Genomic DNA, 72,089 nt, shown 5'->3' on the forward strand with positions numbered 1-72,089 from the left:
CCAAGAAAATTTCTGATTAACCAATTATTAGCCCGATTAACCAATAAAAATTGATTACATAAATACCAATTACACTTTTCTTATACATATATAAACACCGAACACTTTTCTTATAATACAAATCATTAATCGATTGTAATTGTACAATAATTTATTTAAACAATTATCTGTAAAATTGAATTAGTAATGATCAATTATCAACACATTCCAATTGAATTAGAAAAATTGAAATCCGATTTAAAAAATTGGATTAGGAAAAACACAATTAGTTACTCCAACACAATTACACGCACTCTGTACTATTTATCTGTTATGACATAGTATCTATAAAACCAAATTAAAATATGTAATCAAACATGCCAAAATCTAAAATAATAATTTGTTTTATATCTAAACTTGTTATTTTTCATTTTTATTTTCCAATTGTTAATCATAAACTAGTTTGGGGTTTGGGGTTTAGGGTTCAGGGTTTACGAATTTCGTACTAACATATTTCACTTAATTATTCGAAATAATAATTTGTTTTTATATCTAAACTTGTTATTTTTTATTTTTTTTTTCAAATTGTTAATCATAAACTAGTTTGGGGGTTTGGGATTTGGGGTTTAGGGTTTATGGTTTACAAATTTCGTACCGACAAAAAAAAAATTTTAATTTCAAATATATTTCACTAAATTATCCAAATCTAAAATAATAATTTGTTTTATATCTAAACTTGTTATTTTCTATTTTTTTTTCAATTGTGAATAATAAAATAGTTTGGGGGTTTAGGATTTAGGGTTTAGGGTTTACAAACATTTTTCACCCAATAATTCGAAATATATCAAAATTTCAAATTCCTTTACATAGAATACTCAAGTTTCTCATTTACTCCTCCTTACTCTTTTTTTCGTCAAAATCCTTACTCCTTACATAAAATACTCAAGTTTCTCTGCATACTCAACTTTATCTACATATTAGAATACTCAAGTTTCTCTAAATGGAACATGAAGATGAAAAAGAAGCATTTGAGGTAATGTTTGAGGTGCAACAACAAATTAGAGAAAGAAAAAATAGAAGATATGTTGAAAGTGAAGAAGTGGAACAAAATGTTGAAGGTGAATTTGAAGAATTTGAAGATGCGACTAGTCGAGCAAATCAGATGCCGAGAAATCGTCGACGACAAAGTACAAACCTAAATAATGAGGTAACACTTGATTAGAATGAATACAAAACACTTGATTGAATGAATGAATGCAAAACACTTGAATGAATGCAAAACCCTAGGCCAAACGACATGGCTGGGTCATTTGGGGACACTATAGAACGACATGGCTGGGTCGTTTGGAGACACTATAGAACGACGTGGCTGGGACCCTATATGGAATTACATGGCTGGGACATTTGGACTAAATTTAGTTAGAAGTTTTTTTTTTTTTTTTTTTTTTTTTGTAACTTTGAAATCCCTCATTACCTAAATGCAAATTGTTTGAGACTCTTATTTTATTCTTCTATATATAGGATTCTTTACCGCTATCCAGGAACCGGTCCTCTACAAACTCGAATGACGTAGATTGTCAACCGATTTTAAGTGATACAGCAGAAATTTTTACTACGGAAAATGTATGATTAAGTAGGCATTGATTTCATTTTTTTTTTAATTTTCTAAATGTAATTTTATTAGTGTATTAATAATAGTTGTTATTTTTTATGTGTTTAGGTCTTTCATACACATAGTGAGGCAATCGGTTGGGCAACTGCTAGAGGAAAACAAGTTAATGTTGTTGTGGTCATTGAAAAGTCGGAGTGTGCCAAGAGAAACCGAGTAGCAAGTTGAATTTGGCTTTGTGAGTGCTCGGGTGTATATCGGTCACACAAGAAAGAATGCGAAGGGAGGGCTAATAAGAGAAGGTCAGGAACCAAGAAATCAGGATGTCCATTTAAGTTAAAAGATGTTTTTCCAATGCGGCACTGTCGATAGTCTAAAAATAGAAGTTAGAAATAGTATTCACAACCATATATTGGCGAAGACCCTTGAAGGACATGTATTTGCTACTCGTCTAACCGTTCCAGAGTTCGAGTACTTGTCAGAGATGAGTAAGTGTGGAATAAAGCCTAAACAAATTTTGGATTCCATAAAAAATAGGTATCATGAAAGCATATCAAGTATATCCCAAGTCTACACTGCAAGGCAGAAGGTGAGGAAATTGGATATGAATGGTCTCACACAATTGCAGAGATTGCGTGAGTTGTTAGCGAAAGAACATTATTTTGAGGAGTTGAGACAGGATGAGAATACCGAGGAGATAACGGGGTTGTTATGGGCCCATCCAGAAGGTGTTAAGTTGGCTCGGACTTTTCCAACAGTTTTTATGTTAGACGCTACCTACAAAACTAACAGGTATCGGTGGCCTTTCGTACAGTTTGCTGGGGTGAGTTCAACATGGAAGTCTTTCACCGTGTGTCAGGTGCTGCTTCAGTCTGAAACAACAATCGACTATGAGTGGGCCCTGGTCATTTTAGTGGCTTGCTTGGTGACATAAACCCATCCGTGATCGTGTCTGACAGGGACTTGGCCCTGAAGAGTGCCACTGACAAAGTTTTCCCTAACACACACAAGCATCTATGTAGATGGCATATCGTTACGTGCGTCTTTTCAAAATGTTACGATATTTTTCCAACTACAGAACTTGTAGAGAAGGCCCAGTTCTCAGGAAACACTGTAGTCAAATCGAAGACAGAGGTTATTTTCCAACGTAGATGGGATGCTCTGGAAAAATATTACAGGATTGAGTACTCCAATTTTGTTAGTTATTTGGAAGACTTGGTTTCCCCACAGGGATCGATTCGTATGTTGTTGGACTGACCAACACATTCACTTTGGGAGTACAACGACCAATAGAGTTGAATGGTCTCATGCTCAGGTGAAGCGTGTACTAGGAAATACAAGCTGTCATGATTTTTTGAGTATGTTTAGCTTAATCCACCTGATTCTAGAGATCTAGAAATCCAGATATCCAAGATTAGAGCTACCTTCGAGAGAAGTATGATTGTAACTCAGCACCATCACCGGATTCTTTTGTTTCGTGAACTCAGAGGCCTTGTCTCACGCAAGTGTTTGGACTTGCTATTTGAAGAAATAGATACCCGCGTAAAGCGTGTTAAAAATGGAGAGATCAGGTGTTGGTGCCATTTGCGTACGAGCCATGGACTGCCATGTGCTCATGAATTAATTGATTTTGAAAAGCAAGAGTGTTCCATCCATTTGACTGCTATCGACCCCTTTTGGAAAACATTGTCTGTTTCTCCCAATGTGTCAGTGGGTGTTGGTCCCGATGTTACACCTTCGATGGACTTGTTCATGAATAGGTTTGCAATGGTTTCTGAAGAAGAGCAGAGGGTTATGATTAGGAAGCTTATGGAGATTGCAGTACCATAAAGTACATGGCTAGTACCGCCTCGTGAGAAAGCAAAAACCAAAGGTCGGCCGAAAGGTAGCTGCAGCAGAAAGCTTCCAACTAGAGATGAGAACTCTTCAAAGCAAAATCCATCTCATTTTGAACATTCTCAACGTGACTATGAGGAGTGGGTCTCATCACAACCAAACACTACGCCCACCCAAAACACCCACACCACACCAAGAAGTCTTCTCCAAAAATACCCACACCAAAACACCCACACCACACCAACAAATAAGCTTTCTCCAAAAACACCAAAAGCAACCACACCAAAAAATAAGCCTTCTCCAAAAACACCAAAAACAACCACACCAAGAAATAAGTCTTCTCCAAAAATAGCCACACTACGAAATGTGAGAGATGGGTTAAACTTTGGAAAGACGAAGGCTCCTAAGGATTACGGGTTGGATATTCCTGAAGAAATGCATAAATATATTGGTAGAGTCCATGACCCTGTTGGCGATAGCAACTGCGGTTATAGAGCTTTCTGCATTGCATTAGGAAGAAGTTAAGAAGAATGGTCGCAGATGAGAAGGGACCTGTATGAAGAGCTTACTGACAACCTCCCCCTTTATTGTACTTTGTACAATCAAAGTGAGGTTTTTTATGCGATGAAGGAAATCCTACATGAAGAAGGTTACGCACCCTTAAATAAGTGGATAAGCATGCCCTTTGCTAGATACCTATTTGCTTCAAGATTTAATGTTGTCCTCCTGCATTTAGGAGCTCATCAGTGCTTCCTTATCATGTCACTGAGAACCCAAGCAAATCCTGAGAGAGTGAAAAAAGTGTTGGGTAGCGCACATGTTGGTGGAAATCATTTTGTCAATGTTGAACTTGTTGAAAATTGTCCGGTTCCTCCAGTAATACACCAATGGCTTAGAGCTCGATATGATATTGCTGAAAGTTAGAATTTGGTCTTGACAGCAAGACAATTGCAATTTATGGCATTGAACATTCCCAATAGAATATAGGAAAACGAGCCCGTTGAAGACCCAACAGTACATGTTATCGACTAAATTGTTTGTATGTTGTCGATATGATATTTTGATGTAATTTTTAAATTCATTTTGACATGTTATTTTAGTGTAATTTGAAACAAGTGTAATTTGATTTGATTTTTATGTTATTTGGAAAAAGTTGGAGTTTGGGGTTTTATTTGATTTGATTTGGAAATCGAGTGATCGACTAAGTTGATTCGGACGGCAATCGAGTGATTTGGAAATAATGTTCATATGTTGTCGATATGATGTTTTGATGTAATTTGATTTGATTTGATTTGATTTTACTTGATTTTACCCCAAACGACATGGTCAAGTCGTTTGGCCTTTATACCAAACGGTCTGAGTTGGTCGTTTGGCCTTTACCTTAAACAACATGGTCAAGTCGTTTGGACTTTATACCAAACGGTCTGAGCTGGTTGTTTGAGACAGAGTTGTCTATTTTTTATCCAAACGGTCTGAGCTGGTCGTTTGGCATAAACGTTTGGCCTTTATGCCAAACGATGTGGCTGGGTCGTTTGACCTTTATACCAAACGGTCTGAGCTGGTTGTTTGAGACAGAGTTGTCTGTTTTTTATCCAAACGGTCTGAGCTGGTCGTTTTAGCCTTTATGCCAAACAATGTGGCTGGGTCGTTTGGACAAAAAAAATTCGATTTTCATTTTGTTTTTACAACACTTTCATTTCCAAAAAACAAACAAATTCCACTTTCAAAACATCAAATTCATATACCAATACATCAAATTGCGATCAAATTCATATACACTTTGATATAAACTCAAGTTCAAATTGATGTTGTCGCAGTAAATTCATATACACTTTGATATAAGCTCAAATTCATAAACTTACTTGGATATACCAATACATAAACTCAAGTTACTTTTTACGCGACCATGTTGGTGATGGCAATCAAATTCAATTCGAATACGCAATCAAATTCAAATACATAAACTCTGTAAAAAACCTAACTTATAATTTCTGAATTTTTTTTGTCATAACCTCCTTTGTTTTATTGACATATTCATATCCAAAACTCATCAAACAACTTGCTAATAAAGAAGTCATTACAAACAACAATCTCAAACGCCATATTACAAGTAATGGCACACAGTTATTACAAAATACATCAAATTCAAAAATACATAAATTACATCAACATCGGAGGAAGCCGCACTCAAAAATTAGTTATGTATGTACCACCCACCACTATACTTGCACCTACTTAAGTTGTACACATCCTCGAACGAATACCTTGCTTCTTCGAGAATATTATTCCCACCTAATTGCAGACCTCTCTCTAGCAATTGACTTGTTTCATCGATGACGTTGTTCTGTCGAAATAAGAATACAAAACAATTATTAATTACCATTTTAAAATAAGAATGTGAGAATAAGAACAAGAATAAGAATAAGAATACAAAACAATAAGAATACTCACAATCAGTGCATAAGATGGAAATGTCTCCATGGAGAAATTGATAGAAAATTTCTCGCGATTTATCAATCGAATGTGAGAATGCCTCACATACCACTCTATGTACTCTGAATAACACTCTCATGGATAAGTACAGATGGGTCATCGATTGTTGGGTTGGATCACATGATTCTGCCACGAGTCCCAATATGCAGGCCCAACAATTGTCCATGTCCATTTCACTTCATACCCGCGTCCGGCTACAGTCCTCAACGAGTAATTTGGTGTTAGAGGAGCTGCAGGTATAAACTTCACATGACTCAACTGACGGATGACCCTTACAACGCAGTAAATCTCCACAACGTCAAAAAAGCAGATCACTCCCTTAAAAAAGGTAATATTTTCATCGACTGGGCGTTCATCTCTAACATTCTTGTATGGACACCAATCAACCTTAAACAAAATAAAATGTGTCATTAATCACATACTCAAATAATCAATTACTAAAAAAAAATTTGAAACAAATTGAAATACTTACAATCCACACCGCTATATCATCAATTATAGTTCGGTAATACTGCAATGCATATGTTGGGTTCTCATAGTGTATGGTGCTAACTGCGTGTCTAAGAACACGTGACCCAGCCAACTGATACTCAAAGTTTGAGATTGGCTTGAATAGCAGGAAGTACTCATAGATTCACGCCTAGATATATACACACACAGTTAACATACTAATAGAATAATATAATTAACATTAAAAAAAATCTGCAAAATATTTAAGTTTTACCTGTAGAAGAGTCAGGAAACCCGAAACACCTTTCACCTTTGCACACGTGGCAGTCCCAAGTGCTCTATACAAAAAGGCCAAAATTGCTGCACCCCAAGCATACTGACCAATCTCTTTGAATTTCAGCAACTTGGTCAAATAATAAATAGGCACTCCAGTCCCAGACTTGTCGGGGAAGATGGCACATCCAAAGAAAAATAGTGATAAGCTCTTACAACCCTCTATACCTCCGTCAAAGTCGACACCTTCCCCGTTACACCTTGCCCTTTATCGCAGACCTTCCCAGCAAACTGGATCCGCAGGAATTCCAGCCTTACCTTTGAAATGAACTGGGTCGCATCCATCACCTTTTTAATCACAGGCTCCGAGACACCAAGAACACGGTGTAGGAGACTCTCCAATTATTCACGGGTCAACTCCGTGTTCCCTCTCACTGCTCTGCCTCTAATTGACGCCTAGGATTTGGGAGACATCATCTAAAGTCACAGTCATCTCCCCAAACGGCATATGGAAGGTGTTGGTCTCTAGATGCCACCTTTCTACAAACACAGAGATCAACACCGGATCTTAATATTTGTAACACCCAAATACCATATCATAAACCTCAGTCCTCCTAAGCTGATTTTCAAATCTGGGAGATCTTTTGAACTCCTTCTTGAGATCCCACTGGCTTAACTTGGCTAGATGCGGAACACACTTCAACACTCCGCGCTCCGCCTGAAACAATAAATACTCAATTAGGAGAAGCAAAAGATTTTGTAAAGACAAAAGAAAATCAAGATTTATGATAATACCTTATACAAAAGAAAACATCATGAGCCACATGTACCGAATAATCATACAGAAGCTGAGACTCAGTAGGGCCATCACCATATACATCTCGTGTGTACTCCAAATCATCTTTGGATTTTCTCACATAGTCTACCACTGGAGGTGCTTGGACTTCGACCGGTGCTTCCACTTCCATCAATTCTTCTTCTTCCAAATCATCATCCTCTTCCTCTTCATCACCCTCTTCATCACTATCATCATCTCCATCCTCACCATCATCATCCCCATCATCTCCATCCTCACCATTATCATCATCATCATCATCATTAACTATACTCTTTCCACTATCCATTGCTATATTTACATCTACATCTAAATCTTTATCTACATCATCTAAATTTTTATCTACATTAATCTCAGTTTCACTCTCAGTCTCAGTCTCAGTCTCACTCTCTACATTACTCGGAACAACCTCATTATAGTCCCCTCTACGCACTGAGGTCGAGGTGCCCGCACTCTTTTTTCTCTTCTTATCTCCTTCTACATCACCTACATTCGTAGGATCATCATCTGTTTTTCTATCGCCTCTACGGACGGACTGAAGCCGTTGTTTTCGACCCTTTTTCTCTTCTTTCAGGGCTCGGTAGCGTCATCAGCGACCGAAGAGGAACCACGCCAAAACAACTTCTTTATACCATTGAATGCAGTTTTCGCTACATTCTTGACATTCTTTAATCAAGACATTGCTATAAAGAAAAATAAAACAAGCATTAGTAACTATAATAAACAATTCCCTTGCACTACAACTAATAAACAATTAATAAAGAACTTCAAGCTAAAAAGAGGCTACAGCTCCCTTGCACTACAACTATAAACAATTAATAAAGAACTTCAAGCTAAATAGGGGCTGCTAAGAAGACATGGTAAATAATGGTAAACCTATAAGTCAAGCTGTGTTTCTAACAACACTCATAGACAATGCTCATCAATTACAATGGACTCAATTTTGCCAACTAGAATTTGAGTGCGTAAATATCCTCTGAGGAATCTAAGTACATGTCAAAATTGTGATAAACAAATTAATCACTTCAGCTAAAACAAACACATAAGCCAATCTCTACATATGTTCATTTCTTCCATTCAAACCAAAAACACAACATTCCTATCCACACAATAGGTAATGCTTAAAAACTATAGCTAATTATACAAAAACTCACCTCATATAAACCACAATACAAACATTATTCCAAATTATATCTAAACAATGCATCACATATAGATCGAAAACATTACTTAAAAGTCGAAATTATCCAATTCCAACAAGTTAGAACTTATTAAAAACTAAATTATCAACAGAAATTCAACATGCCCCATTTCATGTAACAACCCAAATGTCTCAAAAACAAACCATAAAATCCAACAATTGGATAGCTATCCGAATCACAAATAACCCGGATTTCATATATAGTTCTAAAAAGACTGAAAAACATAAATTAAAACACGGACTGCTTTTCAAACTATTGCAAGCGGCTGATTTCAAAAGAGATTGATTTCAACGAATAAGAGAAATCAGCCATGGAATAAAATTTAACAATCCTATCCATTTCGCAGATGCAGCTTCCTCTTCATTTTTATGGATTGTACATATATACATGGCTGATTATTTTAAAATTTATAGAAAATAATACCATAAAAAATAATACCATAAAATAATACCATGATTTCAAACTATTCATTTATTGCATAATGAAGTGATGTAGTCCTTATGTCTGAAAATGAAGCATACGTTTAGAGCTTATATCAACGTTCAAGTGACAAACTTGTGATCTTCAAGGAGGAAATAATATGCTTAAACGAGATAACAGACAAATAATCCAACCAGCTCAAGTATGCATATGACTTAATGGTGTGACACTAAAAGTTGAATGAAGTAGCTTTGAGGCATCGTTGATGTGTGTTCTTACTTTACAGAACTACAACTTCACATTGGAGTTCCATTGGAGTCCCTTTCTGGTCAAACTAGATGAGACCAATAAAGCTGGTAGGTGTTTAAAGCTCGATACACTTCCACCGAAAAAGTGGCAAGGTGCTGACATTATGGTTTTCAACACAGGCCATTGGTGGGCACACACTGGCAAATACCAATCGTAAGTGCTCCCTTCCTAATTCTTATGCACATTTGCATGCGCACAGCGTGCTCAAAACCCAAACATGCTCCCCTGACCCCTCGGTTCGTAACCACTCAAAGAAGTTGTTATAATGCAGGTGGGATTTCTTCCAACACGATGGTAAGTTGGTCAAAAATTTGGAGCTTGAAAAGGCATTTAAGATGGCTATGAAGACATGGTCTAATTGGATTCATGGCAATGTTGATCCTACTAAGACTACTGTCTTTTTCAGAAGTGTCTCACCAGAACATAAAGGGTGCATTTGCATCTCAACCACCACGTAACTTACGATGTTATTCCTCTATTGACTTCCCTATACAGTAATGTGAACACTTCTATCTGCAGGAAGCAGTGGTCCTACAATGAAACTCAACCAATCCAGGATGAAGCATACATTCCATTCTTTCGAACAAATACCCAATATTTGTAATAAGAAACTGATCTCAACAAAACAATAATATAGCTGAAAATCAGTGTATATAAAGAAAGGAAAACTAACAACTCGTTTCGTTTAGACACAATGTCAAACACGTTGGTGCACTGGTATACTTGACGAAATATAACACGAAACAAACAGTCAACAGTTAGCGGGTTTAAGTGTTTAACCGTTTAACAAAGATAACTAACAACAAACTCAAGGACAAACAAATATATCACAACCAGAAAATGGACAAGGAAATGAACATAAAGAAGAAAAGAATTGAAGTTTACCAGTTTGTTATTGGTTAGTTTCGTGGCCAATAAGTGATGAAGAAATGATGTGCTTCCAACTTTCAAGTGGGTGTGTGTGAGTGTCTGACTTCTTCGTGTATAAAGATCGACAACTATTTGGAGTCAAACGTACAAATAAAATTCAAAATGCAAGATATTGAATTGTGGTGATTTAACAACAATGTGGTTAGATTGGTTTGTCCAAACAGGAATTAAAACGGTGAGAAACTCGAATTAAAACGATCTTTGGTAGGTTTTTCGAATTAAAACTCGAATTGTTTTGGTGTTTCTGGGTTTTTTGGTTAGGTTTCGAAGAGTTTTTCGCGAAAGAGATAACCGGTTAGAATAGGTGATTCCGGTTTCGCGATTTGGTGGGAGGTGTATTAGATTTTTGTTTGGGCTTGGGTTGGAGGCTGCCCAATCTAATTGTAGTGGCGCCCAATACAGGACCATATTAGTTAAGGCAAACAGGTTATGAATCTCTACTACTAGTATAGCCTATAATGATCGTGGCCTCTTAAATTCATCCGGGACTTTTTCTGACGCATAATGCCCTTGATGAATAATAAAATCAGATGCCTAGATATTTATTAATGAGGACTACTTTGTCTTTTTATGCCTTTATAAATTTTAAGTACCGATATTGTCCTTAAATAAAAAAATTGCTTAACACCTTTAAATAGGACCAATCAGTCTTTTCATGTGGTAGTATATTAGAAAACCAAATCCACGCCATTTTCAATTGTACGCCTTACTATTAATGTCATTTAATTAGCAATAATTGGATTATTTAATAAGAGGTTCAGAAAAGGAAAAGTCTAATAAGAGAATAGGAACCGATTCTTTTCCATTCTCTCCCACATCCTGGAACTAGAACAGAAGCCTAAAATCGATGCTTACCCCTTCTTTGTCTCACATAGAATCTCTTAGAAGTCATCTCCCACCTAAAAACAATAAAATGAAACAGAGAAAAAGAAGGGCGACTAAAAGGCGGATATTCTAAGAGTACCCGATAAAGAAAAATGAAGCAACTGACTACTCAACAAAGCTCGACGAAGAGGTTGCAAATTTTGTCCAAAATCCCCCGTAAGACCAAAGGAAAAAAAAAGTAACCATCTATCATTTGGTGATCCGAATGGATTAGAAGCATTGAGTTAAATCAGCAAAGCACATGCGCATTGAAAGGAATGCACTATTTTCTACTTTGTCAAGTTGCATATTCTCTTCCTTACATTTTATCAATCTTTGATTCACAGCAGCAGCAGCAGCAATGGACGATGAGTGGAGGAGGAGCATAACAAACAGCAACATGGTCAGTACCACCAACAAGTAATTACAATCATCATAACTACCAACCAACTACTCTTGAAGAAATAAGAACTCTTTGGATTGGTGATCTTCAATACTGGGTACTGGGTCGAAGAAAATTACCTCAATACTAGCTTTGCTCACACTGGAGAGGTAAAAAGAACTCAATGCCCATCTTCTTTTATTTCATCTTTTTGTGTTTTAATTAATATTTAGTATGTTGGTAGGTGATGTCAATAAAAATCATACGTAACAAGATTACGCAACAGCCTGAGGGTTACTGTTTTGTGGAGTTTGCTTCTCATGGGGCAACGAACGAACGAGTTTTGCAAACATATAATGATACACTAATGCCTGGGACTGACCAACCATTTAGATTGAATTGGGCGTCTTTTGGGATTGGAGAAAGATGTCCTGATGTAGGACCCGAGCATTCTATTTTTATTGGGGATTTAGCATCGGACGTTACGGATTATTTATTACAAAAGACTTTTCGAGCTCAGCATCGGTCTGTTAGAGGTGCTAAGGTGGTGACTGATCCTAATACTGGTCGTTCTAAGGGTTATGGATTTGTTAAATTTTCTGATGAAATGGAAAGGAACCGTGCTATGAGTGAAATGAATGGGGTGTATTGCTCAAGCAGGCCAATGCGTACTCCAAAGAAGGCTACTGGTTTCCAGCAACCGTATACTGCACCGAAAGGTAAGAATCTTTTTCCTAAGAAAGAAACGCTACTAGTATTAATAGTAACTGGACTGGGTATAACTTATAAGTGGGCTATATTTGTTTCGGATCATGAGCAGAACCATTTCTCTGACTAAGAGCATTGTAGGCTTGTTTCTAGCAATACAATACATGCTAGGCCTTGGAGTTAGGCGATGGGCTTAGGCGACATTAGGTGTGAGCCTAGCAAGCCTTATGTTGGAGGCACTAAGTGAGCCTAGAGCCTGAATACATAATGAATACATAAGATTGAACTGAGCAATCCAATTACGGGGAGGAACTTACGTCTGAAATCGTAGTAAACAAAAAAGCCAAGTTAAACAAAAAAGAGAAACCGTGGTAAACATTTTTTACTGCTTTAAAGTGTTAGCTCTACACAATTTTTTACTTTCTTTTTTCAACAATTTGTTACCTCATTTCACAAAATACGAAATATCACATTTATATGGTCTAACAGTAAATTGATGTACCACAGCTTATATAATCTCAATGATATTCGACATATGAAGCTTTTTGAAGGTAATTTTTCGAATGAGACCACAGCTTTCATCAACTTCTCATGATGATGATATATTTGTCTGCATTCAACCAGTTTGTTTACGAGTTCGGATCCCGAGTCACAAAAAACGCTGACAAAGGCTGCATCAACTGTGGCCATCATAGGCCTGTGGTGTATTGTACACCAGGGGACGGAGGCCCAGGCACTGCCAACATAAAGCCGAGACATCAGTAGTATTTTGATTCTTTGATGCCTTTATTATCGTCTCTCAGTCCCACGCCATAGAACCATTTAAGTGTGGACTGAAATTGGACTAGTAAATGCTATAAGCCTATAACTCTGTTTACAAAAAAAAAAAAAAAATGCTATAACTCGGCTCTCCCCTCCCAATTGATGATTTAAAGACCTGGGCTTTCCTACCAAATGGGCTTGTCCCGAATTCAAATGGCTTGTTTCTTGCAACTTACAAGAACCATCTAGTTTTGTTAAGAAAAGAATTTATAATTATTTAGTACTACGAACTTTCGTTTTTTATTTCTAAATAGTACTCGAATTTTGTTTCTTGCCTATAATTTGTTTCAATTTAGTACATTAGTTAATGGGGATGGTTATATGAACTCCACTAAAATGAACTCCAAATGAACTCCACCACTTAACTCAATGAATTAGAAGTTCATTTTGTAAGTTCATTGATTTTTGGTGGAGATGTTTTCTACTAATGAAATATAAATCATCTTCACATAAAAAAATCAGTTCATTTGAAGATGTACAACCTCATCAAAAATCATTTAGAAAGTTATGAAATTATCCAACGGTCCGCATTTTTTAATTTCGATACAATTTTTGACAATGTTAGACATATTCAATTGAGAAATTGATTTTTTGTGGGGGTGTTCTCCATCATGAGATGTACACATCCACAAAAAATTAGTCCTCAGTTCATTTTGTAAGTTCATTTTTATGAGTGGAGTAACTTTTGAGTAGCTATAAAGTGGAGTTCATATAACCATCCCCTTAGTTAATTTTTCATCTAATTCCGTCAAATTTCACTAACGGCGTTAGTACTATTCACGTTATGTACTATTCACACATCACTATTCATGTGAACAATGTTTTTTCAAAACTTCAAATTTCAAAAAAACAAAAAACACTATTCACATAAATAGTGTTTTCACTATTCATGAACAGAGTTTTTTTAATCAATCTTAAAAATTAATTCTTTAATGAAAAATAATTTTAAAAAATACTATTCACATGAACAATATTTTTACTATTCACATAAACAGTTTTTTTTTGTAATAATTTTTTTTTAAAAAAAATATTCACCTGAATAGTAAAAAAAAGTGTTCACGTGAATAGTGTTTTTTTACTATTTTCATTAAAAATTTAATTTTTAAGATTGATTAAAGAATTTTTTTAAAAAAATATTCACATGAATAGTGAAAATACTGTTCACATGAATAGTATTTTTTGTTTTTCAAAATTTAAATTTTTGAAAAAACACGAGAATAGTGAAAAACACTATTCACATAAATAGTACTAACATGAATAGTACTAATGCCATGTTAATGAAATTAGACGGAATTGGATGAAAAATTAACTGAAGTACTAAATTGAAACAAATTTAAACTTCTTATTTTTAATAGATTGCAGAACCAAATATTGGTATAGTTTATTTAAACAAAGTTCGTCTTATTTTTAAAAAAAAAATGTGAAAATTCGTAATACTAAATAGTCATTATTTCTTACGAAAATGCTACATCCAGACAGCCTTAGTCGGGTGCTCTTTGTTCCAACTTCCAACGCACAAAATAGGTAAAACAAGTAGGGTTAACACCCCCACCCCCCACACACTGATAAAAAGACCCGGTCAACCCAATTGGCTAATTTCCCATCTAGGCTACCAGAGAAATGAATTTTCCAACATATGTCGCCAATATTTCAAAAAATATTGGCTATTTTCAGGTCAAGGTAAAAATGAGGCAAAATGGATGGTAAAAATCGTTGGGTATATATTGAAAAAAAAAATCAGTTGCAAGCATTTCCAATATACATCTCCCGTATTCTCCTAAGATATAGATGTTCTCATTATTTGATAGTGTGCCATAATACACAACAAAGTAAAAAGACAATGACTTTTGATAATAACAAAGAACAATGGAGAAACTTAACTGATGAAACTAAAGCCAGATGAGACTATCAAATGGGGACTAGCTGAGCAAACAACTCAATCTAAGAATCCAGGATGAAATAGGGCTAAATCCTGTTTGACATATGCAATGTGGCTTGTTTAATAACCAGACAAAATTTGCAAATTTAACCTGTGCTATGTCAGATTTATCCCTTTAGTACAAGTCTGTTAGCACTGACACTCAAAACTTTCAACACAAAATGCAAGAGCATAGGTCAGACTGAATCTTGGACAACAGAACTAAAATTGTCACTACTCAGACACCACCACAATCAAACCTAGGATTACCCTATTCAAAGGAAAGGGACCTTATCTAAAAGTCATACCGTCTCATACCCGTTGGTCAGGTGCACCTCTAAAGAGTACAAACTGAAGCTTTTTATAGAGCACTGTTTTTCCCTTTTAACAGTTTGCCAAAATATGCATAGTAAAAGGAGCATATTGATAGCTTTACACAGATTCTTTCAGGTGGAGCGAACATACCTTTTCTACACCTGAAATGGAGGACTAGAGACTGAAGTGTTGAACAGATCAAGATTACTCCATAGGAGACCTGTTTAAGGAAGAAAACTAAACAGATACTTCAATGACAATATAATCCATATATAGGACTATAACCATCCATTCATTCTAGCTTGCATGACCAAGCCACCATGAAACAAGCTAACGGTTTGATTGGTCCGGTTAGAAAACAAAAGAGTGTGATAAAACCAATGAGAAATTTGCAGCCACAGGCACCATCAATGTTCTAAAGCTTATAAGAGTTATGTCCTGAAAGCCAGCTAAAATACGCAGAACATATATGAAGGACTATCAACATTCAGGTTTCATTCTAGCTTGCACGACCAAGCCACTAAGGAAGAAACTAAAGGTTCAATAGTTGAGATTGATAACAAAAGAAACTAACAAAACCAACAAGAAATTCACAGCCACATCTACTCATCAAACGCTATATTTTAAAGCATACAAAGAGTTCTTACTTTAGACTCAGAAGGGAAATCATAATCATTATAACTAATTCAGGCCTTCAAACTGTCAAGTTTCTCAAAAGCAATGAATTCGTCTCTACCATGTCAACTTTTGGTCTACAACTTTGGTGAACCATGACATGCCATTCCATGTAAAGCATCCAGATTTTTTTAGAACATTGACTCTCAAGGAGGTTTCCTCGAAGTTGGTCTTTAATAAACTTCTTCCAGGAACCTCATTCTGGGTTAATTTATTAAAGCCATACGTAGCAGCACTTCCCTGCCCCAACATATTGTCAACTGAGACTCCACATACACCACATAGAACACCTTAACTCGTTCCACCGAATCACCCAATAACATGTGTGTGTGCACAGGATTTTGCACACACTTTATCCCACATGCAATTAAATATTGTCACATAAAGACCAAGATTTTCCCAATCCCAAAAATGCAAATAATTCAATTTCAACCTCTCCAGCAACAATGCAAAAGACATCTTACTTCACAATTGATACAACATATCTCCATTTACAGCATAAAAATGAAGCACAATACACCACCGAAGATTGATTAAGAAAGCATGCAGAAAGCTTGCTGAGATTCAGTTCTAGACCCCATCTTTTTTGAAAAAGGAGGAGAAGAGTAAAATGAAGATATCTCTAATTAGAAGCTCAGACATCTCAATTTCCGTACTAAAACGTTCAAAGAAACCTTACTGATACTATCAATCTACCTACAGAAAGCATATCCCCTGGTCAGACAGCTGACAGTGACAAACAAAATCAAATATAGGGTATTGATGACTAAAGCAAACGGCGACAGAAGCACTGGTACCAGGGTCATAAACAACAGTACATGAGCAATTCAGATGAGTTTTACTCTAATTCCAATTTGAAGCAGCACAGTGTTTAAAACAAGATTCTGACCTAGATTCGGGTTTGTGTTTTCTATCCCCCAAGTAAAAAGCAAGCAATCTCAATTACAATGTACAACCATCTTCTGATTAATACCCAACAGATTTTCTTAAAATTGCTTACCTTAAAAAATATACGATGTGGACTTAGCTCAACATCTGAATCTTGACAAGGGTCTCAATTCTTATATTCTCTCTATTCCCTATTGAAATGTAAGTAATCCTCACAACTGAAGAGACCATATGTTGCATTTCTCTCCCCACTAAGCAATGTGCAGGGTTGATGTTATGAAAATCATCTCCACCAACGCCTAATGGGTGGAGTTAACCTTTTAAGGCTAGCTATTGCATAAAATGATGGACAGCCTTGTCCAAGTGATTCATTGCCCGAAAAAATACCTTCCGTAAGGCGGTTCACTACCTCACAACCTACCTTGAATAATAAAATATCTATGTAAACCCGAACTAACTACCAGATGAACCCCTAAAACCCCATTGCTCCCACATTCATAAGAAAGTCTGACAACAACATACGTAAGATTTTCCCGGAAAAGCAAGATCCATAGTGTCAACACACACAACGCATACATATTAAAAAGAAAATAGAATGAGAGATAGAGCTACAAGTGCTCAATCATCCTCTTATTATAACTACTCAAGTATTGATCATATACCGATGAGACTCGAGACAAAGACACACCAAGTTATGATAGATGGTGAGTTCTCTCATGTACACAAAACAAGTATCAGGCAGGAAAAGAATACAGTTCTTTCTAAGATATTGCCAAAGATAACTTTTACCCCGTCTATACAACTATAATGAGTGGTTTAGGCCATTTTGAGACAGGAAACACACGATGATAAAAAATAGTTAGCATTCTTACATGATACAATGATGAACAAAAAGTGAAGTTTAGAAATTTAAAAATAGTTAGCATTCTTACATGATACAATGATGAACAAAAAGTGAAGTTTAGAAATTTAAGAATGATGATGTTGTAGTTGGTTGAACACTGGAGCGGCAAAATACAGAAAAACGCCTTGATGGAAGAATAAGGCAAGACCCTTAGAACTATTTTTTAGCAAACTCTTACACTTTCTCCTCACAACCACCCTCATTCTTTAGCCGAAGGACAAAAAGCCTTATTCATACAAAAGTTATTCAAAAGAAACGAAAAAAATTAGAAATTAAGTTGTTTTGGTCATTACGCCTAACTAAGCCTCTGAGTTGCGCCTTAAGCCTTAAGCCTCTAGGAGGCCTAGCGCACTCGAGGCTCTTATGTGTTTTTTTTTTTTTTTTGAAGAGGTAAACGATCAATATATATATAAACTATATAAAAGATAATTACAAAATAGGATGAGATATCCTACTAAGAACCGTAAAATAAAATAAAAGACAACAACAAGGAAACGCAGAAATACAACAGTGATTAGACATCTCGAATGATATCCTCCCAAGAAAAAGCAAAGGACCCGAATGGTATCTCCTTGAACTCCTTCCACCGCTTACACCAAAGGAAAAGCAATCCTTTGATGTGAAGAATCAAATGTGCAACGTCAAGGCTTCTATCCTCGAAATGTCTCCGGTTTCTTTCCAACCATATACCCCATAGTATCGCAAAGGGAATGATACTCCACAACTTTCTCTTAGTACGGGTGGGAGACCAAAGACTAGACCACATCATCAAAAGATCACAAGCAGATCGAGGACACACCCAAGAGATTGACCCAGATTGAATAAAATAGTTCCAAATGGCATAAGAAAAATGGCAAAAGATAAGAGTATGAGCAACGGATTCTCCCGAATCATAGCAAAAAGGGCAGAAATTAACAATAATCATTTTCCTTTTCTGAAGATTGTCAATGGTTAAAATTTTACCCAAAACCGAACACCAAGTGAAGAAAGAAACCCTAGACGGAATTTTAGCCCTCCAAATGAAACACCAAGGATAAACAAGGTGTGATAGGATATCCAGTTGGTTAGGTGAGGCAGCAAGGAGGGTTGAATACCAAGATCTAACAGTAAAAATACCTTTGGCATCATGGGCCCAAACCTGTTGATCATCTTCGAGAGTGATATTAGGTGGAGACCCTAATCTCGCCATCAAAGTAGCCAAATCGTCAATCTCCCAGTCATTGAACGTATGTCTGAGATCAATGTTCCATGAGGCAGTACCATCTATCATAACAATGAAATCCCTAACCGGCTGATTCTTCCTGTTTGACATGGCATAGAAGTTCCCAAAATCCCTACTCAAGGCTCTATCCCCATTCCAAACATCCTCCCAAAATCTGACTCTATCCCCTTTGTTGACTCTATAGGAAATATTTTTCCTATAGTCCTCCACTTCTTTCATAATCCCTTTCCACACTCCACACCCATAGGGAATCGTCACATCACGGCTCTCCCACCCAAAAGGACTCTACCCATACCTGGAGACAATAATTCTCCTCCTCCGGTCTCACTCTCAATACAGAACCTCCACAACCACTTACTCAAAAGGGCACGATTCATAAACCGGGTCTTCTTTATACCAATGCCACCTTGATCCTTAGAAGTACACACCCTATTCCAACTAACGAGATGGTAGTGATGTGCCTCCTCGGAATCTCCCCATAAAAAATCTCTCGAAATCTTATCTAACCGCTTAGTGACACTCACTGGTGCTCTTTCTCACTGGTGCTCGAAAGAGCGACATGAAATAAACGGGTAGACTAGACAAGGAACTCTTAATGAGGACCACTCTACCCCCTTTCGAGAGGTAACGACCTCTCCAAGAAGCCAACTTGCGCTCATATCTCTCTATCACCGGGTCCCAAATAGAAACACACCTATTCGCAGCGCCCAAAGGAAGACCTAAGTAAGACGCCGGAAGAACACCAGGAGAGCACCCCAAGACACTAACAAGCTGAACTGCACTATTACTCCCTCCTACACAATACACCGTACTCTTAGCAATGTTGATCCTCAAGCCTGATACCGCCTCAAAACAAGCAAGAAGACCTCTAAGGTATCTAACTTGATTTTCCTTATTGCCTAAAAAGATGATAGTGTCATCTGCAAATTGTAAGTGGGTGATCTTAATATTGTGTCTCCCCACGGAAAACCCCGACAAAACACCCCACTCATTGGCTCTTCGAATAATCCGACTCAAAGCTTCCACCACAATGAGAAAAAGGAAGGGAGATAAAGGATCACCCTGTCTTAAACCCCTAGAACTCTTAAACCACCCCGCGGGAGACCCGTTCACTAAGACGGAAAAAGACGCGGACGAAATACACTTACGGACCCAACTTCTCCAAACCTCTCCAAAACCCATCCGTCTCAACATATAATCTAAAAAGGACCAACTCACATTATCATAGGCTTTGGAGATGTCCACCTTACAAACAATCCCAGGCGTCCTAGAATGAATCCTATTATCAATGGCTTCATTAGCAATTAGAACACCGTCTAGGATTTGTCTATCGAAAATAAACGCTCCTTGTTCCTGCGAGATAACCGAGTCAAGAACCTTTTTTAACCTCAAAGAAAGAGCCTTGGAGATAATTTTATAAGCAATTCCCACAAGACTAATAGGCCTGAAATCCCCCATTTCCACTGCCCTATGCACCTTAAGAATAAGAGTGAGAAAAATATGGTTCAAACTATGCTCCAAAAAACAGTTCATTTGGAAATCTCTCACCATCTCCAAAAAATATCTTTTAATGGTAGTCCAAAACTTTTTAAAAAATTCAACAGGAAACCCATCAGGGCCTGGAGCACGGTCTCCATCCATCGAATTCAGAGCTCCAAAAATCTCCTCCTCCTGAAGCGGTTGCTCCAAACACTCCTTATCTTCCACCAAAATTTGATTAACTTCGAGATTGTCAAGTATCTTCATCAGGCATCAGGCTCTTATGTGTTTTGTAAATATTATTGGTACTATATGTGTCCAGTATCTTCATTCCAATCTTGTTCTGCCAAAAGAATTTCAGTTGTAGGTAAGAACGGCCTGCTTCTTCAATGGTTCCTTTCTCAAATTTACAATAACAAAGTTAAAGATCCTCCAACACAAGTTTTCCTTTCGCTAGACCTACTAATATTTTGTTACAAAAGTTATAGGAAGATATTATTCGAAGAAATTTTAGATTCATTGATGGAGAGATGCACAATCTCATCACTGTAGAAATAGCTTATAAAAAACACAAGAATTACAACAACCTCTATGTGAGGCTTTCTTCGCCAGTTTCACGAACTCACTAGAAGTACAGTGAGACCACATAGTAGTTCGCATATTGATGCAACGGAAAAAGAAAAAGCACTCTGGAGATTTATCTAACCACAAACATTTTGTTCTTTGAGGAACTCGCAAAGAGGCTCTGATTTTTCACTGCATCGATATGTGAACCACAAGGTGGTTTTGTTGTAGTTTTACTAAGTTTGTAGAAAGAGAGAGGGAATCCTTGAATAGAAGTTGGACGAAGTTGTTATTTTTACACTGTGAGCGTATGCACTAATGCACCTTCCCATAAATGCATCTAAATTGTCTTTGAGATGTATTCGACTCGTATCCTCTCATAACAACAAAGCATTAGTTAACCTAGCCAAAGCAAACCTAGTGTTGGAGGATCTAGAACTTTGATTATGTAAATGTGAGAAAGGATACTGTTAAAGAAATAGGTCTTCCTTACTGACAACTGGAATCCTTTCACCTGAACAAAAAAGGATTCAAGATATTGAATACATATAGGATCAAAGTTTGTAATGAGCAAGCATTGACAATTACAAACAACATGCCTCACTTAACAATCTCCATCTTTTTGAAAATCAATGTATAGTAACGGTTTGCAAGCCCTTCTAATTGATGTCCATAAAGGCATTTGTTGAAGAATTGTGTAGATACAATCCAAGTTATATGGTGAAGCATGTCAATGGTTTGATCTGAAAGTTACATCAAGCTTGTTTTCGTGACAAACTCCACCAACCCTTCGGCTTTGGTGCCATTTAACATAGCAGAAGTGAAGACCACTTCAACTAAGTTAAATAAGGTAACTGAATGGAAGAGGGGCTCAATAAATATTATTTACAATCGACAAATTGTGTATGTTTTCAAAGCTTAGTCTCTTTTTTATGTGTTGTCTAATACTTGAATTCTTCTAGGTAAATTGCTAGAAACCAAATTGTTGCCAAGTGCCAACACTAGGACTCAAAATGATCATTAACTTGCTAAATACTAAAATATACCCATTAATTACATGAGAACTGAAATTAGTATGAAATGAAAATAAAATAAAAATAGAAAAGCCAAGGGACGACATAAGATTTTAACAGTGTCGGTGAATGGCTCACACTTGCATGGCTTATGCCAATACTATTTCTCCATTAATTCCATAGCCTGGCGATCTCCATCAAATGTTGAGTAGCTCTTGACACACCCACCGTTCAAAAAAAATCTTCCATGACTAATCAAACGCAAATTGATAAGAAATCCCTCACCAGAAGACCATCATCAATATCACCAAAAGACCATGTTAAATAGCCAAAAGCCCATAACTCAAAACTCATAGGAGTTATCTACATGATACTTCATGTACATCAGTACATGGGAGGAGTTGCCACTTTATATCATTGTTGTCATATCAATAATGTATAATGTCATTATTTACATTCTATATGTGGGTGGTTAAAGGCATAAATAGGTGAACTAAGAGGTTCATGAATATCCTTTATTTCTCTGTAGCACTAGTCTAACTGTGTATCTCTATAGAACTCAAATATCTTCACATTTAAGTGGCCAGTTCAACAACCACATACTACATTGTGTATCTCAATTTAAGTTTTTTGATGTTGTAAACTTGTAATGATAAAAAGGAATAAGCACCAAAAGGACAGAGATTTACATTTTAAGTTTTTTGATGTTGTAAACTTGTAATGATAAAAAGGAATAAGCACCAGAAGGACAGAGATCTACATTCAACATTATTTTGCTGTCTACCTAAAAGCTATTTTTTATTTTTAAATAAATTTGTGATATTTATCAGCAAATTGCTTAGTTAACAAGGAACAAGAGAAGATAGGAGATGTCAAATGGAATGGTTAGAAAAAACAGGTACGAAAGCCAATATCAAGTTTACAACGCCACTATTAAGCAAAAATATTTTGTGAAAGGTAAAACTTAGACTAAATTCTACTCAAAATCAAAATTGGACATATATACATTCTATCTTATGGACTAGAAGAACAAGCTCTATAAGGTTTTGTGTTTGACAAAATCATGAGAAACAATAATAACAATCATATAAATGAGTGAACATAATCGAATTTAAAGTCAACAACAAAGCCTCAACTTTCTTCTCCGTTTAGCAAGTCAACATAGTGTAACAAACCATCCACAAACCAGAAGTTATTGTACAGCAGCTTCCCATTAAGTTACAATAGAATCAAATCTCAGTTTTCTAATAGTAGGAAGGTGAGAGACGCAACCCCATAGTCTACATTTTCAACTACAGATAAAATGCTCTAAAATCTAAATCGCTACTTTTTTTTCCAGTTTCCAGCCAAATGGTCCACGTAACAGCATATAACTGTACTCTAACAATCGTCCGCGTCGGTGGTTCAATCAAGCAAGGTGGTAAAACACTCTAAGAACCTCATTGATATTAAGTTATAACCTACAACTAAAGTTCCTCCAAGAAGCATAGATCTTCTTAGCATAGTCAACTATCTTAATATCTTATAAGTCCTACCAGTAGAGGAAAACACAAACAAACGGGCACACATATAACCAAAAATTACTGGAACAAATTGAACATATCCAAACATGTGAAACTTAAGAGCAGTTTTCAAACAAGTAGCTGCCAAGTTACAGATTATTAAAAGACATGATAACAGTTGACAATGTTTGTAACAAAACCACCTAGTTTTTAGATAAATGAAGTTTATGTTCCTTGAAATGAGCTACCTCATCATCATTAGGAAAAAATCCCATAAGTCTGCCAGCTGAGTTTTGATAAGCATACATAAATCCACCCAAAAGTCCAATTAATCCACCTGTAACCATTGATGGGCCTCGAATGTTGGGCTTTATTCCTAAATTAAAAAGAAAAGCCCATCAATTAATTAATTTAAAGAAATCGAGAAAAAAAAATGAGAAATGTATATACCAGATAGGTAACCGACAGTGACGGAGATTCCGGTGATAGTTGTAAAGCGGAGGTAATCGAGTGTGTTGAAATTGGCTACTGTTTTAGTGAATGGTGGGTTTCGATCGACGACTGGGTACTCCGGTTTTGTCGACGCTGTGATGTCAGTGTTCATCTTTGTCTCTCTCTCTCTCTCTCACTCTAGTGAACGAATGAAATCTTCAAACTTCTAAAAATCCAATGTAAATAGTCGGATGGGTTTCTGGATCTGGTTCTGTGCCCAACAGGCCCATTCACTGAGTGAAACTTGACAGCTTCGAGCATTGGGCCCCGAGGACCTATTTACTTCATATCTACTGTCCAAAAGATGATTTCCTAAACAGGCCCTCAATAATGTCAACTGTTCCCAATTAGGCCTTAGGTAACACAGACATAATTGTATCACCAATGCAAGTCCTCAAAATAGAGGGTCACATCACCATTTTAAAAGTTAGGTTACGTTGAATGAGAGACCCGGCCTTTATAATCAAAATTAAAATCCAAAGACATTGAACAATCCGGTTGACCGTTGTAATAATCAGGAAGTTATATAGGGATAATTTAGTGATTTTGTTAAGGTTTGTTGATCGATTTATATTGCTTGTACGTACTTATGGCGATATATATATTATTGTTTCTCTCTCTCTCTCTCTCCTCTGTTCTCTTTTCTGTGTGTTGTACACATGTATCGTGGTGTTTGCATGTATGTTGTACACATGTTTTGTGGTGTGTGCATATTTATTGCACACATGTATAGTGGTATTTGCATGTTCATATACATATGCATAGTGGTGTTTGCATGTGTGTTGTACACATGTATAGCTGTGTTTGCATATGTATCAAACTACTACTACTCCAAACTTAAAAATATCATCGACAACAACAATATCGAAATCGAGATAAATCACACAATTGATTAACACAAGATTCGAAGATTTGAAAAAGAAATTCAATTGCTTGTTGAATCGGTGCCGAAATCGACCAAATTATTATTCAATTATCAATAATCTATAATTGAAAAATGAAAAAATAAATTGTAAAGTGAAAAGAGTAATTGTCATAAAAGAATAAGATGTTTTATTATAGTTTAAATCACTAATCACAACACACAAATCAACTAGTTTTAGTTCAAAAAAGTAAACAACTAGATCTCAAAAATATTTACAAGTTTTTAGTTGGAGGTTTTTTTGCTAGATGGAGAAGAATGTCATAATTGGTATTAATAAAAAATAACTTACTGACGTCAATGCTCTAAAACCAAAATTATTAATGATAGCAGCTCATTTTTGCCCTAAAACTGAAATTACTATTCACCCAGCTTTTTCTCTTGAGAGATACGTAGGCAGCCTCTATTTATTTCCTCATTGCCCCATCATATTTATGATTCCAGTTACCATCAGCTTGAATGAAAGGGATGACTGTAAAGGAGCGTTTTAGTTTTCTCCTGATTACAGTAGAGGAGGACGAGATGGGTTTGGACTTTGGATGGGACCGAGGTCATTTGTGGAGCTTTAACCGCCCACGATCTTCTCTCGTTTTCCTTTTCTTAGGGAGAGAAGAATCAGTCGGACGTAGTTCCAGGTAGATGGTATTTATAGGATTTTGGGGGTGGAGATCCTTCGGACACGTGTACCCTTTTGTGTACAAATGTAGGGTAGAGATCGTGAATGAGTCTTTGGAGTGGTTTTGGTGTAAGTCATACTACGATTGGGAGTTGGCGGTAGTCCCTATTTCCGGTGGTGGGAAACACAAATAAGATTTTGGCAATGATTACATCCGGTGGGCGTTACTCAGATCCGCAAAGTGTTTCTTGAAGTATCTTTGTTCGTACCACCTACTTGTAAGGCGAGTCGCCGCAGATCGGTCTTGGAGATCGACACGTTGAGGTCGCATTGTGCTTCGTCGCAAAAACACACCTACTTGTAAGGAGTCGCCGCAGATCGGTCTTGGAGGTCGATCGTTGAGGTCGCCAGGCTTCATCCGCAATGTTCCTTAGTGGGGATATTGCTCCCTACCACACCTCTCTCGATTAGAATGGGTCGGGTTCATGCAGGCGATCTGCTGAGAGAAGACTCAACACTTGGGTGAAGCATGAGCGAGCTATGGAGATCGTTCTGTTTGGGATGCCGCTGAGTTGGAAACTGGCGGGAAAGAAAATTTTTGCGTGTTGCTGGCACGTGACAGAATCATAGCAGTTGGAAAGGAATCGTGTCGCCGCGGTATTCGGAAGTCAGGAAAAGACAGTTCCTTGGACACGTGTGTGGGCTATATCATAGGCCGTAATCATAACTTCTTGGGAACTGAACAGGCGGTTGTGCAAAATCAAAATTGAGGCAACCAAAAAGGCATTTCCAGGCTTCTTCTTCCGCAAAAAACGCAAGCGAGGGCTTTGCAGGTGAGTGCTTCTGTTGCTGTTTGCTTTTCATTTTCGCTTTGCTTTCTTCTCGTTCCAGTAGGGTTTATTAAGTTGGTAGGTCAGTGTTAGGTTATAGGGTTTAGGGTTTGGTGATTCGAGAATAAGGTGACATTACAATGTCGGATTCTGATGACACTCGTTCGGAAGAGGTACGGGAGGTTTCACTGAGCTGTGGAGAGTATGAAGAAGAGGATGAGGATTCGTTGAGCGGCGGTGATGATCGGACTGTAGTGGAAGAAGAAGTTAGGGTAGAGGAGGTTAATAGCCGATCTGGGTCAGAGGATGAGGTGGCTAGTACGTCTGGTCGAGGAGGATGGCGCCAGCCAGTGACCCACCCCCAAGAGTGTAAATCGGGCCGGCCACATTTCGTTTTCGAGCGAAAGCGAGCCAGATGGGATTAATGTGCCCGACACGGGAAATATCTGAACCTAGGCTGAGTGAAAATGTTCAGAGTGAGGGGTACGAGCCTCGAATGGTGGAGTAATCATATGTGAAGGTCACCGGAGAGCGTTCATGCACCTACCGGATTCGAAATTGGTTTGTGACTTCTTGAGTTATTGTGGGAAGTCTCCATGTCGATTCGTTGGCAACACCGGCGACTATTCGTGGTGTTCAATCTGTTAAATGCGAGTGGGAATTCCACATAGGTGTGTCCGACATAATAGAGCATTACGAATGAGGCGGTCCGGTAATCGAACTTTAGCTTGCAAACCATGCCGACGCGCGTTCGGGCTGGCGGCTTGATGGTGTAAGCAATGAGGCCGGGACGAGGAGGCCATTTGTTGCTAGTGGGCAACCACCGTGCCGATGGATGTAGGTTGCGAACTAGGATGTGTAGTCTAGCCCGATTGGGTAGGATTGGCTTCCCTCTTGTTGTGTTAGTGGGTGGGCCATCGCTCCTCTAACCGGGTTCATCTCTTTGTTTTGTTTGCAGATATTCCCGCGGCGGACTCGAACCGATCGTGGGGAGATAGAAAGGTTCGCGACGGTTGAGTCGGGAACAAAAGCGAGCTAAGCTTCCTGAGTTTGCTCATTTCTTTGAGGAAAAGGAGGTGCCGCGATCCCGAGAAGAGGAAGGTGCAAAAGGAGCGAGCTCTAAGTCGGACGGCGGGGGTGATGGAGAAGCCGCAAGTGATCCGATAACACGGAGGACCGAGACCGGGCGGGGCGCCTCGAAGGCCTGTTGTTGTGGAGGCGCGGGGCCGGTAGCTCGAGCTTTTATCCCGGAGGACTGACCATTGATGCTCCTGTGGAGTTGGAGACTGTAGCTTTCGCTGCTCCTCCCAGGGGTAGGTCGGAGAAGAGGAGAGTTGAAGTGGCTGAGCCAGAGGGAGCTCGAATGACTAAAGTGGTGCGACATGCCTTGGGGGAGGGCTCGAGTGGAGGAGGTGGTGCTAGCGGTGGGCGCCGGAATCGGGCGCGTCCTGAGCAGGTCATGGACTTGGCCACCTTCGGTGCGGGATCTAGTCCGCCTCGACAAGGACGGGAACCCAGTCCGCTGGTGAAAGCGAAGGCTCCCCGTAAGGCGAGTGGAAAAGCGGCTGTGAGTGGCGATGAGTTGGAGGCCCAATTTGTGTACCGGACGAAAGCACGCGGGGCAAATGAATCGTAAAGCGCACCGATCGCAGCCTTTAGGTCGAGTAAGGTAGCGCCCGCTTTGTCGAAAGATCGCCTCGGATGGGAACCGCAAGGAATGGATGAGAAGGGATCGGGCGGATACCATACGCCGGATGGAAATCGCGCGAATGTCCGGTAATGAATTATCGTCCGTTAGTATAGTATGTTAACCTATGTTCGTTGCTTTGATCCGTTTTGCGTGTGTGCATTGTGGCAATTTTGTCACGCTTCCAAAAGTTGAAAGAGATTGCGCAGTTATTTGAAAACAGATAGGGAGTCCGTGGCCGGTTGAAGTTAAGAGCTGAAAACGCGGCGGGACGCGGCCAAGATGGAGCGTGATGAGCTCGAGGGTCCCGGAAGGAAGGCACATGAAGCTCGACTGGTCGAAGATGCCGAAAGACACGAAAATTTGAAGATCCGGGCGAAGTTAGAAGGAGATGAAGGTAACGTTTCGCCGCGAATCGTGGAAATGGGAGGTCAACGATTATACCCCCGACCGAAGAAAGTTGCTCGTGACGCTACTACTAAAGGCGCACGACAATCTGGATGTCGACTCACGGAGATCGGAAATGGATTACAAAGCTTTGAAGGAGGAACACGACGCCGCTGACGCCCCGCACTACGAATGGAACAAAATGCGAGGAGACGTCGGTTGGGCGATTGGGTCCTCCTTGATCATACCGTAAACCGTGGTGTCCGGTCGAAAACCGCCGCACCGACGCTACCGATGAGTTTAGAACGGACGGGATATCGATCGAAGTGGAGGGAAGGGCCGAGGTTGATGAAGCGTTTGAGCCTGGCGAACTGACTGTGGTGCCCATGGAGGGCGAGCTGTGAATTTATTTTTTGTTTCTTGTCAGCTTATATGCTGTGATACAATAGAACTGGTTTCCTGGGGTAACCTGGGCAGTTCGCTTTTCTTGTGTTGTTATACTATGCTCTTGAGCAAGCTGGTACCCCGTGCTACTTCGGGGTAACCATGTGATGTTACTATTTGTGTAGCCGGGTTGGATTTCCTGAGTAGTCTCAGCAACTCGGCTAAACAACGATCTGTATAAGAAAACTGGTAAACCAGGTCGTTCCTTGTTTTCATGCGGTGCTGGCTATATGTTTTGCTTTGTGTGCTTGACTCGTTTGCTTGATCATAGCTGATTGTGATTAGACTGCGCATAACAGAACGTGGTAGATGCGTTGCGGTGACCACTTAGCTGCTGATGACTGGTAAGTTTTTGGATGAAGCGCCCCGGCCATTGGGTTATACCGCCGGAGACGTTGTTCGAATTGCGATGTATTATTCGGCGGCAAACCGGTGTTTCTTCACGCGTCATGCGACACGGTAGGAGGCGAGGGGTTCGTGGGGACATAATGATGGCGGGCAGATGGCGTTTTGGCGCCTCAAGGCAATTATGAGGCCTAGGAAAAGACGTTTCCTAAGGAATATAAACGGTTCTTCGCGATACCATCAAGGTATTTGGCCATCGTTGAAGTGAATACGCTTCTCTGTCTTCTTCTTCGCTTCTACCACCGCCGTTCTCGCTCTTCTTGCTTCTTCACCGTGCACGTGATTCCTTCTTTGTAAATGTTATTCCATTTGAGAAATACCTAGAGTAAAGTGTTAACGAAGCCGCCGTAACTTTGCCGCTAGGTTAGGATGGCTAGATGTCGCGGCGCTTGTGAGAGAAACGCCGCCACTATCAATGGAGGAAATGGAGTTTGAGCCTCATGTTCATGGCGATCGGGGGAAGAGAAAGGTTGCGATGGAAAAACGGGCGGTCATAAACGAATCGAGGAGAGATAGTCGCCTGGCCGGGCGGCATTGTATTGAGTCGCCACGCCGAAAGTGGGTGAAACCATCGGTCGCTTTTGGCCGAGAGCACAACGAAGTTGGGGCAAGATCGCCCGATTCTGGTGAGAGTTCGGCCCCGCCATGTAAGGATGGGGTTTAATTCTACTACCCGGGAAGACGGGAAGAAGCGGATGGTAAAACGCCGGATCAGAAGCTTCCACTCGGCTCCCATATATAACTTAGCGCTCGGGCGGATTGTGCTAGATGGTGATAAAGCAGAGGTCGAGGACGAGGACATGGGGACACTACCGGGGACGATGGATATGGCCGCTTGTTTGGTGAGTTCCCGATAGCTTAAGTCGGCCAAACCGACTTTCGAGTGGAGTCGGTGGTCTAACCGCGGTTCATGCGGTTTCTTTGTGGTATGATAAGCCGAAAGATGCCGCGGCAGCGCGCTCGAGACTAGTGGGAACCCCGACGCGGAGTCGGGTTGACGCGAAATGCGTGGGGGTGGACAAGAAGAAACTAGAAGTGATGTCCACCAAGTACCGTAACGTGAATCGCCGAGAACGCCAGATCGGGTGACGGATGTGACCGATTTGAAAAAGGGAATTGGTTGTCAGGATGCTTATGCGAAGAAATGTCGGAAGGTGGGCGAAAAGCCTTAAGAAGGCGATATCGAAGTTCTGACGACGTTTATGCCGCCTGGACGAAAAAAGTATGACACACCGAGGAAAACGATTGCCGGGCGAGGAAGAAAAGCCCGAAAATGTGTGGTGGCCGAGGTCATTTCCGCATACCGCTTCGACTAGCGCAACCCGGAAGACAAGCATGTCATTACCGAGAATTGATAAGGTGATCGCCATCCGACTCGTCGATCTTAAGTTGTGAGTGTAGTCTACATTTCTCTCTTATACGAGCAAACAATAGAGGGTGTTTTCGGGCTTTGCCCGAAAGCAGTCCTTTTGTTCGAGGACGGTTTCCAAAGCGAAAAGCGGTTCTATATTTTGTTTATTTTGTATGAGACGCCGATCTGGATTTTCCGGGTAATCCCAGCCAGATCGGTGGGCATATCTATTGCAATGCTTGATCGAATATTGTTATTGGTCAGGTTTCGCATGCATGTTATGTGTTCGCGGTATGATGCATGTAGCTTGCGATAGTCGAAAGTGTTTGCTCGTGGAGAGCGTTTCGTTTTAGTCGATCCTAGAAATATAGGTCCTTCGACGCTACAAGAATTGGAGAGGCTAAGTAGCTTGTGAGCTCCCCGAGAGTCGCGCTCATTACCGAGGCGTTCGCCAAGCTTTAGTCGATCCTAGAAATATAGGTCCTCGACGTTACAAGAATTGGAGAGGCTAAGTAGCCCGTGAGCTCCCCGAGTCATGCGCTTTCCGGTGAGCGTTCTCGCTTTAGTCGATCCTAGAAATATAGGTCCTCGACGTTACAAGAATTGAGAGGCTAAGTAGCCCGTGAGCTCCCCGAGAGTGCGCTTTACCGAGAGCCGCTCGCTTTAGTCGATCCTAGAAATATAGGTCCCTCGACGTTAAGAATTGGAGAGGCTATGTAGCCCGTGGAGCTCCCGAGAGTCGCGCCTTTCGCCGAGCGTTCTTCGCTTTAGTCGATCCTAGAAATATAGGTCCTCGACGCGTTACAAGAATTGGAGAGGCTATGTAGCCCGTGAGCTCCCCCGAGAGCCGCCGCGCTTTCGATCCGAGGTCCTCGAGGTTTCGCTTTAGTCGATCCTAGAAATATAGGTCCTCGACGTTACAAGAATTGGAGAGGCTAAGTAGCCTGTGAGCTCCTGAGAGCTGTCTGCTCGCTGAGAGCGTTCTCGCTTTAGTCGATCCTAGAAATATAAGTCCTCGACGTTACAAGAATTGGAGAGGCTAAGTAGCCCGTGAGCTCCGGAGAGTCATGCGCCTTCACCGAGAGAGCGTTCGCTTTAGTCGATCCTAGAAATATAGGTCCTCGACGCGTTACAAGAATTGGAGAGGCTAAGTAGCCCGCGAGCCGTACCAATACAATTAAATGGAGTAGATAGTATCGGTCAAAGACAAAAACTTGTCTTACATTAATGTGAACAAAGATTTACAACATGAATGGCGCCATCGATATTTTTTTTCGGTAGATAAGTATTCCAAGGTCGAGGCAACATCTTCCCCTCTTGGGTTCTTATCCAAGATGCTCCATTGCCAACGACCACGCGTTCCACGATGTAGGGGCCTTCCCCATGGGTGCTAACTTGGAATCGCCCCGCGTCTTTTTTGAGTACTAGGTCTCCGTGTTGAAAAGACCTAGGATGAACTCGCTTATTGTAGGAGTTCTTTGAGTTTCCGGGTAAGATGCGACTCGGACCGGCAGCTAAGTCTCGCTTTTTCTTCCAACAGTCGACGCCTCGTGATAACACGGAGTCGTTATGCCCCCCGACTCAACAAGTTACGATCGAGTTGTAGTGACGGTCACATTTCGGTGGGAATTACGGCTTCGTGCCATAACATAAGGAGAATGGCGACTTCGCCAAGATCGAGCGAAGCCGCGGGTGCGGTGAGCCCATAGAATGTTTTCCAACCGGTTTGGCCATTGGCTCTTATTCTTTTCAATCTTTTCTTCAAATTTTCCAAGATTGCTTTGTTATCGGCTTCGCCGTTACTCTCGAAAGCGCATCTTGGAGTAGAGAACGATGAATGATCTTCCACTTGGCTAGGAACTCTTTAACCGTGCTCGGCCTTTGAATTGAGGCCCATTGTCCATTACTAGTGTATGTGGTAAACCAAATCGGTGATAATGTGAGTCCGCATGAAGTTTCGGACATGGGACTCTTTTGACGCGGCGAGAGGAATGGCCTCGACCCACTTGGTGAAGTAGTCGGGTTGCAGCTAGGACAAAGCGGAAGCCAAGATTTTTCGTGGAATGAATGGTCCCATGATGTCCATGCCCCACATGTGAAATGGCCACGGCTCGCTTATGCCGATCGGGCCATGAAAGCAGTGGATGATATTGCGGGCCTAACGCGTTTGGCATTTGAGACATTTGAGGACGATGCTTTAGCATCGACCGCATCGGGGCCGAAATATCCTCGAGAGATGGCCTTGTGAGCTAACGAGCGTCACGGGCGTGATTTCCACATTCGCCCGTGGATTTTCAAAAATCAATTGACCTCGCTCGGGTAATGCATCGTAAGTGTGGGCCACCGGATTTCTGAATAGCTTGTTTTGGACTAAACAATAACGCCGAAGCTTGATAAGAGACCGCCTGGCCTTGGCACGCCTCCTCGGGCGCGGCCGCGTCTTGGATATAATCGATGATGGGCTGCATCCATGTTTGGCTCAACTGACTGGCGGAGAGAGGAAATAGGTCGCTTATCATCAAGGTGTGGTCGACTTGGTATGCAGGTCGGTCGATGACTTCTATGAGAACTTGTCGGGGAACGCAGCTCGGGGTCTGGGTAGCCAAATAAGCTAAACTGTCTGCGTGGCGGTTCTCCTCACGCAAGAAATGATGTATGTGTACCTGCTTAAAAGAAGGCAATAACTGATGAACGACCAAGATACTTGGAAAGGTTACCTTCGTGGGTAGTGTACTCTTTTGCAACCGGGCGAACCACGGGCCATGAAGTCACTAAAGACTTGGAGCTCTTCGACAACCGAAGCCTGCGGCCATCCTTAGTCCCCTAATTAGCGCTTTGACTCCGCTTCATTGTTGGAAGTTGCAAAATCAATGCGGATCGACTTTTCAATCATATTTCCGCCGGGGAAACTAAGACGACTCCGATGCCGCTTCCACCGAGATTACTCGAACCATCCACAAAGAGAGACCAAGGCGATTTGACTCCCGTTTTTGTGTCTGGGAGCTCGGTTTCTTGTTCCCAGTTGGGGTCCTCGACCGGGAAATCTGCTAGGAAATCGGGCGACGACCGACCTTTTTCGGTAAGCGCGGGGACGAACTCTATGTGGTGTTCTCCGAGTTCTTTCGCCCAAACTGCCATTCGAGTAGTCTTGTTTTCTTTGTGAAGGACTTTCTTCAATGGAAGGTCGGTAAAAACTTTGATTTGATGTGCTTGAAAGTACGGCCCGAACTTCCGTAGGAATACAACAAAGCAAGGATGGCTCGCTCCGTGAAGGAGTAATTCTTTTTACCTGGCGTGAGTGTCTTACTTCGTGAAGTAGATCGGCTTCTCTGAATTGTTCTCCTCTTTAAAGAGAACCGAAGCTGATGGCTAAATCGAAAACGGCCGATAAAGCCCGGTGTCTCTCCATATACGGTTTGGCTAAGACGGAGGCGTGGTGAGATACTCTTTGAGAGTAGCTTAATGCATGATGACATTGATCGCTTCCATGAGAACGGCTCGCCTTTTTGAGGAGCCGCAGAACGGTCTACATTTATCCGAGGCCCTTGATATGAACCGGTTGAGCCGCGCGACCATTCCCGGACAACTTCAGATTCTGTTTTTTGTGCGTGGATCGGGCATATCTAAGAACGCCGGATCCGGGTCGATTTGCCTCGATCCGCTACCGCGACACCGATACCCTAAAAACTTGTCGGAGGACGCCCCAAAGAGGCATTTTTCGGGTTCAACTTCATGCCCGTGACGGCGTGAAGTCCGGAGAACGCTTTTGTTCTAGGTGGGTGAGGTGATCACCGCCTTTTTGCTTTTGACCACCATGTCGCCAATGTAGACCTCCATGGTGTCGCTAACATGTCTTGGAACATATCCGTGACTAGGCGTTGGTATGTCGCTCCGTTCTTCGTGACCGAACGGGAGGACGTTGTAACAATAGATCCCTTTGTCCAGAATGAACTAAGTCTTCTCTTGATCTTCCTTGGCGAGTGGGATTTGGTTGTACCCATCGACGCGATCCATAAAGGAGAGGAGTTCATGACCACAGGTTTGGTCGAATTACCGGGTCAACGCGAGGTGCGGAAAGCTATCTTTAGGCGTGGCCCGATTGACATTTGTGAAATCGACGATAAGTTTAACCGCGCTGCCATTCTTTTGGGGGACGGCAACAATATTGGCAATCCACTCGGGGTAGTCTACCTTTCGATGAAACCGACTTGCTTGAGTTTTTCGACCTCGTCATTGATGGCTTTTTGAAAGCGCAGGGATAGTCGACGAGGTCGCGTTGTCTGACCGGGTCTAGCATTGGGGTTCACGTTTAATTTGTGGCAAGCGAGGTTAGGATCGATTCCGGCACATCGATATATACCGACCAAGCAAAACATCTTTATTCATTGATAAGAAATTTACAAGTTGGGATCCGAGTGGGGGTCGAGGTTAGCCCCTATATATACAAACTTCGGTCGCCTTACGTGCCAAGATTCACTTTTTCTTTTTTCGCCACCGGGGTTTTACAACCGTGGCGGGCACTACTTGGCTTAACTCACTTCCGCAGAAGCGGCTGAACCGGCTGGTGGACGATCCGACCGGGTCATTTGATGGTGGAGTTAATTGTTCGCAACGCCGCCGGGGGTAGCCACGAACCGGGAGTGGGACCCGGCTGCAAAACACATTGATGGATGCGGCTGCTATTGGCACCTGGCGGGCGCGCATGCGGCATGGGCCGGCGGAGACGAAACTTTCAAACTTTAATCGACGGCCACCGCCGTTGGGTCAAAGCTAGAGGTCTTCGCCGGTGCATTGAGGACTCGGGAGCGAAAGTGCGCGGTATCGGCATGGAGAGGACTTTCGCTTGTAAGAGCCCCGGTGTTCGCTTGGCGTTCGGGGTTGGACGTCGCGACTAAGTCACGTGCCATTGTGTAGCCGAGGGATCCCCGTGATGGTGGGAAGCAATTCACGAGCGGTCGATTCGGTTGATTGACCCGGGTTACAATGGTACGCTTCAAGTTGATTGCTTCTAAGCTCCATCATGCCTCGAGGTCCCGGGAAACGGAGAACTTGATGTAAAGTGGACGGCATCGCCTCAGATCCGATGAATCCAAATACGTCCGAGGATGGCATTGTATGGCTTACTTTGTCGTCGGAGAACGCGAACCGAAGTATTACAGGTAATCTTATCCTCTCGAGCCCACCGACATCGGTAAGATAATGTCACCGATGGGTGGGCTCGGCTGGAGCCATTGAACCCGTGAAGGGGGGCGATTGGGTCGACGAACGGACTTGGGGAGGTTCATCTCTTGCATGGTGTGGTAAAATAAGATGTCACAGAACCGCTGTGGTCGATCGACGCCGCTTTGATCGCCCGGGGCCGCCGATTTTGACATGAACGACCAAACGCTATTATTATTATGAGGAAGGCAGACTTTGCTTAAGTCGGCCTCGCGGAAAGTGATATCGCCCACGCCGCGACTGAACCACGCGGGCGGAGCTGCCTGCGGAAGTAAAATGATAGACTTCGAAAGAGCCAACCCGACGCCTTTTCTCGGGGAAGAGGTCACGGAATCGTCGGAAAGGTAATCACATGAATAGTGCGAGCATTGTCACGATCGGACGAAGTGTTGCCTTCTCTCGGACGGACGAACGATCACGGAGCCGCCCTCTACCGCGGAGGACGAGCCTGTGCCCCTTGGCGGTGATGGTGAGGTGGAGACCGACCACGCATTACGACGAGCCATCAACTTGTGACGCAGTCGCCATCGAATGCTAGTGTAATGTTTGATATAACCGCCTTCCACCGTGTCTTGGAGATAATGCTTGAGCCCCCAAAGATGCATCGGGCTTTCATGGCACTTTGCTTTATGAAATGCACAAAAAGGCTTGCCAGTCGACCGGGGCCGCCCGATGTTTGGCCGGGAAAATGAGGCGCGCTTTTAATCTTATCCAAGATGTGATCGGGGAACGGTCGACAGTGAATTCTCTCGTTGTTATCCGATCGCGGCACGAACCGCTTTGGGGCATGCGACTGGCGCTTCTTGCCCCGGGGAACGATCCGAGACTTCGGGCGACCTCGTGGCTTTCTCGCTAAACCATGGAGTTTTAAAGTTTCTTGCAACTTGATGTATTTGTCCACGCGAGGCGTAGAGCTTCTGGACAAAGGTGTCTCGGCGTTCCTTCATCAACGACCTAGCTAGGTCGCCGTTTTCGCGACTTCGACGAAGCATCGAAAAGGCCGGTGTGGCTTAAAGATTCTTTCAAGCCACTTTCCATGCACGCCAGCTCGCCTTGAACCGCCCTAGGAATTCATTTAATAGTTTCGCCCTCCTTGAATGATAATTGAAACAGAGAATCAAGATCCGCCTTCTTCCGCTTTTGTGGGACGATTGGCCGGGCTTAACAAATCCGAAGTCGCTCGAAAGTGTTTATAGAATCGACTCGCTGAAAAGAACCAATCGAGAGCCATCCTCGAGGCCGGGCCGGAAATAATCTGCAATGGAGATAATCAAACTCGGGTGAGCTGTAGAGTGCCAAACTCGAATATAGCGAGCCACATGTCGACCGGGGTGGCATGTGCCGCCATACATGGGAAAGCGTGGGTGGATAAAGTCGCGGTGGAGAGGATTTATCGAGGGACCTCTGCGGTGAACGGAGATGCGCGATACGCCTTAAGCATCTTGTGCACAATGCGGTCGAAGTCCTTCTTCGCAGAGGTCCGCCAATCCTTTGGGATAACTTCGTTAAGCCGCCGATTAACGCCATTGATGCCGTGGTTCGGCCTCCGTTGCCGAATTTGTTGTTGCTAATAACTATCCACCGAAAGCACGTAAAGTAGCATTTTCCTCCCCGAAAGCAAGGAAATGCTCTCATTCGTTATTCCTAACCGGTGGGCAAGGTTCAACTTGATCTTCTATGCTAACCATGCTTCGTGGGTCGGGAGAGTTAGAGATGGATGAACCGATCTAAAGTGGCTCTCCAAGAATCGTAAAACCACAGGGCGCCAATGTAAAGGAGCGTTTTAGTTTTCTCGATTACGAGAGGAGGACGAGATGGGTTTGGACTTTGATGGGACCGAGGTACATTTGTGGAGCTTAACGCGCCACGATCTTCTCTCGTTTTTCCTTTTCTTGGGGAGAGAAGAATCAGTCCGGACGTAGTTCCAAAGATGGTATTTATAGGATTTTGGGAGTGGAGATCCTTCGACACGTGTACCCTTTGTGTACAAATGTAGGGTAGAGATCGTGGAATGAGGCCGGAGTGGTTTTGGTGTAAGTCATACCGATTGGGAGTTGGCGCGGTAGTCCCTATTTCCGTGGTGGGAAACACAAATAAGATTTTGGCAATGATTACATCTGGTGGGGCGGGGCGTTCGTCCGGCAAAGTGTTAGATCTTGAAGTATCTTTGTTCGTACCACCTACTTGTAAGGAGTCGCTCGCAGATCGGTCTTGGAGATCGACACGTTGAGGTCGCTTGTGCTTCGTCTGCAAAACACACCTACTTGTAAGGAGTCGCTCGCAGATCGGTCTTGGAGGTCGATGCGTTGAGGTCGCTTGTGCTTCGTCTGCAATGTTCCTTAGTGGGGATATTGCTCCCCTACAATGACCAGCAGATGATAGCAAGGCTAAACAGATTTGAGATTCTCGATCAGATGAGCAGACAGGGCAAGCACGTACTACCAGAAGAGTAGACCTCAGAGCGATAGATTCCCAGGGCTTGAAGAAACTTGTAGCCAAAATCACTAGTCAATTTATGTCTGTGAGCCTAATTTTGTGCAGTTTTAAAAGATGGTAACTAGAGGGGTTGGAAGCCCATTTTTGTATTATTTTCTCTTAAATTTGAAGAGAAAAAGTCCCACTGTTTTCTGTTGAATTTTGATTTGGACTACCAGGCTGTAGCGATTGGACTCTGGAGAAGCCCATGAGCATAACTAACGAAGTAAAAAATGAAAAGTAAAATGAGGAAGATACAGAAAGTCAAACATGAGAATGTTAAATTTTGTTTAACCGACGGCTACTTAACAGACACTGTCCACGTCTCCACTAAGCTGAGAAAAAAAAAAACAAGATAGAAGGAGGTATATCCTCTTTCTCAATTCGAAATTATTCCAGTATCCCACGATGACTTTTATCTGTCTCTACTCATTCCAGTACCCTCCTCTTAATACCAATAATCCCATTGCTAATGATGACCCTGCACTACTACTACTCCATGGAACTAGAAAATGCCGCCGCCCCTGCCGTAGTTTCGTTGTACTCTCAACACATTCCAACTCGAAACTACTCAAACCCAACCGTAAGTCAAGATATGGTCAACCTATATCTCCTTATGATACTGATACTGAGGACGACGACGATTTCTTCTCTGATGTTGTAAGTCTTGTCCATTTCTTTAATATATATATATAAATGGAAAAATAATTTAGCTTGACTGCACTGGATTAATGCTCTAGCACTGTAGATATCCTTTACTATTATGGTTAGAAGGCCCTGTAGACAAATATTCATATCAACTAACAGCTTGTTAGCCAGTACATGCCATGATTGACTAGTGATTCTAAATTTCCTTCCACACATAACACTATCAGTAGGATACACAAAAGCCATTCACTATTAAAGTTTATAGCTGGACTTGTGTGCTGTAGGGGCATTCTAAAAATAAGGAAGATTGTCTGAGAATAGTTGCCGAGAGGTGAAGGAGTGTCTAGGCATTACAAACTTTTCCCATACTAGATTATATCATATTACCTTTTCCTTAAGGATTCTCAATGCATGATATGCAGATTTATAGGAATAAATACCATTAGGAGTGGGAGTTCATATCACCTTGTCATCTTGTAAGTATCCATTGATATCAGTACTAAGAATCTTCTGCTTGATAGGACCTTGAGGTAGATTTAACTCTTCTTGATTCCAGCTACCATTGGTAATGAGGACCTTGCTACTTGCTAGTACAAATATTAGGTGAACGTATTGTCTCTCTTTTCTTTGATGTGGAACAGTTGTATGATGCATATATCCTATAATTGTTAACTTAAATTTTCTCTTGTTAGTCGACCTAGTCTTATATTTTAATTGATACATAATTGTATGTAATAAGTATAGAGGACGCTTCTTTCCTGGATTAAACCGACATTTTAACTATTGTTCTATTTTATCAGGATGATCTCTCAGAAGAGGAAGACTTTGGTTATCCAGAGAAGAAAACCAGTAAAAATCAAGGTATTCTCTTAGAACTTGTTCGCAAGATTGTGAGGAAGTTATGGACTAACTTGTTTCTGTTCATTCAGGCAACAGACACACAAAAAGGGGAAAAGGTCCCATTGATAACGGGAGCAGAGGAAAGGTACTTTGTGGTAAAAGTTTTGTAATTTCTGTTGGGTCAAGTCTCACAGTTTATCTGAGATGAAAAAACTATACAGATGATCTTCATTTACTTCTGATCATCGCAGCTGAAAATTGGGAAACCTGTAGAGAGCAGGTTCCATCAACTGTCAGAAGAACTAGACTTAGATGAGAAATGGTTTCCACTTATTGATTACCTGAGCACATTTGGACTTAAGGACTCACACTTTGTCCAAATCTATGAGAGACACATGTCATCCCTTCAGATAAATGTGACATCAGCACAAGAAAGGTTGGAGTTTTTGTTAAGTGTTGGTGTCAAACATAGAGATATCAGAAAGATAATTCTGAGGCAGCCACAAATTCTAGAGTACACCGTGGAAAGCAATCTGAAGTCCCATGTTGCATTTTTGGTGGATTTGGGTGTCCCACATTCCAGAATTGGTCATATAATTAGTGCTGCTCCATCTTTATTCTCTTATAGCGTCGAGCAGTCTTTGAAGCCCACTATCAGATACTTGGTTGAAGAGGTTGGTATTAAAACAAGTGATGTGAGCAAAGTTGTGCAGCTGAGTCCTCAAATCCTGGTTCAACGGATTGATAACTCTTGGAGCACCCGCTTTGGCTTTCTCTCAAAAGAACTAGGGGCTCCCAAAGATAGTATTGTGAAGATGGTCAGAAAACATCCACAGCTGCTCCATTACAGCATCGAAGATGGAATTTTACCAAGAATCAACTTTCTGAGGAGTATCGGAATGCGTAATTCTGAGGTTCTGAAAGTATTGACAAGTCTCACACAGGTCAGAAACTGCACATTCTCTTCGTTATGGAAGTTTCCAACATCCTAATTTGCAAAGTATTTAAAACTGTTTATCTTTGTGTTAAAAGTTAAAAGCACCTAAGGTTTTCTCCAATTGTACTTGTTGATATTAACATGAAACATGCAAACTGATTTACCAAAGAATTAATGTATCTTATCTAATTTATACTCCTTTTCTACTACGCTGCAATTTTGTTACTCCCATAATTCCCTTACTGAAATTGTTACAGAATTGAAGTTCTTGGCTATATTTACAGGTATTGTCTCTATCGTTGGAGGATAATCTTAAGCCCAAGTACTTGTACTTGGTAAATGAACTAAAAAATGAGGTGCAATCCTTGACCAAATATCCCACGTACTTGAGCTTGTCCTTAGATCAAAGAATTCGGCCTCGTCACAGGTTTCTTGTTTCATTGAAGAAAGCTCCGAAGGGCCCATTTCCACTAAGCTCATTTGTTCCTACTGATGAATCCTTTTGTCAGCAATGGGCTAAAACTAGTTTAGATAAGTATTTGACTTTTAGGCAGAATTTACTACTCAAGGAGTTTGCAAAGAAATATGAAAGAAGAGGATAATCCACTTCTCACGCCTTTGAGTTATGCTGAAGTTATTAACCTGAGTTTGATAGAGGAATGGACTTCCAGCAATTTCTGCTAATATTGTTAGTTATTCTAAAAGTATGCTTAGCAGGCTCTTTCCAAAGCACAGGTTTGTTCCTTTATGGCTTTATTTAGTTATTGGCTCAACTTTTAGAGTTTTGTTTATTTCTTTCTCCTTCAGAAAAATAATCTTTTAACATCTTTCTTCAATGTGCAGTAGCTGCTTCAACGTAAATGCTTACTAACTTTTGCTGAGGAGGAGTCAAATTGACAGAGATTTCAGTTTTAGACTTTCCAGGTTAGCTCTCCATCATTTATAACATGCAAGTAGGTGAGATTGACAAAAGGGTTAATCAAGTTTCAAGTAATGACTGGGTTACTATGTTAAATGTGGCACACCTGATGGGTGGACCTTGGACTTTCCACTAGGCCACTTCAAACCTTCCAAGATCCAAAGTCTCACTGATTTTGTAATTGAACTATGAATGGTTACCAAATGTTTACCAGAAGATGAAACAATTCATCCAAAAAATAAGTAACATGGTATTTGCTGATAATAACGCCCCAAATCCCTGTACGATTACATCCCAGTCGATTACCGTTGTCGGAAAAAAAATCGATACCTATGAAATAAATAAATAAAAAATGGTGAGCGACTCAAATCAAGTGCCCTCAGTCCGCTGGTCTCCATTTACTACACACCTATGTTGCAAAAGAAAAGCAAACATGGGTTAGGAAACTGATCCCTGTGATGTAGATGGCCCTTTTCCACATCAACCAGATCAGAAAAGGTTGTTGTGTTTATGTGTCCAAAAAAGAAGGCGCTGACTTATTTTCAGATTTGGTCGTGTGGAAAAGAAGTAATGTCTATGTTAGAACAAACCTAGGATTATCTAATCCATGGTCAATGTAGAAATAAGGAGACAACGAATTGCAGATAATTTATTAGGTTTTCATATAATGACTTGTGGTTCCTTACAAGTTCCCTTACGCAATCCATGGAGCTGGATTGTTATACTGGCAAGTCAGAGAAATTTCATTGACAACCAGCAGCCTTAAACCTACGATTCTATGTGGGGGTCTGTGGAGATTCACTTAAATTCGTAATTACTGTCTGTAATGATTAATTGCTTTTTCAGGCTCTGTATCCTAGAACATCCATAACGTTTTAATTGCTTTTTCAGGCTTGTATCCCGTCTGCGACTCTTTGAGAGGTCATCTCCAAGTTTTTGAAGTAACAAATTGCATTTTGCAAGTTTGCTTGGGGGTGCTTTGTATATTTTGTTGTAGTAACTTCTTTAGAAATGTTCATTTTACAATATTTAGGTCCATTTTTGCTATTCTGCATTGCTTTGAGAGTTGTAATTAACTTATGTTAAGCTTGTAAAGATTTTGATTGATCTTTAGCTTCATAACTTGTGTCATTGGGCCTAACCGACTGTAGTGTCTAATTTTTCTGCGAAAAAAATAATCGAGGTGTGTTTGGTTAGAGTCATGATTCTTGGAAAACGGTGAGTAAATATAGAACATCACTATGCTTTTGTAGGGGAGAGAGTTTTAGCTGAATGTCTATTGGAATTTTAAGAGGAAGTTGTTCCTGAAAAACACAGGCGCAGCCTCTCACTTCGATAATAGTTGCATCTTTTCCAAAACCAAACTAGTTCTTCTAACTCTTATAAAAACATGGTGGTTTCTGTTTTTAACTAACAAAAATGTCTCACAATCAGTCCATAAGCAACTTCTAGAAAACCAGAATCCCAATCTGAAGTGACCGCTGTAACTATTGAGCGTGCTTCCTAATTACTAATACAGTAATAGAGATTTTCCAAATTGCAACCCCACGCCCCCTGGTTCCATCTCTCCGAGCTATTTCTTCGAGTGACCAGTAGTGCGTGTAATATGTATCTCCCTTAAAATAACATTGTTTCGTTTGATGGTCTTTTCAAAATGCAAATAGTTCTGTTTTTGCAAGTTGTGCGTGCGTGCGTGTGGATGATGATGATGTCTTTCCTAGAAACAGAGTTCTAAACTCTGCTGTCTGATGGGTTGATAAGCAAGAATAGCATGGGTAGGGCATTGTTGGAGTTATCCCTCACATGAGGAGAGAAAACAGAGTCGACGTAAAAACGGCGTTAAATGGGCGCTGGAAATGCCAGAGGATGAGAGCGAAGGAGCGACTTCCCGTGGTTCCAAGAGAATAGGGCGACCATTCGCCATAGAGGGACCACCCTTCGCTTTCCGGTGTCTTAGCGACTCGCCACATAAGGCCAAGGCCAGTCTATTTTTCGTGGGCTTGCTACAAGATTCGCGAAAGTTGGTTTTGAAGATAAAACCAAAAATCAAGGTTTTGGAAAACCTAACCAAACAAGTCGTAAGGATTGGAATCCGCACAAAACAAAAGAGAGTACCTTTACTGAGATACAACCCTCAGAAAGAGATAAGAGTGATCTAGTAAGGTGAGAGACCGTAAAGGAGAGATTGTAATCTTCCTTCCCATTTTATTAAGAACCGCTCTTGTGGAAGTAGGCATCATTGGCGAACCACGGTAAATCTTTGTGTTGTGGTTTGCTTTTACCGCTTTTACATTATTATCATTGTTAATAGTTGTTTAGCGAAGTTGGGCATGTTAGTATAGGTAGTTTGTGATATTTGAGATTTATCCGAGTTGAAGTGTGTTCATACAAGTTATCGTGTGTAGTGGGAACCGATTGGTATTGGTGTAATCCCCAACAAGTGGTATCGAGCCTTGGTTAGAATAGCCTTAGGGTGTTATCCGAATCTTGGTCGGGAAGGTGTTTGATTTAAATTCCCGAGAGAAGATTTGAGGTTAAATAACTTGTAGAGATGGACCATTCCGCGAACACTCATATGATGAGTCCGAATAGGAAGAACTACACCATCCGAAAGCCAAGATGGAAGACTTGCTATATCCGCAAGGACTTGGCACTTCCCATTGAGAATGAGGGAGTAAAACCGTAAAAAAGATCGATGAGGCCGAAAGTGGAAAAAGCTTGATAGAAAAGCCGATTGGATACATTCGACGATGGATTGACGACGTTGTCTTTCACCATGTGGCCTAAGAGACTACGACCTTCTCGGCCTATGGAAGAAACTTCGAAGACCTTTATGAGAGGAAGTCGGGTGGAAACAAAGTGCTAGTCGTTAAGAAGTTTGCGCATTAACGGAAGTACCAAGAAGGTTCTTCAATGTCCGAGCATCTTAATGAAGTACGTAATATCATCAATCGGATGCATTTGATGAAGATCAATTTGGGAGACGAAGTTGAGGCTTTGTTTCTATTAGGCTCTCTTCCCGAAAAGTTGGGAGACATTAGTTTCTCTACATGGAGCGCCCAAGGATGGAATTGTTACCATGGAGATGGCTACCACGCCTTTGTTGAATGAAGAGACTAGAAGGAGTGCAAGAAATGCTCTTCTCACTCGCAGGTCCTTTTCACGAGAAACGGGGAGAAGTCAAAACAAAACCATCTCGCTCTAGAGGTGATGACGTAATAAATCTAGGGGGTGAAGCTAGAACTCCTAAGGCAAAGAGGCAATGTTACTATTGTGCCACCAAAGGCCACTTCGATATGAGTGCGTAACAAAGAAGGGATGAGAAGAATAACCGCGGTACATGAAGACATGGTGCGCGAGGAACGAAAACATTGTGCAGAGATACTACCGCGACTAGTCAATGACCTAGTGGGAATGTGTCGGTTGATTGTGGTGTGGCCGCCTTAGTACCTCATGTCGATACGAGTGGGTGATAGATACTGAGGAGCATCCTATCACGCCACATCGCGACAGGGATTCTTCACTACCTACAACCGTGGTGAATATGGTGAAGTGAGGATGGGAAAAGCATGCCTCAAGATTATAGGCATTGGAGATGTTCATATAGAAACCAATGTCGGCTACACACCTTGACACTCAAGGATGTAAGACATGTCCCCGACATACGGTTAAGCCTAATTTCGGCCGGGAAATTAGATGACGATGGCTTTGTAAACTCGTTTGGTAACGGGTATGGAAACCGAAAGCAGAGGTTCCATCAGAAGCAGCCCGAGGAAAGAAAACTTGCTCTCTTTACAAAAACAAGGCTAGTTTGTGTAAAGCATAAGCAAACGCGCGTAAGAAGAAGCTTCATCCGAACCGCGGGCACAAGAGATCGCGGTCACATGGGCATAAAAGGGATGGAAGTTCTTGCTAAGCAAAAGGCCATGCCGACATTAAAGGTACACATTTAAATACATGTACTCATCGTTTGGTAGGAAAGCAAACACGGTGTCTTTCCAAAGATTCCCGTCTCACGTAAAGCGACATCGCCCCGAGCTAGTGCAATACGCACTTATGTGGTCCTATGAGAGTGAAGTCCCACCAGTGGAGTTTCGACTTTTGACATTCATCGATGATGCGCCAAGAAAGATATGGGCCTATAGTCCGCAAGACCAAGGATGAAGTACTTGGCGTGTTTGAGAAATTCCACAAAGATGGTGGAAAGAGAGACTGGGAAGTTGTTGAAGTGTATTCGCCGATAATGGGGTGAGTACATTGGGCCATTTGAAGAGTATTGCCGAGTCATGGGATTCGGCCATGAGCGCACCGTTCCCAAGACACCGCAATGTAATGGAATAGCAGAGAGAATGAACCGCACCATCAGAGAGGATGAGATGCATGCTATCTCACTCTAAGCTACCTAGAAGCTACCGGGTAGAAGCAATGCGTCTGGCTGTGCATGTGATCAACCGTTGTCACAAAGAAAACCTCCGAATAGTGATTATCCGCAGAGAGTATGGTCAGCAGAGATGTTGATTATGGATACTTGAGGGTATTTGGGTGCGGGGCATTTGTGCATATTAGAAGCGATGAGAGATCCAAGCTTGATGACAAAGCCAAGCAAAGGTGCATTTTTCGGGTTATGGAGATGAAAAGTTTGGTTACAAACTCTATGATCCGATTAACAAGAAGGTAATCCGAAGTCGAGATGTTGTGGTTCTTAGAAGACCAAACCATAGCAGACTTTGAGGAGGGTGAGAAGCTACGTGCTTTCACCAATGATCTTGTTGATTCGTAACCGTAAGTTCCTACCGTGGAACGCGCGTAAGGCATTGAGAATGCAGAGAACCATGAGTTTGAAGCTCATGATGAGAATCCTATTGCTCATGATGGGATAGAACCTATTGGTATAGAAGATGCGATGAGATGCATGAACCACCACCGAGAGCAAGCAGAAGTGCAACCTCCCCGAGGCACCGCCAGATGGGGCAAGGAGGTCCGACAGAGGAGAATAGCTTCAACAGGTATCCACCACATACGCACGCGCTACTATCGGATGGTGGAGAACCTATGTACTATCAAGAGGCACTTGAAGCGTACGCATAAAGAAAAGTGGTGAAGGCCATGATGACGAGATGGATTCTTTGCATAAGAATCACACTTATGAAGTTAGTCGAGAAACCCACAGGAGAAAAGTTCTCAAGAATAAGTGGATATACAAAGTCAAGCATGAGGAGAACAATCCTCACCCAAGGCATAAAGCTCGCCTTTGTTGGAAGCGGATTCGGTCAAAGGAAAGGGATTGACTTTGATTAGATTTTCTCCCTATAGTGAAGATGACTTCTATCCGGGTGGTATTGGGTATGGCCGCAAGTATGAACCTAGAGGTTGAGCAACTAGATGTTAAGAAGATGCTTTTCTTCATGGAGACCTTGAAGAAGATGTCTACATGGACCAACCGCAGGGTTTCGAGGTCAAAGGCAAGGAGCACCTAGTATGCAAGCCGATAAAGAGCTTGTATGGGTCAAGCAAGCACCGAGACGCTGGTACATAAAGTTTGACTCCTTTATGGTGAAGCAAGGATACAAGAAGTCCGCCTCCGATCATTGTGTGTTTGTTCGAGATTTCCGGATGGAGATTTCATCAGGCTATCTTTGTATGTGGATGATATGTTGATAGTTGGCCCAAACATCAACAAGATATCCAAGTCAAGAAAGACTTGAGTAAGTCCTTTGAGATGAAGGATTTGGGTCAAGCAAAGCAGATACTTGGGATGCGGATCACCGTGACGAAAAGAGTGGGAAGTTGTGGCTTTCAAGAAAGCTACATCGGAAGGTGTTGAAGAGATTCAACATGGATCAAGCCGGGCCGCGGTCCGGTTGTCCGCTTGGTGGCGGGCCCGCATGACCAAAGAGATGTGTCCTAAGGGTGAGCATGAGCAGAGTCGATGGAAAAGATTCCTTATGCATCCGCAGCTGGGCAGTTTGATGTATGCCATGGTGTGTACTAGACCGGATATTGCTTTTCGCGTTGGGGTAAGCGCGATTTCACATCAAACCGGGTAAAGAGCATTGGGAAGGTGTTAAGTGGATATTGAGATATCTCAAAGGCACTTCCAAATCATGTTTGTGCTTTGGTGGAAGTAAGCCCTTACTTGAAGGCTACATCGATCGCGCACATGGCGGTGATGTCGACTCGATGAAGTCCACCTCCGGTTATCCGGTTACTTTTGTGGGGGAGGTTTCTTGGCAATCTAAGTTGCAAAAGTGTGTTGCCCTCTCCACTACAGAAGCCGAAAGTACATTGCAGCCCATCGAAAGTGTTGCAAAAGAGTTGCTATGGATGAAGAGGTTCTTCGACTAACTAGGGCTAAAGCGTAAACAGTTTGTAGTTCTATGTGACCGTGAGCGCCATCCACTTGAAAGCAAGAATCCGAAGTTTTCATTCTAGATCCAAGCACATACACGCGGCGTTATCATTGGATTAGAGAAGTACTCAAGACAAGCATTTGTGTATCGAGAAGATCCATACCGACAAGAACGGGTCGGATATGATGACCAAAGTCTTACCGAAAAGGTAAGTTTGATATTTGTCAGGCTATTCCGGAATGGCAAAGACACTCCTCCCGCTGATTTGGCAATTGCATGGAGGTATCCCCCCTCACCGCTCGAGGGGAGATTGTTGAGTTATCCCTCACATGAGGAGAGAAAACCGAGTCGACGTAAACGGGCTTAATTCGGCGTTGGAAATGCCAGAGCGGCGCCTTCGGATAAGTGGCCACGACTTCGGTTCCAAAGAGAATAGGAATACCCGCCTTTCCGCCTTCCAGTGTCTTAGCGCGACGCCACATGGGCGCAGCCAGGCCAGTCTATTTTTCGTGGGCTTGCTACAAGATTCGCGAAAGTTGGTTTTGAAGATAAAACCAAAAATCAAGGTTTTGAAAAACCTAACCAAACAAGTCAAACAAGGATTGGAATCCGCACAAAAAAAAAAAGAGAGTACCTTTACAGAGATACAACCCCTCAGAAAGAGATAAGAGTGATCTAGTAAGGGAGAGACCGTAATGAGAGATTGTAATCTTCCTTCCCATTTTATTAAGAACCCGCTCTTGTGGAAGTAGGCATCATTGGCCGAACCACGGTAAATCTTTGTGTTGTGGTTTGCTTTTACTGCTTTACATTATTATCTGTTGTTAATAGTTGTTTAGCGAGTTGGACATGTTAGTATAGGTAGTTTGTGATATTTGAGATTTATCTGGAGTTGAAGTGTGTTCATACAAGTTATCTGTGTAGTGGGGAACCGATTGGTATTGGTGTAATCCCCAACAGGCATTACTGCAGAGGTTATTTTCTATGTTTCTCCAAATGGTAATACTTTCCCATACTACTTTGGCATGAACGTTCAGTTGAACGTCTCATAGATGTTTTTACTAGAGTAATATAATTGAAGAGTATAGTTCGAATAACAAAGATCAAACAGAAAATAATTTGAAATAGCAAAGATCTCAACAAAATCTGTTCCAAGGACAAATCAAAAGAACTCATTTCAGTAGTCCAAAATAATTCTAAATAACCAGAATATTGCACTCCAAGTCGGTCAAATAGGAAACTTCGGATAATTACCTTGATCAGCATTTCGATTGCAAAAAAGTTGGACACCAGTGGGTTAGAAGAACAAGAATCTAAAATGTAGCATGCGTCCTTTGTACTATTAGAACATATGTACTTAAGGAACTTTTTGGATGATCAGTTCAAACCGCTCAGCACAATTTAATATCATGCCATGCGTATTCAATAGTCAGCAGGATGGATTATAAGCACAAAAGACTGTTATGTAAAGACCACAACAACAAATTAAATGGTCCCTAAAGTCTCTGATTCTCGCAAGCAGAGATCAATCATGCATCAAAGACCATTAATATCCTGAATAGTAGAGAATGCTCCCAGTGAAACATGTCCCCTTTTTTTTCTCTTACATGGACACCGCAGGAAAAAAAAAAACAAACTCACGCCCAGTTTTGGTAACTGTTCGGTAACAATCCGAAATAGAAAAAGAGAAATAAACCTTTCATCAAAACTCAAAACCCCACCCCGAACTTTACCAAAAAAAAAACCCTAGCTTGATAAACAATACATCAAAAGTTTCGTTTTACTTGATGTCGTTGTTTTGCGGATTATATGTGAACCCTTTGCCAATTCATTCTCTCGCATTTCTCAACAACAAAATATCTTTCAGATGGTAACAATGATCTCGAGCACTCCGACACCATTAAATCACTGATCTTTTGTAGTATCAAACTTCCAATTCCGGTGAGTGTGCTGAAAGGATGTGTTTCTGTCAAGGAATTGGTTCCATGTATTTTAGTTAGTTCGATTCTCTCTGACTTCAACCATTTTTTGAATTTCTTACGAAGGTATCTTTTGTTATTATTTATTTGTCATATTTTGGAGACTATTGATCGATTTTCGTTTTCTGACAACTCATATTAATAGACTCCTTAATGGTTGCTAGCGTCCAATTACATCTTAACTCTGAGCATGCTTTGATAACCTCCAAGCAGTCGCCTTTAAAGACCACATCAAATACCATTAATATTGAGTAGTTGAGAATGCTCCCAAGAAGTCACGTCATTGCCCTTTTTTTCTCAAAAGTGGACATGTGAGCACCCTTTTTTCTCTATAGTGGACACGTCATTGTTCAGCTAGAAAAATGGATATTTGCAGATACAAGGTATGTAAGAAACATGTTAGAAAATTTAGATATTTAAATAAGTAAATAATAGTAATTTATCCTACATTTTAAATGTAGAAAATCTACCATGAGAAAGAGAGACACTAATATGGATATAGAGGAGATGAACAACGACTTTTAGACTCCACCAAGCAAGTTTATAGTAGTGGGGTTTTATTAAGCCGCAGATTCAGAGAAATCAATCGAACGTCATTAGCAATCTCAAGATCTTATCCCAAAATATCCTTTTGGGGGTTAGTCTCTTCTCTCAATCTCAAGCCTGGAAACTGCATAAAATCACCTTCGTATCTACTGCTATTTTGAATAAATTGATAATGCTTTTTTCGTCAAAGTTTAATATTCCATGGTTTTATCAGTTATTGTCTTAGAGTCAAATATATTTTAGTCTTCATGTACGTTGAAATACATGTTTTCTTATGTTACTATTATTTCCTCAGGTGTTGAAATGAAACCAGGAACACCATACAATCATTTATCCAATAAAATCTGAGGGCGACTTCATATTTCTCAGATAATATTTTATACGGCCACTTTTTTTTTTTTTTTTTTTTTTTTTTGTGTTTCCAATATAGACATTGTATGCATCATTGGAAAAAAAAAAAGGGTGCTTGAAAATCATATTTTTTTTGTATAAGTCAATACGATGATATATCTTCCTATGTGATAATCTTAGACGATGCTGATTTCTTTGTTGTAAGTAACTAGACATAGCTATTTGTGCATGATAGGCACTGATATTTTGATTCATGATTAAATTTCAAGAGATTCTCAACTTTATAGTGATATTTTAATCTCTCGCAATCTACAAATAAGGTATATGGATTTTTTTTTGTTTCCAAATTCCCTTCTATTGCAAACTTTTTTTGTGTTGCAAGTGTTGCTGAGGTTTTGTATATCAAGTAAGAGTGAATGTCATTTAGTTTGATCGATATTATCTTTTAAAAGGAAGTTTGTGCTAATTTCCAATAGAGTTCAGTTAACAATCGTTGTTTTTGGTTTTATTTTAGTTCCTTATACTAACCTGGCTATAAATACAACTAACCTAGCTATATATGTACGTGTATTTAAATGCTTTTAAACTCTTATTATGGCATAATGGTTTTAGGTTTTGATGATGATAGCAATGTTACAGTAGGGTTCAGCAACAATCAATAGAGTTCTATGCTCAAGAGCCGTCTAATCCACTCCTTTTTAACTACCATTCTTAAAAGTCATTTAATGCAAAGCTTACTTGAACCTCCTCCTTGATTGTTTAATGCAAACTCCATCTCAACTAATTTGCTATATGTTGTGGCAAGTTCTTCCCCTTTCGACGACAAGTTCATCAAGTTCAATATCATTGGTTCAATATATATATTAACTTTTTAAGCGTTTTAGAACAAAAAAAAATATACTTTGATGTGATTATCTTTCGACCATGGTGGTGGAGCCAAATTTACCATTAATTGGTATTATTTCATTGATTGATTTTTCAAGCAATTGGTTTTTAATTCTAACATGTTTTAATTGAGTGTTTGTATATTTTTTATTAAAAAGGAAGAAAAAATATCATATATAGCCAATTTTAATGAAATTGAACATACCCTATTTATATATAGTGACAACTACTTACAGGCTCAATTAAATGGGAATAATGACTTTTTTGTTTGTTGATTTATTCTTTCACTATTTTCATTTATTTTTTTTTTGAATTATTTATGAGAATCCCTCCTGAGGTCATCTGGAAAACTTTTGGAATTAGTAGGTGTTAACTTCTTTATTTTATTTTATTTTTTGTTATGGATACTAACAGTCTGATTTATCATTTGTTTAGCTAGGAGGATGTGTGGTTGTTTCTAGAGTCGATGTGGGAAGAAGAAACCCATCGAAAAATTTGTAGATGAGCTGAACTAGGAACTGGATAACTATCCTACTGAAGCCGATAATACTTTCTATTGTGTTGGTATAATACGTACGGAGAATGGAGCAGTAATGCAAATATCTTAGAACCCCTGTCAATTTTTCTCTCTAGCTCTCAAAGGTTGAATCAGCTCATTGAAATAGCTTATCGGTTTGCTTCTCTCCCTTATCACCCAAAGGTTTTATCTTATTTTGCATCAGGAGTAAACTTGGCCAGTATATGCAGTATATTCAAAGCCATGGTTTGTCAATTCAAAGGATGCATTACTGCTCATTGTAATATGGGATTCTATGCTTGAAAGGTTGAATCTAAATTCAAAGCTTATCAAGCGTGTGCAACACTCCCATAGCAAATCCCACCCTCCATTCATGTTGAACAAGCTGGTAGCTGTGGTTGGAAATATATGTGAATCCAAGCTTTGAATGGAAGTTGACATACTTTCTTAAATGTCGATAAGGTTTGCTAATAAGTATAATTTTCTAATACATTAATGTTCTTCTTTGCATTTGGAAGTGGTGGTCAGAACCTTCTTCTATGCGTTTTCTCCTATAATGGTGGTTATGTGCAAATTGCAATCAGGCAAGAAGAAGTTGTTTTCCAACTCCATACCAGACCATAAGGTTAGACGTTCAACAGGGTTTCACGATCGGGCAGTAGACGTTTGTAAGTCTATTTTCCTTTATATATATGACAAGATGTCCTCTTATTCTTTAAAGCCAATGTGTCCTCCTATACCCTTGGATCTGATTGTGTTTGGTTTTGTAGCATATTGGAAGTTCACTTCCATTCACTTGCACACCATCAAGTTGGGTTTAGGATGGGAGGCGACAAAGATGGAAATTCAAATGTGACGGCGAAGGTGAGGCATATGTACATTGTGTTCTAATCATTTTTCTTTTCTTTCTTTCTTTCTTTTTGGTTCACAGTTATTGAAACATAACGTTTTACCCATTATAAAAGCCATTTCTTGAAATGTTTTGACTAAACTATGGCTCTTTTACTACTTCGATCTTCATCTTCTTTTTATGGGGGTGTGTGTGCTCTCAGTTTGTACTATTTGAACATAAAGAAATAGACTTTTTACTATTTGAACAAGTTTTGGATTTGTTCATCTCTTTTTAGTATATGAAGTCGAAGGCCTATAAGGCTACAATGTATATAGTGAAGTATGAATTCACATATAATATACGTTAATAGTAGTGGGAAATGTTGGCATTAAACTTTACCATGCATTACCTCTGTTCTTCCCAATTTCATGTGGCGTGGACTTTGGCGATTTCTTTTCGGTTTTGTTCCTTAATATTTTGGTTGTTAATTTCAACGTTTTCACAAACTTGACTTTGGTTAGAATTTATATATTTTGTCATTTTAGGATTATGTAGTTTTTATACTATTATCCATTTGGTTGCATGAGAGCCATTGGCAAGAATCTACATCATGTTTTCAATGCCATTGGTGAGAACTTAAAAACAAAATTGTCTTTTGTGGGATCATTAAAAAGATAAACATATGATTTTAAGGCATGTATTCTTCTTGAATACTCAATCAAGTAATAGTATTGTTATCAAACTTAGATCTTTGCATTGTTAGGTTCTGAATTGTTTGCTCTAATGATAAAATATACATTGTTTGTTTTTAGTATAGTATTGTCCAGTACTTAGTTTAGTTCTCATCGATTGAACTATCTGAGAGATTATGATTAACCGGCTTAAATTAGTTGTGGTACGTCAAAAAACATGTTTCTACTATAATTTGTCGTAATTTAGTTTAGGCCTTGGAATGAAGGCATGGGTTTTACACTTTTACTATTTTTGCGCTTGGTATTGATGTCTCTTTTGATACTGCCAGTCGAGACCTCACCAAGTGCAATGTTGGCTTGACCTTTTCGAATGCGTCTTAATTGCTACTATGACTGCGAAGTGTAATTATATTGATTTTTATTTGTGGAGTGCTGATTTAGTAAGTTTCTTGAGTATCCAAGAATGGCAAAGGGTGAAACTCTCAATGCATCCTACTATTCTTGAGCTCGCTCATAGTTTTACAACTAATCGGTACACAGCACGCATTGGACCCCATCACCATCGTGAAAGCATGGGTTAGATACACTGTAGCTTTTAGATGATTTGCTACTGGTACTAATATTTTTTTAGCATAGTTGACATTAGCTAAGAAGTAGACTTTTAAAACATGGGAGTGGCTGTCGACAGGGGAAATTGGAATAAATCTTCCTCAATTCCTGCTAAACATTGATGAGGCATTTGCTTGGGATAGTTGGAGTTTGTGCCCTTGATAGTGCTTGTCATATATCTCTCAAGGTCATCAAAGTATATGGGAAATTGTGCCATGCATCAAACATTGTCTACATACTATGACACCTATTCTGCATGAAACCGTCTTTGGCTCCCAAGTATGGCTATTTTGCAAGATGTATTATCATTTAAAACTAGACTGAAATTGAATGGACATTCGGGCTTTGATGGCCAATTTTGTTTTCTTTTTGCACACACAAAATAGACAATATATAGTATAATATCCAGTATTTTTTCTGCTTTGGAATGAGAAACAATCTCCCTCTCCTACTGATTCCTTCATGATACAACAAGGTTATGGATGTATTCATTAAGGTGGCTAATTACATTGAAATTCCAGTTCGTTGGAATGATGGTGAACCCTTTCTTAGTCGTGCTGTTCATTTTCACCCTATATAAAAGAATACAGTTTTGTTGATATAATTTTTTCGATTAGAGATTTAATTTTCATATATTACTTCAATTGGCTTCTTTCTAACTCAACCCCTCCCCTATTTTTTAGAATGCTATTACATGATTTGATGTATGACCGTCTCTGATTCACACATTATTCCCTTTCTTTTATATTGCCATGATGTTTAACACTCTTGTTTCTTGCAAATTTGCCTCCACAATTTGGTCTATGTAAGTTACTATTTTGTTCAACATTTTACATTAACTTATTATTATACCATAGTCTGAAGGAAAAAATTTCGTTTGTTGTTCAAGGATTATAGATCCCTAAGCTCCATAATCTATTATTATTAGTTTAATGTAATCTGAATAGATTGAGGTTTTAATCACGATTAATTAGTTACTTGTGAATGAGTCATCTAATTTTTGTTTTCTAGCATTCAAACTCTCTTTTGTTACAGTTAGGCATAGTTGCACGATTTACAATTGTTAGCAAATATTGATTTTATAATTCTTAATATTCTTATCCTTTATTCAGTTTTGTGGCTTCGTAGTTGCTATGAAGAAAAGTGAAAGGTGGATTTTGTACAGTGAGCAAAGGAATGTGCAACTCTTATATTCCCTCAAAGGTACCGCTTTTCTTTCTTCTTTCTTCTCTGGGTACATGGTAAGTCCTAGATGATTATGGACAAAATATAGTTAGAAATAATGTATGGGAAATGGTATGCTGCGAGTGTAAGGTAGTATGGTTAAGTATGATTTATATATGTGAGCTTTTTAATGGATCTTAATGCATTCATTCACCGACCCATCTATCTTTGACGATGACCGCATAAATGAATTGTTAGTAATGAGTGTGTACTCTTTATCTTGATGATAAAATTTTGCTTGGAATGTCAGAAAGGGATTCAATCTGAATTTCAAGCCAAATGCATTTAAATGAACCTATTTACAATATAAGATCGACTATAAGTGAGATATATCATTCTGTAAGTAAGAGAGTGGAATAAGCCCTTGGATGAAATGAGGATATAAATGTTGATTTGGTTCCTTGCCCCTCGCCATATTATCATTTTATTTGATTGCATATATTTATAAGTATGGAATATTCTACTTTAACAACATGTTCATTCTTTGACACAACTAATTGTTTTTGGGGGATTACCATCAATCAATTGCACTTGATGAAGATTGATATGGGTGACGAAGTTGAGGCTTTGTTACTATTAAGCTCTCTACCCGACATTTAGGAGACTTTAATAGTTTCTCTTAACAGAGCCGCTAAGGATGGAGTTATTTCCATGGAAATGGCTACCAGGGCATTGTTAAATGAGGAGACAAGAAGGGGTTCATGAAGTAGCTCCTCTCACTCAGAGATACTTGGCACAGAGAAGCGGGGGAGAGGTAAGAGCAGAAAACCATCTCATTCTAGAGGTGATAACAAAAGTAAATCTAGGGGTGAAGCTAGAACTCCTAAGGTAGAGAGACAATGTTACTATTATGCCACCAAGGGTCACTTCAGGTATGAGTGCAGAACACTGAAGAGGGATGAGAAGAATAACTGTGTACATAAAGACATGGTAAAGAGGAACGGAAACACATGCAGAGATACTACCACACTAGTAGACGATGATCTAGTGGGAATTGTGTCAGATTGTGGTGTGTGCTGTCTTATTACCTCATGCCAGGATATAGAGTGGGTGATAGATACAGGAGCATCCTATCACGACACACTGCACATGGGATTATTCACTACCTACAGCTATGGTGAATTTAGTGAAGTAAAAATGGGTAACAGTGGAGTCTCAAAGATTGTAGGCATTGGTGATATTCACGTAGAAATCAATGTTGGCTACACCTTGACACTCAAGGATGTAAGACATGTTCCTGACATTCGGTTAAGCCTAATTTTCACTGGGAAGTTAGATGATGATGGCTTTCTAAACTCGTTTGGTAACGGGGTATGGAAACTGAGCATAGGTTCCATTGTAGCAGCCAAAGAGAAGAAAACTTGCTCTCTTTACAAGACACATGCTAGTTTGTGTAAAGCAGAAGTAAATGCAGCAGAAGAAGTAGCTTCCTCCAAGCTATGACATAAGAGACTATGCCATATGGGCGAAAAAAGTATGGAAGTTCTTGCCAAGTAAAAGGCCTTGTCAGACATCAAAGGTACATATTTAAATAGATGCACTCACTGTTTGGTAGGAAAACAACATAAGGTGTCTTTCCAAAGATTCCCGTCTCACAGAAAGGACAATGTCATTAAGATAGTTCACACTGACTTATGTGGCCTTATGAAAGTAAAGTCTTACGGGGGAGCTTTGTACTTCTTGACTTTCATTGATGATGCGTCAAAAAAGATATGGGCATATAGTCTGAAGACCAAGGATGAAGTACTTGGTGTGTTCAAGATTTTCCATAGCATGGTGGAAAGAGAGACAAGGAAGCCTTTGAAGTGTATTCACTCAGATAATAGGGGTGAGTACATAGGGGCGTTTGAAGAGTATTGCAAGAGTCATAGGATTCGTCATGAGCAAATAGTTCCCAAGACACCACAAAAAAATGGTATAGCTGAGAGGATGAATCGTACCATTGTAGAGAGGATGAGATACATGATGTCCCACTCTAAGTTACCTAGAAGTTACTGGGTAGAAGCAATGCGTATTGCTGTGCATGTGATTAACCTATCGCGGTCAAAGCCTCTGGATAGTGATTATCCAGAGAGAGTATGGTCAGGCAGAGATGTTGATTATGGATATTTTAGGGTATTTAGGTGCATGGCATTTGTTCATATTCCCAAAGATGAGAGATCCAAGCTTGATGACAAATCCATGCAATGCATTTTTCTGGGTTATGGGGATGAGAAGTTTGGCTACAAACTCTATGATCCGATTAACAAGAAGGTAATCCGAAGTCGAGATGTTGTGTTCTTGGAAGACCAAACCATAGCAGATTTTGAGGATGGTGAAAAGCTAGAAACTTTCACTAATGATCTTGTCGATTCAGAACCAGAAGTTCCTACTGTGGAACGTGCAGAAGGCATTGAGAATGCAGAGAACCATAGGTTTAAAACTCATGATGATGATCTTATTGCTCATGATGGGATAGAACCTATTGATATAGAAGATGCAGATGAAGTGCATGGACCACCACCTGAGCAAGCAGAAGTGCATCCTCCTGAACCACAAGAAAATAGGGTAAGGAGGTCTAATAGAGAGAGACAAGCTTCAACCAGGTATCCACCTCATATGTATGTTTTACTACCTGATGGTGGAGAACCTATGTACTATCCAGAGGCTCTTGAAGGTACAGACAAAGAGAAGTGGTTGAAGGTCATGCATGATGAGATGGATTATTTACATAAGAATCACACTTATGAGTTAGTTGAGAAACCAAAAGGAAGGAAAATTCTCAAGAATAAGTGGATCTACAAAGTCAAGCATGAGGAGAATAATCCACACCCAAGGCACAAAGCTCGCCTTGTTGTGAAGGGATTCGATCAAAGGAAAGATATTGACTTTGATTAAATTTTCTCTCCTGTAGTTAAGATGACTTCTATCAGGGTGGTATTAGGTCTGACAACTTTTCTTCATGGAGACCTTGAAGAAGATGTCTACATGGACCAGCCAGAGGGGTTTGAGGTCAAAGGCAAGGAGCACCTAGTATGCAAGCTGATAAAGAGTTTGTATGGGTTGAAGTAAGCACCGAGACAGTGGCGCATAAAGTTTGATTCTTTTATGGTGAAGTAAGGATACAAGAAGTCTACTTCCAATCATTGTGTGTTTGTTCAAAAATTTCTAGATGGGGATTTCATAGTGCTCTTGTTGTATATGGATGATATGTTGATAGTTGGCTCGAACATCAACAAGATATCCAAGTTGAAGGAAGACTTGAGTAAGTCCTTTGAGATGAAGGATTTGGGTCAAGCAAAGCAGATACTTAGGATGCCGATCACTCATGACAGAAAGAGTAGGAAGTTGTGGCTTTCTCAAGAAAGCTACATTGAGAAGGTGTTGAAGAGATTCAACATGGATCAAGCGAAGCCAGTTAGTTGTCCGCTTCGTGGCCAGTTCTGCATGACCAAAAAGATGTGTCCAAAGGGTGAGCATGAGCAGAGTCAGATGGAAAAGATTCCCTATGCATCCACAATGGGCAACTTGATGTATGCAATGGTGTGTACAAGACCGAATATTGCTTTCACCGTTGGTGTTGTAAGCTGATTTCTGTCAAATCCGAGTAAGAAACATTGGGAAGGTGTTAAGTGGATATTGAGATATCTCAAGGGCACTTCCAAAGCGTGTTTGTGTTTTGGTGGAAGTAAGCCCTTACTTGAAGGCTACACTGATGCAGACATGGTAGGTGATGTTGACTCGATGAAGTCCACCTCCGATTATCAATCTGTTTACTTTTGCAGGGGGAGCAGTTTCTTGGCAATCTAAGTTGCAAAACTGGGTTGCTCTCTCCACTACAGAAGCCGAGTATATTGCAGCCACAGAGTGTTGCAAAGAGATGAAGAGGTTCTTCGATGAACTAGGGTTAAAGTAGAAACAGTTTGTAGTTCTATGTGATAGTCAGAGCGCCATCCATTTGAGCAAGAATCCGAGTTTTCATTCTAGATCCAAGAACATACATGTGCATTATCATTGGATTAGAGAAGTACTCGAAGACAAACATTTGTGCATTGAGATTGAAGATCCGTACCGACAAGAACGGGTCAGATATGATGACCAAAGTCTTACCAAAAGGTAAGTTTGATATTGTTGTGCTACCACCAGAATGGTAGCAGACTCCTCCTGTTGATTTGGGAATGCATGAAGGTAGCCCCCCCTCCTACCCCCTCACTGTTCGGGAGGGGGAGATTATTAGAGTTATCCCTCACATGAGAATGAGGAAAAAGAGAGAAATCAGTTTTGTTCGCGTGAAGAGGTCCGAAGGCGCGACGCTTTTAGATCGTTCTAGTCTAATGGCGCCTTTGTATTCTTGGGAAAACGGACGGGCACTTAGGGCACGCGACGCTTGAAATTAGCCTTGCTGAGAGCGCACCCGCACCCATGTCTATTTTTCGCAATTTCTATCTACAGTAACCGCGAATCAGGTTTTTGGGATATAAAACCAAAAACAAGGTTTTGGAAAACCTAACACAAGAAGTCATGAAATTGAAACCCAATTTTGAGAGCAATCAAGATTGAGAGAAAACCTTTGTAAAGAGAAGAAGCCTGTAAAGAGAGAGGAGTGATCTAGTAAGGTGGAGAGACTTGAAAAGAGTGATTGTAATCTTCCATCCCACGTTATAAAAGGATTAGCTCTTGTGGAAGTAGGTATCATTGGCTGAACCACAGTACATCTTTTTGTTGTGGTATGCTTTATATTTTCTTTACATTATTATTTGTTGTTAATAGTTGTTTAGAGAGTTGGGTATGCTAGGTTGGTTGTAGTGGATATTTATAATTTGTCTGGAGTAGTAGTGCGTTCATATTACAAGTTATCTGTGTAGTGGGGATCGATTAGAATCGTTATTCCCTAACACACAGTTGACCTTAATTGTGTTTTTTGCCGGCGGCGTCCACCAGCATGGCCTAATACGAGGAGTTTTTGGTAAAAGTACCAGCAGATTCCAAGCTCTCATTATCTTCATATCTGCCATTTTCTGAAAGGAGTGACCATTGATCAGCATAGATGCTGCCTTAATCATTTTTCTTATATTCCAAGAGCACAGGTTGAAATTTACTATCTTATCCTCATGATAGATCCTATTACAGTGATGCCAAAGTGTCATCATAGTAGTAGATACCGCAATATTGGAATATATTGGATTGGGATATGTGCTTGAATGTGATGGATATCCCGGGAAGAAATGTTCTAGCATCAACGAGCACTTATATTTGACTTGTAAACTCTCATTTATGATTTTCTTCACTCGTACGAATTATTATATTTTCTTGTAAAATGGTAATTATTAATAGAGTATTAACCTTGTGTCTGTAAATAGAACAATCAACTTAGTTAAAGTTAGTTAGTTTGTTAAGGTTAGTTAGGATTCAGTTACATTATAGTTAGTGCAAATGATTGCATGTAAATACTTGTAATGATACAGATTAGAAACTAATGAAACAATTCACTTTTCAGGCATTTACTCAAATCTTATTATGGTATTGGAGTTTTTTGTCTCACGACAAAGCAATCTTTTACGCCATTAGAGCTTTCTCAAGCTTTCTTCTAGAACAAAGCTAAGTGTTTATATTCTTCAATACTCATCAAAGATAAGTGTTTGTTTCATTCAATCTTCATTTTCTTTGACAAATTTCTTCGATTTGTTGTTCATTTGTTCTTGAAACTCGTAATCATCAAACCTCTATTCTATCAATCTATTAAAAACACATGACAACTTCAGTAGCTTCAAGTTTGAAATTTTCTTCTCAAAACATTACATTTCACAACATCAATAACTTCATCTCAATAAAATTAGCCAAATATAATTACCTTCTTTGGAAATCTTTATTCATTCCTGTTCTATCAAGTTTTGACATGCTGGGTTTTATTGATGGTTCTAGTATTTGTCCTGATAAGTATGTTGATAGAACAAATGGTGATATAACATCAAGGGTTATTAATGATAAGTATCTGGAATGGAAGAAGAGAGATTAACAAGTCTTGATCGATTTGGTTAAATGCAACCATTTCTGAGTCATTGCTTCCTTATGTTGTTGGTGTTACTTCATCTTTTGAGCTGTGGCATGTTTTGGAAAGAAGGTTCTCTGCAACAGTCACAAAATCACATGTCTTGCAGCTGAAAAATGCTTTGCAGAATATTAAGAAAGGTCCAAATACCATGGCTAGGTATCTTCAAACTATAAAGGAAACATGTGATCTATTGGCTACTTCAGGAAATATAGTACCTGATAATGATATCATATATTATACTCTAAAAGGTTTTCCAAATGAGTATAAATCGTTTGCTACTTCAGTAAGAATTAGAGAACCTCCAGTTACACCTGATGAGCTTCATAGCTTAGTTTTGAGTGAAGAACTTACAGCAAGTGAAGAAATTGTAAGTCTATTTCATGATGAATCCTCACATCCAGCTCAAGCTTTTGCTACTACTAGCAATTTTCAATCTCAAAACTCTAGAGGAAGAGGCTATAGTCATGGCAGAGGTCGTGGAAGATCCTTTTGCAGAGGATCAAGCACAAATCAGCATAATGGTTATTCATCTCAAGGTTCTACCAACTCCAATTACAACACTAGCACTTCTTCAGGGCATTCCTCAAGTTATACTGGCTCAAGGCCAATCTGTCAGATATGCACCAAACCAGGACATCTAGCCATTGACTGTTACAATAGGATGAATCATGCTTACATGGGAAGACATCCTCCTACAAAGCTTCAAGCAATGGTTGCCAACAAAGTTCATCATTCATCTGATTTCTATGACACTGACTATGGGAATATTGATTCTAGTTATGGCAACACTAATTATGATTATGGCAACAATGATTATGGCTATGGTAACAATGCTTCTGGTTATGGAAAGAGTGTTTTTAACACATACACTAGTGGCTCACACTTTAGTGCTTCTTCTCCAGGGATTGCTGACACTGGAGCAACAAATCATGTTGCTCCACATCTCTCAAATCTTAATGCTTACTCAGATTATGCAGGACCTGACAAAATCTCTGTTGGGAATGGTCAAGGCCTTCCTATAACACACTTTGGTAACTCTACTCCTATATCCCAATCTACCATTTTTCAGTTGAAGAACATATTACATGTACCTCAAATATCACACAACTTGCTCTCTGTTCATAAGTTTGCTACTGATAACAATTGCTCATTAACTTTTACTTCAAATTCTTTTTATGTTAAGGACAACTTCTTAGGGAGGATTATTTTCCAAGGACATCCTGAGAATGGCCTTTATCCCTTTCATCTAAAATCATCTTCTCAAAGTTCCAAAGGTTCTGTTATGCTCACCAGTACTTCAAATCCTTCTTCAGCATCCATTCCTTCTCATGTTGCATTTGTTGGTGAAAGGACTTCTACTACTCTATGGCATCATCGACTTGGGCATCCATCTTTCAATACTTTGCATTTTGTCTTGAATAAATGTCATTTACCTGTTACAGATAATGTTGATATTCATCATTTCTTTTGTAATGCTTGTAAACTTGGGAAAAGTGCCAAACTTCCTTTTCATAATTCCATTTCTCATACTACAACACCATTGCAACTTATTCACATTGATTTATGGGGTCCTTCCCCTTGTCATTCTATCTCTGGTTACAGATACTATGTGAGTTTAGTAGATGACTACTCTAAATTCACTTGGATATACCCTTTAAAAACTAAATCTCAGTTTTTCACTGAATTCTTGTTTTCACCTCTTTAGTTGAAAATATTTTGAGTACCACCATAAAAATGGTAAGAATTGATGCAAGGGTGAATTTAATAGTCATGTTTTTGGAAACTTTTTAAAATCAAAAGGCATCTTTCATCAGTTTTCATGCCCCCATACTCCTGAACAAAATTCTATTGTGGAAAGGAAGCATAAGCATATACTTGATCTAAACATAACTCTACTTCTCAAAGCAATGTTCCTTTTTGTCTATTGGGTTGAAGTCTTTTATACCTCTGTTTATCTTATCAACATTCTTCCTACAAAGATTCTGTCAAATGTTTCTCCCTTTGAAAAGTTGTTTAATCAAACACCTTACTATACCTTCCTTAGAACATATGGTTGCTCTTGTTTCCCATGGATTTACATTACAAACAAGTTTCAAAGTAGAAGTGTTCATTGTGTTTTTATTGGTTACAACCAAAACCATAAAGGGCATAGGTGTCTTGATTTGAAAAAAGGAAGAGTCTACATCTCCAAGCATGTTGTTTTTAATGAAAATGAGTTTCCTTGTTTAAACTCATCTATTTCTAGTTCATCTAATCTATCATCTGTCGCTTGTTTAGTTCCTCTTTTCAGCAAATGTACTATTCCTGTTTCACTTCCTCCACTTCTACCAACTCCAAACATTCCTCCAATCTCTATTGTACCTATTATACCTACATCACAAGTACAATCTCATCATGATCAAAATCGAACTTCTGCATCCCCAGTTCAATCTCATGAACCTCAAACTATGAATAATAATGAAATTCAATTTTCTGAACCTCCTATAAACACTCATAAATCACATTCTACTTCAAATTCAAATACTTCTCATATTTGTTCATCCTTTTCTAATTTTGAAACACATTTTGAATTCAATAATCATCAAATGTAAACTAAAGCTAAAAACAACATTTCCAAACCTACTACAAAGTACCCTATTGAAAACTAAGTCCTCAACACCATTGATAACAAATGACTTGAATTATTTATATGAACAATAGATTATAGATGCTTGAACAGTAGAGAAAAAGGTGAAAACAGTAGATAATATACTCTCAATATCGTAGAAATAAAGAGGAGTAGTTGTGTTCGCCAAACTCTAGTCATACACTACTTGGATGCCAGTTTATATTAGAACTATGCTTTACTAGTGAGAGTCAAAACAGTAGATTTAAGGGTGAAAACAGTGAATTTTAATGATGAATAAAAATATTAGAAGGGGTTTAATCCACCACGCGATTCAATTGACTATTAGTTAGCATCAAATCGCTTGTGTTGATCTCTAGTGAATACCAAGTCCTCTCATATCGAGGTTTCACTAGCATGAGAGTGTAGCTCCACCACAAATCTCTTTGGTGGTGGCTTTATATTCTAGTTCTTCGTTATTAGCTCTATCTCTAGTTACTCATAACGAAGAACTTGACGTTCTTTTATGGAAAACAATAAAACTAATAGCTACTCATCCTCACATGGCTTCATAAACCTCTTCTAATGGAGGTTTTAGCCGCGATTCATTGGATAAATGATAAGCACCCAAAACTGTATTATAAAAACCCGTAGAAACATAACATTTCGGTCAATTTTGTGCTTAATAATCATGAAATAATTGCATCTTCGTGCTTTTTGCAGGTTGGAGCAACTAATGTAAAAATTATGATAAAGCCAGCATTTAAGCACGGAATAGGGAGTATACACATGCCTTCCGATCAAGCCCATGTGAAGCCCAACAAATCCGGACTAAAGCCCAAAGACTCAAACAGTACAGAATCCAGTCAGAAACAGGATTACGTGCACAAAAGCGTCAAACTTCTGAAGCTCATATCTCTTGAACCAAGACTTCGAATGCGTCGAGTGAAGTTGTAAAAATGCTAAAAGACCGGACTACCACTGGACACTGCACGTGGACCCACTAGGCGGGCCCATAAGATTTGATGAGTCATCATGCAAGTCAAGACAAAGGTGCAAATAATTGGTGCAAATTTGATACCTTGCATGAAGTTAATGAGTTGGTTGGATTTAGGTGATGATTATCTAAAAAAATGAAATGTGTCAAATGGGGGTTAGTTGTGGATAAGTGAAAAATAAATGAGAGGAGAGTGTTTTACGTGGGAGAAGAGAAAAAGGCTCTCTTATGTAAAGGGGGGCTGATTTTGGGAGTTAGCTAGCTTTTACTTCCTTGACTTTTACTTTTCATTTACTTCCATGTCTTTACTTTTAGTTTTTAGTTTTTAGTTTTAAGAAAAAAAAAAGCTTGTAACTTGTTAATGGAGGACTACACCTTCTAGTTTTTGAATAAAAACTTCTGTTTTCCTTAGGTAATTAGTTGGCTTTGTATTCATTTCTTCTTTCTATCTCTTTTTACTTATCTTACTTGTAGTTTTAATTAAATCCTAGGATCATGAGCTAAAACTCTCCCAAAGGGAGGGTTAATGATGCTCATGTGAGGATCAGGCTACAAATTTAGGATTCCAGAATCACTACTTAAAAGACTTAGGTTCTATTTTTCATCCTGTCCCAAAATGACAGAGATTGACAAATATCTGATCAACTGTTGTAAAGTAGAACTAGGAGTTGGATCATTTCAATTCCACATGCTAGCATGATATGTTTAGAGATAGGTATATTATGTTAGGGATTTGAGATGGTAGTGACCTGTTTCTAAAAGACTTGTAGCTAGGCTTTGCATGAGTAGGATTAATCCTTCCTTATCTTTCTCTCTCTTTCATTTAACTATAAAACAAACTTACAAATTTTAGATAACTTGTGTAAAAAAAAATCTATCTATCAAATCCTTCTCACTTAGTTCTCCAAGGTGTAGATTTCAGTTGTGATCATTTAGATTCTTGTCTTAGAAGTTGGAACGAAATCCCTACTCGAACTAGATTGGCATTCTAAAAAAAAACAGTAAGGAAATATTGAGTTTTAGCACGTAGTAAGTAAATTTCTAAAAACACTGAAAAGTGCTAAGATCAAATGGCTCCGCTGCCATTCTAAAGACCCAAGGACTGTGTTTTGCAAACTGAATTGCTCCAAGGGGAAACCCCCACGCCATCCTTTCATATATTTCTTTTTCTTATGTTTTTTTTTTTTTGAAATTTCCCGCATTTTTGCTACTGATAAACATTCCGGTTTTGGTTGTACTGACAGGTTCCAAATGCTAGGACCTGGAAACTAGGCTACAACAACCACTAAGCTTACTGTGAAACATTTGGTTTGCTGTGCACGTTTATTTTATTTGGTGGACTTGCGGGAAGCTTGCAGGTTCCAAATTTTAAATATTTTTGCATGCTTCACATGTATGTAGTTATTATGTCGTAGTTAATGGACTATATATTTTATGATTAGGTTAGTAATATGCATGAATCATGTGAATACGCCTGTGAATATATATATATATATATATATATATATATATAGCGGTTAAGTGTCATGAATTACATATTAATGTATATATACATATAAATGGTACTGTTTTGCATGGTTAGTATATATATATATAAGTCACATGTTTAGCATATATATTACCATATGAGTGGTTATTTACATGTTGGCATATATAACTTAGGAGTTATACATAGTAATTAGGGTGTGTTTTGGTATTCTGGCCATAACTTTGGCTACGGTTCTCTGAATCACGCGTGTGAGCTCAATTCGGAAAGATCTCGATGGCGCGCATGCACCACCAAGCTTTGCTCGATAGAGGTCATTTTCGAGGTCAAAATCAAATATTTTCCCCTCCAAAATCATCATTTTCAAAAATCGTGTTGTTTAATAAGTCGATTTTGTCATGAAAGAGGAGAACATTCCAACGAGGGTTAAAATCTGAGTTGGGTAAGTTGTTTCTAAACCCTACGGGTTGAAGCTGCTCTCTATATGACACTTGCAATCTCAATGAGTATTGACGAAATCGACCTATTATGCAATACAAGAGTCGTATTTTAGTCTAGGTAAAATACGTCGCCTGTTTAGTTACGTTTTTGCTTATTAGTATATATACGCGTATGTATAATATTTTCACATGCTACCGTATCTAAATACGTATGAGTAATTCAAATTTTCCTGTAACTGTAGATATACGTTTATGTAATATCTATTTATAAATTAGCGTACATATACGTATTACTGATGTATATTTGCATGTACGTATCGAAGTATTTATTGATGATACAACCTTGCCTATTCGTATTACTCTACGTATGAGTAGAGTATCTTTACATGCTACTGTATCTAGTAATATATGAGTAGGTCGTATTTGCTTGATTGTACTTTCTCCCTTGCATAAATAAAAAATAAAAAAAAAAAAAAAAAACCCTTGCATAAATTTTAATTCCATAAATCTTAATCATAATCATATTCCAACGGTGTCTAGGAAACTTGAAATATTGAGGTTACTTAATTAGAACCGTGATTGCACGGAAAGCCTCCTTCATATCTCTCTTGTGACCTGGCTGTTGGTTTATGCAGACGTATTCCTAGCTTCACTGCTACGTTAGTAGCAACTTAGGCCTACGTTGTTCAACTCTAATGCTTGAAGATAATCATAAAATTTAAGTAATAATAAGTTCTTTCTGTCAATTAGATCTAATTTTATGCTTGCATGAGATTAAGGTCTGGTTCTACTAAAGAATTTGAACATACTTATCGTAGGAGAAAATACGATAAGCATTTGCGTAAGTTCTCACCTCCACAAAATTCTTCATCTATTAATCCAAATCAACAAGATTCCTTGTCTCCATTTTCGTCATTCATTATGGTTGACGAAAATCCAGCAGCTGAGAAGCCCCTTTTGGACTTCTATACAGCCTTACAGGAAGGACCTTCTTCCTGCATCAAACTTGAGGACATTGTCGGTGATTTTCGAATTCCACCAAACGTTTTTAGTTTGTTACCTATGTATCATGGTTTGGATCATGAAAAACCATACAATCATCTTCGTAGGCTTCAACAAGTGGCCACAACATTTCACCATCCAGCCGTCTCTAAGGAACGACTCTTGCTTCGACTGTTTCCATTCACTTTAGCGGATAAAGCGTCAATTTGGCTAGTAGGACAACAACCACAATCCATAGACACATGTAATAAACTTGTTCAAGCTTTCATGCTTTAATTTTACACTCAGAAGAAAACTACTGAAATGCTTCAGAAAATTCAATTCTTTCGTCAAAATCCTCATGAATCCTTTACGGAAGCATGGAGTCGCTTTACTGATCTTCTTTTAGAATGTCTTCATCACCAACTAGACAAAGCTGTCCTTGTTCGTTCATTCTTTAATGGACTTTCTGATCATCAAAAAGAAACTCTTGATATAATGAACGACAGTTGCTTCATGGACAAAGGAGCTACTGAAGCATATACTTTTCTTGAAAAACAAGCGAAAAAAGGTACACATTGGGGTAACACTGATTCTTCTAGGTCATCAAAGGTAATGTTACAAAAACTATGTCTATTTTTGAGGTAAAACCCGATCCCGAGTTGAAAAAACTGATAGAAACCCTCACTAAAAAAGTAGATGCTCTTGCAGTTCAAGTAAACGATCAACTTCCATAACAGGCCATGAACGTTAACACTTCCCCATGTGTTCTATGTCTTAGTCCAGACCATCCCGATGCTTATTGTCCCTTGTTACATGCTACCCCTACCCAAATACCGGAGGAGGCATGTGCATTCAACATTCCTAATGCACCATAGAGACAACATCCAAATTTCGCTTGGCGCCCGAATAACCAACAAATGGTTCCTCCAGGTTTCGCCAATCCACCTGTTCGACCAATTAACACTCTTATTCCATACCGCCAAGGAAATAATCAGCAATACCAACAAAGTCAAAATCAATTTCAAAGTAATTCAAATGCTAACTATCAAAACAACTGCAGCCTTATTCCAGCCAATCCAAATTCTGGCTATAATCAACAACTTCTTAGCAATAATCGTGAACTAGTAACTGTTGCACAACCTATGCCTCTTGCTACTGATAGGACAAGCGAGACGTTCTTCGCTTACATGAACCAACAATCACAAATCCTAACGTCTATCCAACAATCACTTCAACAATTAGCGCAAGATAAGAGCTAGAAAGGCGTGTTTCCTGGCCAAGCAGTTCCGAACCCTAAGCCAGCAAACACTGCCTTTGAACTCACCAATACACTTGGTACAAGTGCTCCAACCCAAGGTGAGGTGAATGCAATCACTACTCTTCGATCTGGAAAAACCATTGACAATCAAATCCGTAAGCCAGATGATCAAACAAAAGATACCAGAGGTTCCAAGGAATCTGTTTCAGATAATGAACCTACGATGGAAACACCAAGTTCAACAATGTCAACATCTAAAAAATTGGGAAACGAAAAAAGTGGATCCTTATGCCAAATTCTGCCCTAAGGCACCATTTCCTACCCGTTTGGCAAAGAATAAACCGGATGAAAACTTTGATAAAATTAGGGAAACCTTTAAGAATTTGACAATAAACTTACCCTTTCTCGATGCCCTAAAGCAATTACCAAAACATGCAAATTTTTTGAAAGACATGTGCACCACAAAAAGAAGAACAAATGTGCCTCAACAGGCTTTCCTTACTGAACAGTTTTCGTCCATCACTGAATACAATGGTATAGTAAAATACAAGGACCCCGGTAGACCAACAATTTAATGCACATTAGGTGATAAGTATACGGCTATGACATTACTAGACCTAGGAGCTAGTGTGAACTTACTTCCTTATTACTTATTCAAACAACTAGGTCTACATGAGCTTAAACCTACCATGATGACTTTACAATCAACCGATCGATCCATTAAGCATCTGAAAGGCATTGTGGAAAATGTCTTTGTAAAAGTCCAAGATTTCTTTTATCCCGTAGATTTTGTCATTTTGGATACAGAAGTTGACTGTGGCTCCATTCCTATCATATTAGGGCATCCATTCCTCACAACTGCTAATGCGCTCATAAATTGTAGGGATGGGTCCATGACCATGTCCTTCGGAAATCTTTCGGTCGAGGTTAATGTGTTCAAGTTGATGAAGCAAATTCTAGAGAATGATATTGATGGTGAGATTAACATGATTGACACCCTCGTACAAGAATATTTCACAAACTCTTTTCCTGAAGATGAAGTACACCAATTCCATTCTTTTGGCGGTTCTGAATTTGATGTTGATGATTATTCAAAGGAGGTACATGAGTTTTTAGAATCAATACCACTAATTGACTCTGCTACCATCCTATCAAGCAACTTGGACGAACATAAATCTGTTTTCTCTGTGGAGGACGACTTTCCTCAAGAATCTTTAATACCCACTCCTCCCACCCCTGACTTAAAGCCTATTCCTACGGACTTAAAATACGTACAATTAGATCCAGATGGTAGTCACCCAATTATCATATCATCACAATTGACTGCCGATCAAGAATCACGTTTAATTAAGGTCATTCAAGAACACCGTTCTGCTATTGAATGGTCTCTCGATGACATTAAAGGCATTGACCCTAATGTGTGCACCCATCGCATACATCTTGAAGAAAATGCCAAGACGTCATGTGAACCGCAACGTCGTCTAAATCCAACCATGAAGGATGTGGTACGGGAAGAAATTTTAAGGTTACTTGATGCAAGTATTATTTACCCCATCTCAGATAGTGTTTGGGTAAGTCCAATCCATGTTGTTCCCAAGAAGTCTAGAATTACAGTTGTGCAAAATGATAAAGATGAATGCATATCCGCTCACATTCCAGTGAAGTGGCGAATATGCATTGACTATCGAAAACTTAATGCAGTCACTCGTAAAGATCATTTTCCATTTCCCTTCATTGACCAGATGCTTGAACGGTTAGCGGGTCATGCATTTTACTGTTTTCTTGATGGCTATTCAGGATATTTTCAAATCGTCATAGATCCTGCTGACCAAGAAAAAACAACATTCACCTGCCCTTTTGGTACTTTTGCATATAAACGAATGCCATTTAGCCTTTGCAATACACCCGATACATTCCAACGCTGTATGCTTCATATCTTCAGTGATATGGTTGAACGTTTTATGGAAGTCTTCATGGACGATTTCTCATTATATGGTAATTCTTTTGATAACTGTTTATCAAATCTTGAAAAGGTTTTAGTACATTGTGAAGAGAAAAATCTCGTTCTTAATTGAGAAAAATGTCATTTTATGGTTACAAAAGGAATAGTACTAGGTCATATTGTTTCGAAGGACGGAATCGAAGTCGATAAAGCAAAGATTGAAAAAATTGCTTTCTTGCCTATACCAACTTCAGTTCGCGAAATACGTGCATTTTTAGGACACGCAGGGTTCTATAGGAGATTTATTCAAGATTTCTCAAAGGTTGCCCAACCTTTAACAAATCTCTTACTTAAAGATGCCGTGTTTGACTTCACTTTCGATTGCAAACAAGCTTTTGAGACCTTAAAGTTCGCCCTGACTACAGCTCCGATAATTTAACCACCTAATTGGTCTAAACCTTTTGAATTAATGTGTGATGCGAGTGACTACGCTATTGGAGCTGTCTTAGGGCAACGCCGAGAGAACAAGCCAATTGTCATTTACTATGCTAGTAAAACTCTTAATGACGCTCAACGTAATTATATCACCACTGAAA

General features: G+C 39.6%; 3 protein-coding genes, 1 long non-coding RNA gene and 1 pseudogene across 6 annotated transcripts; 3 read left to right on the plus strand and 2 right to left on the minus strand.

Annotated features, from left to right (window-relative positions):
* Positions 1-5,420: 5,420 nt before the first annotated feature.
* Positions 5,421-8,024, minus strand: LOC147474639 (uncharacterized). The gene is made up of 5 exons (XM_086582214.1): positions 7,436-8,024; positions 6,642-7,358; positions 6,390-6,557; positions 5,876-6,304; positions 5,421-5,745 (listed from the first exon to the last, which is right to left on the minus strand). Exons 1-2 carry the CDS (start codon positions 7,762-7,764, stop codon positions 7,340-7,342), a joined length of 348 nt encoding a protein of 115 aa, XP_086438340.1. The 5' UTR covers positions 7,765-8,024; the 3' UTR covers positions 5,421-5,745; positions 5,876-6,304; positions 6,390-6,557; positions 6,642-7,339.
* A 1,338-nt stretch (positions 8,025-9,362) lies between these two features.
* On the plus strand, positions 9,363-13,537 carry LOC147474640 (polyadenylate-binding protein RBP45-like; annotated as a pseudogene). Its single transcript, XR_015209664.1, has 5 exons — positions 9,363-9,559; positions 9,678-9,814; positions 9,926-10,006; positions 11,597-11,752; positions 11,827-13,537. The product of XR_015209664.1 is annotated as a polyadenylate-binding protein RBP45-like (transcript).
* Positions 13,538-23,640: 10,103 nt separating this feature from the next.
* LOC147474641 (NADH-ubiquinone oxidoreductase) lies at positions 23,641-24,260 on the minus strand. The gene is made up of 2 exons (XM_086582215.1): positions 24,043-24,260; positions 23,641-23,968 (listed from the first exon to the last, which is right to left on the minus strand). The coding sequence occupies exons 1-2, from the start codon at positions 24,194-24,196 to the stop codon at positions 23,796-23,798; spliced, it is 327 nt and encodes a 108-aa protein (XP_086438341.1). The 5' UTR covers positions 24,197-24,260; the 3' UTR covers positions 23,641-23,795.
* A 14,480-nt stretch (positions 24,261-38,740) lies between these two features.
* On the plus strand, positions 38,741-42,884 carry LOC147474642 (Mitochondrial transcription termination factor family protein). 2 transcript variants are annotated; one of them, XM_086584280.1, is made up of 7 exons: positions 38,744-39,081; positions 39,870-39,930; positions 39,999-40,054; positions 40,161-40,853; positions 41,131-41,581; positions 41,690-41,770; positions 42,657-42,884. In XM_086584280.1, exons 1-5 carry the CDS (start codon positions 38,830-38,832, stop codon positions 41,446-41,448), a joined length of 1,380 nt encoding a protein of 459 aa, XP_086440406.1. In that variant the 5' UTR covers positions 38,744-38,829; the 3' UTR covers positions 41,449-41,581; positions 41,690-41,770; positions 42,657-42,884. The 2 variants fall into 2 exon arrangements, with proteins under 2 accessions (XP_086440407.1, XP_086440406.1); XM_086584281.1 differs by lacking the exon at positions 41,131-41,581 and having other exon boundaries at positions 38,741-39,081.
* Positions 42,885-52,753: 9,869 nt separating this feature from the next.
* LOC147474643 (uncharacterized) lies at positions 52,754-55,848 on the plus strand. The gene is made up of 4 exons (XR_015207412.1): positions 52,754-52,855; positions 52,978-53,061; positions 53,164-53,257; positions 55,639-55,848. It is a non-coding gene; the product is annotated as an uncharacterized LOC147474643 (long non-coding RNA).
* The last annotated feature ends 16,241 nt before the right edge of the window (positions 55,849-72,089 follow it).

This window comes from Coptis chinensis, chromosome 9 (genome assembly GCF_015680905.1).
Source record: "Coptis chinensis isolate HL-2020 chromosome 9, ASM1568090v1, whole genome shotgun sequence".
Taxonomy (NCBI): domain Eukaryota; kingdom Viridiplantae; phylum Streptophyta; class Magnoliopsida; order Ranunculales; family Ranunculaceae; genus Coptis; species Coptis chinensis.

Coding starts and splice junctions, on each gene's coding strand:
- LOC147474639 (XM_086582214.1), bottom strand. CDS start 7,764: ATGGATAGTGGAAAGAGTATAGTTAATGATGATGATGATGATGATAAT.
- LOC147474641 (XM_086582215.1), bottom strand. CDS start 24,196: ATGAACACTGACATCACAGCGTCGACAAAACCGGAGTACCCAGTCGTC. Junction 23,969..24,042: donor CACTGTCGGTTACCTATCTG/GTATATACATTT, acceptor TTTTTAATTTAG/GAATAAAGCCCAACATTCGA.
- LOC147474642 (XM_086584280.1), top strand. CDS start 38,830: ATGACTTTTATCTGTCTCTACTCATTCCAGTACCCTCCTCTTAATACC. Junction 40,055..40,160: donor ATAACGGGAGCAGAGGAAAG/GTACTTTGTGGT, acceptor TGATCATCGCAG/CTGAAAATTGGGAAACCTGT. Junction 40,854..41,130: donor TATTGACAAGTCTCACACAG/GTCAGAAACTGC, acceptor CTATATTTACAG/GTATTGTCTCTATCGTTGGA.